Raw genomic sequence first — 72,089 nt, 5'->3', positions numbered from 1 at the left:
CAGTCTGCTGTGACTATTTCCCTCCTGACAACACAATACTCCCAGCCTCCTTTTACACTGGGGGATTGGGGTGGATCCCCCTCTCGTGGCTTCCAGTACTTCCAGTAGACAATTCCGCATTACTCTGAGATGTCCCTGCACTTTTGATCAGACAGAACTATGTTTTCTAGTTTTGGCCAGTACTGTTTCCTGTAAGAATATCAGACAGTTTTCTTTAAATAATGGTTTTGATGAGCCCCAGATCGTCTTTAAAGTGGACGACCAGCGTCACAAACATCTCTTTCCATTAAATCTTCTTCTGTTTCGATTTTTGATCCGCTTGCAACAGCTGGCTGTTGTGGCCGAGCGGTTCTAGGCGCTTCAGTCTGGAACCGCGCGACCGCTACGGTCGCAGGTTCGAATCATGCCTCGGGCATGGATGTGTGTGATGTCCTTAGGTTAGTTAGGTTTAGGTAGTTCTTAGTTCTAGGGGACTGATGACCTAAGATGTTGAGTCCCATAGTGCTCATAGCCATTTGAACCAACTTGCAACCTACGTTAGGAAAGCAAACGATATACACTTCATTAATAGCTTTCCTGGTAATACTGCAATACAATGACGTGACAAAAGTCATGCGATACGTCGTAATATCGAGAGGGACCTCCTTTTTCCCGCCGGCCGAAGTGGCCGTGCGGTTAAAGGCGCTGCGGTCTGGAACCGCAAGACCGCTACGGTCGCAGGTTCGAATCCTGCCTCGGGCATGGATGTTTGTGCTGTCCTGAGGTTAGTTAGGTTTAACTAGTTCTAAGTTCTAGGGGACTAATGACCTCAGCAGTTGAGTCCCATAGTGCTCAGAGCCATTTGAACCATCCTTTTTCCCAGCGTAGTTCAGCAACTCGAGGTGGTCTGGACTTAATAAGTTGTTGGAACTCCCTTGCAGAAATATTGAACCATGGTGCCTTTATAGCTGTCCATAATTGCGAAGATGTTGCCGGTGCAGGGCTTTGTGCACGAACTCACTTCTCAATTATGTCCCATAAATATTCCTTGGGATTCATGACGGGTGATTTTGGTGGACAAATCATTCGCTCGAACTGGCCAGAATGTTCTTAAAACGAACAATTGTGGGCCAGTGACATGGCGCATTGTCATCCACAAAAATTGCGTCATTGTTTTTGGATTTTAAGTCCATCAACGGCTGGAAGTGGTCTCGAAGTATCCAAACATAACCAGGACTAAGTCCACTCCATATAAACACAGTCCACACCGCTATGGTGCCACCGCCAGCTTGCGCAGAGCCTTGTTGGCAATTTGGGTCCACGACTTTGCAGGGTCTGCGGCACACTCGAACCCTACCATCAGCTCTTACCAACTGAGATAGTGACTCATCTGACCAGGCCACGGTTTTCCAGTCGTCCAGAGTCCAAACGATATGGTCACGTGCCTAGGAGAGGCACTACAGGCGGTTTCGTGCTGCTAGCAAAGGCCCTCACATCGGTCGTCTGTTGCCATAGCCGATTAACGCTAAATTCTTTGGTACCACCCTAACGGGTACATTCGTAGTACATCCCACAGCACCGCCAATGCGCTGTCCTTTTATACCTTGTGTACGCTATACCACCGCTGTCCCACGACTTCTGTCACATCAGTGTATATTATTTCGTATAGCAATTTTTCTCCTGATTTCGTTTTGTTACACTTTGTCATACACCTGTCGTTCTATTTGTGTTGCTGTGTTCTTCAGAAACGAAGTAATTGGGAATAAGCCGCAATCACTCTAGACGCTATGAACCAACATCACAAAAATGACAAATGGCACCGCCCACAAATAAGTTTCCGGTAAACAGATTATGAAACTCGAGGCGCGTTTGTCTCATCTCTCTCCGGCGCCACCTTTATTTATCTCGACAGTATATTTTCTTCTTAATTAGATTGCTCCAAACGCTAACTGCTTTTTATCTCCGAACTCGAGGCAGGGATAAAAAAAGGCAAGGAGTGGGAGGCGCTAGTTTGTGTACCGCTGCACGGATTTGTTTTCTTTCAGGTTGCAATACCTGTGAAGAGGGCGGCTTAAATAAACGCGGCTCTTGCCTTAATCGTTTACTCGGCGTCGGACAGAGCGGCGCCTTGTCTATTTGTAGAGCGCGCCGCGGCGGCGACTTCATTCAGCGCGCCAGCTCGGTCTTTCAGTGTCTCGGCCGCGCCGCCGGCCGCAGTTTATTTTCGTCCCCTTATACGAGGCGCAGGTACACCGTAACGCTTCCCAGCGGTGCCAGACGCCGTCAGAACACACTCGTCCCCGACTTTCGGACAGTTCGAACGCCAGACTTGTCCCGTGGGTCAACTTGTAACGAAACGGGTCATTTATATCTGAATTTGCTATCGTTTTGATACTTCGAGCGATCGGTAATAGTTCGACCTTGTAAGACTGTTCCTCGCTGCTTAAGTGCCGGATTAGCGGTGCGGTGCGGAGACGCGCTGGAACTAATCTTTCAAACAAATAAGTCCAATATTCTAATCGACAAGCTGCCTCGCTGGTCATGGGGGCTAATTTCGAAGCAGGACTCATCACTGAAGACAGTTCTACTCCAGTCAATGAGATTTCAGGCCGAAGACGTGTCTGGAGACGCCCCGGACAGCTGTGGGGTTCGGGCCTGACTGTCGCCTACCATTCTGCCCGACGACCGGGAATGGTCTGGGGTTCCTTTTTTTTTTTTCATACCAGGACCCATTAGGTTGTCATCGCAGTATTCTTACAGCATAGCGGTACGTCGACAATATTTCACGCCCTGTTTTGTTGCGCTATGTGGCAAACCATCGTGGGCTTACATTTCAGCAAAATAATGCCCTGCCGCACACGGGGCCGTGCGGTCCTAGGCGCTTCAGTCCGAAATCGCGCTGCTGCTACGGTCACAGATTCGAATCCTGCATCGGGCATGGATGTGTGTGGCGTCCTTAGGTTCGTTAGGTTTAAGTAGTTCTAAGTCTAGGACTCTGATGACCTCAGATGTTAAGTCCCATAATGCTTAGAGCCATTTGAACCATCTAGCTCCAACTATCAATTCGCGTTCGTAGCCTGTTACATCCCGCCGTTCGACTATAATCAACTTTTCACGTGAATCACCAGAGTACAAATGACAGTTCTGCCAATTAACTACCCTTTCATATCTCGTGCACGCGGTACTGCCGCCATCTATATATGTGCGCATCGCTGTCCCATGACCTTTGTCACCTCAGTGTAGTGTGGCCCAGTCTTGAGTATTGTTCGACTGTTTGGGATCCGCACCAGGTCGGATTAAGGAAGACATGAAGCACTTTAGGGGCGGGCTGCTAGATTTGTTACAGGTAGGTTCGAACAACACGCAAGTATTACAGAGATTATTTTGAGACGTCCCTGGGCGAAAGGCGACGTTCTTTTCGGAGAACACTATTGAGGACATTTAGAGAACCGGCATTTGAAGCTGACCCCAGAACGATTTTACTACCGCCAATTTACGTTTAGCGTTAAGAATCACGAAGACAAGATAAATTATAACTCGCACGGAGGCATATAGACAGTCGTTTTTCCCTCGCTCTGTTTGTGAGTTGAACAGGAAGGGAAATAACTACTAATAGTACGGGGTATCCTCCGTCACGCCTATCCAAACGCGGTGTCACAGAAGAAAAGGGTTAGACTGACAGGACATATCCTAAGGTACCAGGATTAATTTAGTAATGGAGGGAAGGGTAGGGGTAAAACTGTAGAGGCTGACCAAAGCTCGAATACAGTAAGTAGAACCAAATGGATGAAGGGACGTGAGCAGAATAGGGTGCTAAATCAAACCAGGCTTAGGACTGGAGACCAAAACACACTCCCTTTTAGCCTCTTGCTTATCTGATAACTGCGAGATCAGTACGAACGTATGTTTCTGCCGAATAGCGCTTAAGTATATCCAGTATTCTAATTGTCCGGCAAGTGGACTAAACACAGCCACGATTGGTGTAATATTCCTCACGTGGACACTTAAGAAAGCCGAATAAAAATCCTCATCAAATCTGTAATTATTCTACCGTGACACTAAGCACTTAAAAGAAAACTACTACTTAATTTGCAGCAAATGTCGATGACTAAGGGTAAGCACAAAGCAGATATAACAGTACGCTGCACTGACAACGTAGCTGAATTGCAGAGCCTTGGAACCGAAAATGAAATGGCAAACTTATTCGTACATTCACGTCTGCTCACACATTCCACTTTCATACACATACAGAAAATAATACTGCAATAGAGAGTTACCATAGCGCATCCAACAAACGTACACGAATTAACCACTGTTGTGCAATCTGACAACACTGAACACAAAACAGAGCGACATGTAGCTAGAAGACTGATGATACCGGTATGTGTTCTCGCCGTAGCATTTGCTTTAAGCAAATGCGGTGAGAACATTAAGCTTTAGAGCTATCGTTGTTAACAGTTTCAGTACAGAGGAAATGGTAGCGTACTACGTTAGCAAAAAGATCTAAACAATTTGGAAATGCACAGTTTTATTTATTTCTTTAAAAATCTAAATATCTCTACTGACAGTACCAACAAATTGGTGTTACCCACTGAGATATTGCAACAATGTTCACGGTCGCCGCCATTGTCTTGAATGAGCGCACATACACATATATACAAGCATACCCAAGAAAGCTCATTTATTCTGTATACTCATTTGATACTGACTTATCTACGCTTAAAATGTTCTTGTTCCAGCTCCACCATTGTAATTCTACTTAGCTGTGATTTGGACAACGCTTCATAACTGGACCTCTCCACTAGGCTTTCAGCAGCATTGAGACTTGCTTGTTTCCATGTTCGGTTTTGTAGGGTTTAGTTTATTTTCTATATAATGATAATGCAAGCTCTAAGCATTTTAGGGACTTTTTGTTGTACTTCATCAAATGTACTCCCTTGTTCGACTATTATCCTAACATCAGTGAGGATAAAGCTATTATTTGCGCCTCTGATCTTAGGGTAGTCGATGTAAATGTTTAAAAAACGGAGGGGTGGAATGAGGATGTGCTGGTACTTTGGTCGTTATCAATATAGCTAGCAATGCCCTATCCCTACTTTCCAATCTATTGTATTTTGTTTTTATTTGCTGCGTTATTCTTCGAAGTTCATGAAACAATTTTTTTGTACTTTGTACCGCTATTCTTTTGTTACCCAGAATAAACAAATTACGCATTTTGAAGTCACTTAGTAATTTATCTATTCCATGCCAACAGGGCATGAAGAGAGTAATTATTCAAGAGTAATTATATGTGCGTTATTTGCCATGGCCAGACTCCCAAAGTTATACAGGCCATTGCGAAACATAACGGGATTTCCAGCACGTGCTGGGAATTATGTAGGAGTTGCGATGTTATAGGCACCCGAACACGATAATAGTTGTTACACGGCAATGTTGTAAATGAGTAGCCTTTATTTGAGTGTGTGTTATCGTAAATACAGTCCTGGGAATGTGAACTGTCAAACTAAATGTGCTACTGAGCTCAAAGCCCCATCACTTACATGAAATTGAAAGGCATCCTGTGTGTGTGAAAATCGATCTTATTCATAAGCAAATCAATAATTTCAAGCTCAGTAGACTGGACCAGTTTGAAAAAAAAAAAGAAACTGCATAAAAAAGACAAATCTATAATGTCGACCTGTATAAGAATGTAATCTGAAACACATGAAAATTTCTGCACTGACACATGGCGCTTGTAAAATAAAGAAACTGACAGAACCTACATTGCGCAAAGGAAACGAAACATCACATATTATGAATCCCACCAGTAAAATGAAGTACTGGCAAAAACAGCAACACAGCAAGATTCTGCAACATCTAAAAAATGCTGCTAAAAGCTGACTACAGTTCGTCCGGGGAAATTGGGTTCATAGCCTTGACACAGAATGCCAATGGAACACATGACTCAACCTTTAAGTTCTGAAATTTGAGTTAGTGAGGAACTTATAACAAAAATTATAGACTCTAATATGAAAATTCATTATAGACTCTAATATGAAAATTCATTTAATCTAATAATATGTATGGTACAGTAAGTTAACTCAGAAAACCAATGAATAGAACAATTATCAAAAACTCGCCAGTGACGAGGGTGAAGTGGACCAACAATACAAGTCTGCAAAAACAGATATAAACTTTTTACCTAATGAAATAATTCTTCGTTCTTCATTTCAAAACCTTTTTTGTTTCCGTATACTATCCAACCATTGTTCTGAGTCATCACTCCCCATAATAAATCTACAACTCAAATAGTTCCAAAAGTGCGTCCATGCACTGCACTGTACACCGCACTGTACACCGCAGCTACCCACTACAGACTGTCAAAGATTCTGCGACGCCACAGACACAGATACTGTTGCCTAAGAACTGTTTCTCTGACCACAGTTCTTCATATACATCGTTTTTCTTTACAAATATTAACACATCTAATAACATCATTAAAAAAGTAGCCATCTTACATTGCTTTTGTTGCTTAGGGTGTTCAGAGAGATTCCTGTTACCTCATGTAAGTTTTCGTGGTTGATTGTTTGCCAAATTTAATATGGGGTTAAGTCCAGGGCAGAACAAGCAAAGGAACAGTGAGTGAAATGTCAGACTCTGAGGTGATGTTATTTGAAAACTTCCACTGATGTATGAAAACTTTATGGCCACTGCCGAAAGCGGGGCTGAAGACTACCTGATGAGGGTACAGGTACGTGACATGGGAAAGAGATACGCAAGCGGAGCAGAGACAAATAGGGTCTCATTTTGCGTCAGTACGGGCTACAAATGGGGACATCCACTTAGATAAGCGACGACGAGGCCAGATATTTTATAGCCTGGCGCCTGAGAAGGAGGACCTTGGTAATGAAGCAGTTGGTCGACTGTTCATGTGATACTGTCTTGAGCAACTATGAAAAGTGATTGGTTTCGGACTGTTATAAGCCCATCCTCAGGTGTCGTACTGGAAATAGTAAAAGACGAGAGATAATTTTATGTGTGTTGCGGCGTGTGAAAATTATCTCCCGTCTTTTCCTATTTCCAGTACGACACCTGACGATGGGCTTATAACTGTCCGAAACCGGTCGTGTGAAAATAAAGTAATTTACAACTGAAGCGATATTTTCAACCTCTGCATATGTGTTTAATACACATTGCCCAGATCTCCTCCGCCCCCTCTCTTCCCATCTCCTCCCCCTCTCTCACTTCATCTCTTTCTTCCTGCGTCTCTCTGTCAGTATTGCCCACATCCCCTCCCCCTCTCTCACTTCATCTCTTTCTTCCTGCATCTCTCTGTCAGCATCCTACTCCTCTCTCTGTTCACTCCTCCTTGTGCCCCTCTTTCACTCTTCTCCACCTAGACCCCATCTCTGCTCACCTCTTGCTCCCTCTATCTCTGCCCATTATTCCCTATCCCCGTCTCTATCCTCATCCCCTCCTGCCCCCCTCTATCAGTCCATCTCCTCCTCGTCCCTTCTCTTCATCTACTGCTCCTCCCCTATCACTCTCTGCCAATCTCCTTCTCCGCCATCTCTTTGTCCATCTTCTCCTCCCTGCTTCTCTCAGTCCTCTTCCTCTTCCTCTGTCCATCTGGGAAACGATTGTGCGCCTCTAAGGTGTGGGCTGCATTGCAAAGTAAGGCCGTCAGACAGAGCAGTCTATTCCCACACAATTAGCCTGTCTCAAAGGACAACCTACATGCCAGGACTGAAAAAAAACCACCGTTTTGCCCGTATCTCTGCTCCTATTGGAGCTAGGAGGTTATGAACCCTGCAATGCTAATACTTGTGAGGCCTGCTGTTTCTGTGCTAAATTTGGTTGAAATCAATACAGGGATTTGGGAGGAGATCTTGTAAGTAGGCTACTTATGTTTTTATGTCGGTAACGCCACGTAGCGCTCTGTATGAAAATCACTGACTGTGCTGTGTGCTGTCTGTGGCTAGTTGGCGTTGTTGGAATATTCGCTATTGTAGTGTTGGACAGTTGGACGTGAGCAGCGCGTAGCGTTGTGCAGTTGGAGGTGAGCCCCCAGCAGTGGTGGGAGAGAGAGATGCCAGAGTTTTGAGAGGTCACTATAAGAGGACGACCGGGACGTGTGTACGCTAGAAAGAGGAAATTTGTAAAGATGGATGTTATGAATTGATAGATATATATATGATGACGTTTGAAGATCATTAAGGTAAATACGTTGTTTGTTCACTATCAAAATCTTTTATTTGCTAACTATGCCTATCAGTAGTTAGTGCCTTCAGTAGTTAGTGTCTTTTATTTAGCTGGCAGTATTAGTGCTCGCTGTATTGCAGTAGTTCGAGTAACGAAGATTTTTGTGAGGTAAGTGATTCATGAAAGGTATAGGTTGTTGTTATTCAGGGCCATTCTTTTGTAGGCATTATTCAAAGTCAGATTGCGTTACGCTAAAAAAAATATTGTGTTTCAGTTTAGTGATGATCAGAATAAGTAAAGAGAGAAATGTCTGAGTACGTTCAGTTTTGCTCAGCTGTTTGAAAATCAAATAACGTAAGAGGTTTATCAGCACAGTGATTTATAATTTTTCAAAGGGGACGTTTCAATCTTGGATATACACACATACCCTCTGCAGAGATTTAAATAATTGAAAAAAAAAGATCTGTAACGTTAGCGGTATCAGGACAATCTTTTCAAACTATCCTAGTTTTTCACTTATAACCTCACTTTCACCATTGGTACTGGGCTAAGTGAAGTGACGTTGGTTGACGCTCTGTGTAGTGTGAACTCATCACAGTTGGAAGACGTCGCCTTCAATTCCGTTCCTCTGACGGCCTATGTGAATCGGCCTACAGACGGATTATGGAAAGACAAACCCATCAGTTGCAGGATGGACAGTGCCTCCTTCCACTGCAGCACGGTTGTGGCGTCTCTAACCACCAAGAAGGCGGCTGGGAATGATATGTTACACCGTGAGTCCATGAAAATTTAATAGAACTCACCACCACAAACAATCTTCCTCCAGATCAGCCAGTATTTGGGCAACCGCACACGGCGCCTCCTGTCTCCTCAGCTGCCGGTGAGAGGTGCCGGTGCTTAGCAGCGAGCGGCCAGTCCCACGGCGTCGCCCTGAGCAGCTAATTAAATGGCGCGGGTTCAGCCGTCAGGCGCGACGACGTAATGGCCCGCCGGAAACCGCAGCCCGGCCGCAGCGGCTCGCTTCTTCCCTCCCCCTCACCCCCCCTACCCCCCCCCCCACAAACCCGACCCCTTAGCCATCCCTCTCAGACGCCCTACGCGTCCTCGGGTCACGTCTTACTTTCTCTCCCCACTCCACTTCTCGCCGGCGTGCACTACAGCTATAACATCATAAGACACCCCTTTCATTACTGTACCGTGAATTCCATTTCCGTCGAGTCTTCTGCTAGTGATTTGTTGCTATGCAGTTAGTGGTTGGTAGCTGTCACTACTTTCGTTAGAGAGTGGAGGTTCAGTTTGCATCCGGCCGCAGAAGGAACCTCAGAAATATTACGGCAACCACCGTTTTTTATATGACTTTCTTCTTTCAGTATGCGGTTTGGGACCTCGCCCATCGTCAACTGGCGTAATGAATTTATATCTTCATTAGTATTATGGTTTTGTCGACTGCATTTTGGACGCTACAGCTGAGCCGTGCAAAATAACACTTCCTTTAGTCAAAATGTTTCACGACTTATATATTTACAATTAGTTTAGATTTAGATGTACGTACCAGTATTCTGTAACTCGCACTTATATGCATTATACACACACACTCAGACATTTTTAGATTCACTGGTGAGCAACAGCATTCGCCTTTTTGCAGACTGATGTGTTTGTATACATCCAAAAATACAGCTACAATTTTTCTACACATTCAGGACTACTTCTAAACTTAGTTGTGTTTATAGGCTATAAAATACGAGATCGTGCTGAAAAGTAATGTCTTCTAATTTTTTTTGTGAAAACACCTAAGGCTTTTTAAATAAAACAAACGTTATTGACATTCTACGCTTCTATTCCCATGTCTACATATTTATTTCTCAACATAGTTGCCCTGGCGACGAACTCATTTCTCCACGAGACCTATTTGTTGACACCGTCACTGTAGAATATTTGACTTTGTTGGAGCCACAACCTCGCCTCTGTTTGCGCCGCTTCATCACTATCAAAGTGAAGTCCTTAAAGGTGTTATTTACGTTTTGGAAACAAATGGAAGTCGGATGGTGCCCATTAAGGACTGTATGGAGGATGATCGATAACAGTGAACCCAAGACGTTGGACTGAAGATGTCGCAGAGCTCGTTTGTGGTCTGAAATTGTGATGCTGAAGAGTAGGCTGCACCATTTGTGGACCACATGTTCGAATTCGGAATTACAGCACGCTCTTTCTCACGCTCCAACATAGTTACATTACACACCGCCATGTTGCACTCTACAATTCGGAGCCTCCCAGCGGCAAAGGGCTGCAAATTTGTAGACACGTAGAGTAAACATATAGAATGTTTGTTTTAAATTTTATTTAAAAAGCTTTAAGAATTTTCATTTTGGAGGCTTTACTTTTCAGCGCGCCCTCGTATACTGTATACGAAAATTGTAACTCGACTGCACGTGAACATCCGATATCGTGAAAGCTGCACTGCACCAGTACACCGCTAAGTCAAAAAATGTGTGTTTGTTATTTATATAAACGCGAAATGAGGAGCGACAAGTTCTAGAACAAAAGCAAGTACATCCAGCTATTAACAAAACGTAAATACACAATTCGGTTACGGGGATAGCGAAACGAATTGTTATTTTGCACAGGTCAGCTGTGGCGTTCAAAATTCATTCGACAAGAAAACAATATCGATGATGGTGTATATGTATAATGCCAACTGAAAATAGGTGAAAAGTTGAAACACATCATGAAACAGATAAATTTGGATAAAAGTGTATGTTTGCTCTGTTGTTTCAAGTAATTTAACACACGGCCACGGATTTCAACCACTAATATAATCGATAATTCTCATTTATTGGTCCGTTTCAGTTGCACACTTTCTTTGTAATTCTATTACATGAATGGAACCAAGCGAGGTGTCGCAGTGGTTAGCATACTGGACTCGCATTCGGGAAGACGACGGTTCAGACCCGCGTCCGGCCATCCTGATTTAGCTTTTCCGTGATTTCCCTAAATCGCTTCAGGCAAATGCCGGGACGGTTCGTTTGAAAGGGCACGGCTGCATTCCTACCCCATACTTCCCTAATCCCAGGAGACCGATGACCTCGCTGTTTGGTCCCCTCGCCGCGCGGGATTAGCCGAGCGGTCCGAGGCATTGCAGTCATGGACTGTGCGGCTGCTCCCGGCGGAGGTTCGAGTCCTCCCTTGGGCATGGGTGTTTGTGTTTGTCCTTAGGATAATTCAGGTTAAGTAGTGTGTGAACTTAGGGACTAATGACCTTAGCAGTTAAGTCCCATAAGATTTCACAGACATTTGAACATTTTTTTTTTTTGGTACCCTCCCCCGAATCAACTAACCAACCAAAATGTTTCGATCACTATGGATCATCCTTAGATCCAAGTAATTGCATCAGCAACCCGTCTTGTCTACTCAGAAGAACATATGAGAGTAGTCTCTTCTTCTGCAGCTCCACGTCCGCTGCCTCTTCCAGTACATTCCATACGTCACTGTACGGGTCGTGACGGAATGTACTTTGATCCAACATTAGCGACTTTATACGCTACAATATTGGCGTACTGTGAGAATACAAAATGACTGCAAGTTCCAGAATGCTGCCTAACCCTTCTGGTGTCATTCCTTTGACCACTATACGAGATATCCGACGGCGGCAGCAGAGTCTTCGCACAGGCTACTTCAAATAACGATTCCTTAAATTTACCGCACGGCTTTTCGTTTAACAATGTCGCCACTCTTCCGAAGGTTTTCACACTGTCGAATGGTTTCTACCGAAATGTAGCGCGTCTCTGAAGTCGTCTGATACCAGCTGTCATGCATCTTTCATAAAGACTTCAAAAGCCGCAGTAAGCGGCCTCGCCACAGTGGATTCACCGGTTCCCGTCAGATCACCGAAGTTAAGTGCTGTCGGGCGTGGCCGGATCTTGGATGGGTGACCATCCGGGCCACCTGGAACTGTTGCCATTTTTCGGGGTGCACTCAGCCTCGTGATGCCAATTGAGGAGCTACTCGATCGAATAGTAGCGGCTCCGGTCAAAACACCACCACACTGGGAGAGCGGTGTGCTGACCACACGCCCCTTCTATCCGCATCCTCCACTGAGGATGACACGGCGGTCGTATGGTCCCGATGGGCACTTGTGGCCTGTTGACGAAGTGCTTTTTTTCAAAAGCCGCAGCAGTATTCTGAAATTATGCTCACTAACATTCTGTAACACTGCACTTTCTCGGAAGTCTTCCAACAAATCTAAACGTCCCATTCCCATGCCCTAGTCTTGTTCAGATGCAATACGCACTACAGTACATTCCAGTGGGTACTTCGTACCAGTATTAGAGGGATGTGTTACCTAGCAATAGTCTAGTGCAGCAATCTACAGGGTGGTTATAATTAAACTTTTCCTACTTGAGAGAGCCCCTATGAAAAACAAGTAATCGTAGCACAATGAAACTTCGTGGATACATTTGTGATGGCATGCCGCAGACAAATAACGAAGTAACCACTGAAAGAAACACATCTTAGTTTCCACATCAGAGGGTAACTTTTCTTAATTGCGAACCGTGTTTACGGTGCACGTTACAAAAGCTGCTCAATGTCACGACCGTCCACATCCATGACAGCCTGGAACTGCGCTAGAGATAGCACTTCACAACTCTTCGCAGCGCTTTTCGAACCGTGGATAGTGGAATGTTCATCTCTCGTGACACAACTTATGCAGCATTCCCAACCATGGCAACAGTAACTCCTTCAACAATTTATGGTGCAATTGGCTGTCGGTCTCTCCCAGCAGCAAGTTCCAAATCGCCAGTTAATTTGAATTTCCGAATAATGTTCTTCTAACCCGGCACGGAAAGACGACCTCTCGGTATTCCTTTAATGCGTCGGTACGAAGAGCAGCAGCACTATTGCTCCCGTTTTGATAAAACAGCTCTACCAATAAAGCCCTCTTCACCTTGCCCAAACCCATGTTGACTGTCTGCACCTGTAATGCACACTGATGCTTGTGTTTCAACCATATGTTGTCTCATCAGTAGCGGCGCCTAGCGACAATTCATAACACTAATACTACTAAAATAGCAAATCCTGCAGCTCATAGTCTGGACATCATTTCTATAAATCTGGATATCCATATTGGCTGAAGTAGCGGACGTTTGGTTCTATTAACCCTGTACTATCTCCACTTACCCAGCAGGATGTCAGAAGATTAACGAAATTTTTTTCCATTGATTAGCAGACGTCAACTTACATGACTAGCCGGTGGTAACAGGGTAGGATGACAGATCACTTGTCAAAAGATAGCAGTCTAATTTATTATCTTGAGGCCTCCTAATTACTACAAACATTCACACAGCCGGTTTCAGCATATTGTTATCACCTTCAGATCTGATAAAAATCCATGTATAAGGTCACATGCTTCCAGTCTGACAATACGACAGATTCTTAAAAATGGCTCTGAGCACTATGGGACTTAACTTCTGAGGTCAACTGATAAATCTCTTACATTAGTTGATTTTCAAACAGCTGAGCAAATCGGAACGTACTCAGACATTTCCCTCTTTACCTATTCTGATCAACACTAAACTGACACACAATATTTTTTAGCCCAACGCAATCTGACTTTCAATAATCCCTACAAAAGAATGACCCTGACTAACATCAACCTATACCTTTCACAAATCACTTACCTCACAAAAATCTTCGTTACTCGAACTACTGCAATACAGCGAGCGCCACTACTGCCAGCTAAATAAAAGATTCCAACTACTGAAGGCACTAACTACTGATAGGCATAGTTAGCAAATGAAAGATTTTGATAGAGAACAAACAATGTATTTACCTTAATAGTGTTCAAAAGTCATAATATATATAGCAGTTAATGACATCCATTCTTACAAATGTACTGTTTCTGATGGACACACGTCCAGATCATCCGCTCTCAAAAATCCGCCATCTCACTTCCCCACATCCATCACTGCTAGCGGCTCACCTCCAACTGCGCAACGCTACGCGCTGTTAACATCCAGCTGCCCAACACTACAATAGCCAACAACAATGCAAACACAGCACAGCCAGTGATTTTCATACAGAGCGCTGCGTGGCGTTACCAATAAAAAAACCTATACAGCCTACTTACAGTAGCGCCTAGAACCGCTTGGCCACTCCGGCCGGCGACAGATTCTTAAAAGACAGTAGTGTTATTTGGGTGTCGGAATGAGTTGCATCTATGTAGAAGACAGATTTCAGTATATTAAGACGAACTCTCACTTTTTCCTGTTTCCTCGTATGCTTTGCAGAAAGAAGCTTCTCAGCACATCACAGCGCATCGTAGTTTTTAAAAAATCTTGCTGTCAATAACAGTTTTGGGTTGGCGATTTGTATGGAACTCACCTGAAGAGGTTCTGTTTCACACTCCTGTATTGGATGGGAAATTATCTAGTGTTTGCTTCGCTTCGCATACGCTAGGAGACAACATATGTGGTATTTTTATGATTACCACCATAAAGCTGATACATGCTACTCCTAGTTTGGCTAATATGTCATCATCTGACAAATTCATGAATCTGTTGTGTACCACATGCCTATAATTTTGAAATATATGTCTATTCCGTGCTGTGAAAAAACTCTAAGTATGTATACACTGCAGAGCCAAAGAAACTGGTACACTTGCCTAATATCGTGTAGGGCCCATGCGAGCACGTACAAGTGCCGCAACACGACGTGGCATGGACTCGAATAATGTCTGAAGTGCTGCTGGAGGCAATTGACACCATGAATCCTGCAGGGCTGTCCATAAATCCGTAAGAGTATGACGGGGAGGAGATCTCTTCTGAACAGCACGCTGCAAAGCATCCCAGATATGTTCAATAATGTTCATGTCTGGGGAATTTGGTGGCCAGCGGAACTCTTTAACCTCAGAAGAGTGTTCCTGGAGTCACATTGTAGCAATTCTGAACGCGTGGGGTGTCGCATTGTCCTGCTGGAATTGCCCAAGTCCGATAGAATGCACAATGGACGTGAATGGATACAGGTGATCAGACAGGATGCTTACGTACGTGTCACGTGTCAGAGTCGTAGCTAGACGTATCAGGGGTCCCTTATCGCTCCAACTGCACACGCCCCACACCATTTAGAGCCTCCACCAGCTAGAACAGTCCCCTGCTGACCTGCAGGGTCCATGGATTGATGAAGTTGTTTCCATACCCGTACATGTTCATCCGCTCGAGACAATTTGAAACGAGACTCGTCCGATCAGGCAACATGTTTCATGAGATCAGCAGTCCAATATCGGTGTTGACAGGCCCAGGCGAGGCATATAGCTTGATGTAGAGCAGCCATCAATGATACATGAGTTTGTCTTCGGCTCCGAAAGCCCCTAGCGATGAAGTTACATTGAACGGTTCGCAAGCTGACACTTGTTGATGGCCCAGCATTGAAATTTGCAGCAGTTTGCTGAAGGGATGCACTTCTGTCACGCTGAACGATTCTCTTCAGCCGTCGTTGGTCCCATTCTTGCAGGATCTTTATCGGCTGCAGCGATGTCAGAGATCTGATGTTTTACTCGATTCCTGATATTCACCGTACACTCTCGAAATGGTCGCATGGGAAAATCCCCACTTCATCGTTACTGTGTGCTGTTTAAAACTGTGTGCTTCTGGCATACAGCAATTTTAAGCTCTTCAGATAAAAAGTAAAGTCGTTGGCTAAGAGATCCACTTTAATGGAAAGGACATTAGCACCTTTCTTTGCGAAGTGAGAGAATTGTGTACTGCACTGTATCTGATAAGTGTAGTTGACTGTAATGGGCGTATGTGTTGAGTGGTGTTACGTTTGTGTTGGATAATGATGAGAGAAGGAGGAGGGTGAAACCCCAGCCCATGGCCTACTCCTCTCGAATAGCGTCAAGGGACCATCCGAGCTTAAAGTCCCCATCAGAAGGAGGAATCACTATCAACAGTGTCACATGCCCTGTGAAGAGGTTTGGAATTTAATCCAGGACATTGGCCCAAAGTCTGGTAATCAGGAACATTACACCGCCACCGCCCTTCCCCTTTGCAGTAAAGGCAAAGCGAAAGCAGCCGACAGCACGTGGCGCTCAGTCGAGCGGCGCCCAATGCGCCCGACGTTGCTTAACTTCGGTGATCTGACGACAACCGGTGTTTTGAACGAGGCAAGGCTACTGGCGGTCTTCGGATGACACAAAAGCGCGATGTACATTACTATAAAATGAGTTAGCGCTGCGATAATAGATCAGTTTCCAGTAATAACAGACGACGCCACTTTTCCTCCATAGTTAACGTTAAAACATTCTTCCCGAGAATCCTCGTTGTTGCCAAACCGTTCCGGGTATTATCGTACAGTTTACGGTCTGTGTAAATGCTGCAATTTGAAATGCGTTGTGTAGCAGACGTTCCATTATGTGATGCCCATTGTGAATCAACCTAAATTCGGCAAGATTAAAGAAAAGAACATTGATGATAATTTTATGACTACCTTCCAGAAGTATTTATGAGTAGATATTTCACGCAGCTCATCTAAAAGCAGACTTCGCACAACAAGGTAGGCATTCCACATAGTGACGATATGCTGACCAGGGCCAAAGAAAGACTGGTTGTCAGAATACGGAATTGTAGTGATCATAGTCTTCTATCGCGGCGTCCGAAATGCGAGTGTCGGCATGTGGTGTCACCGCCAGACACCACACTTGCTAGGTGGTAGCCTTTAAATCGGCCGCGGTCCGCTAGTATACGTCGGACCCGCGTGTCGCCACCGTCAGTGATTGCAGACCGAGCGCCACCACACGGCAGGTCTAGAGAGACGTTCTAGCACTCGCCCCAGTTGTACAGCCGACTTAGCCAGAGATGGATCACTGACAACTACGCTCTCATTTGCCGAGACGATAGTTAGCATAGCCTTCAGCTACGTCATTTGCTACGACCTAGCAAGGCGCCATAGCATTTGATATTGAGATTATAAGAGATTATAACATGTACCGTCAAGAGCGATGTACACCAATTGTGGATTAAAGTTAAGTATTATATCAACTACGTACTTTATTTGCTACTATTAATTCCCTTAACTGTTCCAGACCTCACGCCAGTCAGCTTGTAATTAAACGCGTGCATTTCGGCCTCCTCTAGCAATACAGTGTTGGCTCTTCTACCAACACTTCACGGCATCTCAGGATTCGAGAAGAAACTCGACACAGAGACGCCTTAGTACGTGACACCACTCTTTAAGGGCGCTCGTTAAAGAGGAGACTGTAGAGGGAGCTGTAGAGGGCAAAAACTGCAGGGGAAGACAGAGATCGGAATACATCCGGTAAATAATTGAGGACATAGGCTGCAAGTGCTACTCTGAGATGAAGAGGTTGGCAGAGGAGAGGAATTCGTTGCGGGCCGCATCAAACCAAAAAAAAAAAAAGTTGCTGGATGTATTCCACTATCTGTCGTCCTCTACAGTTTTTGACATATACAGCTCGCTCTTTACGGAATACCCGAGTTGCCTTGTGCTGCTGTACAATTTGTAGTACTGGTACCAGGCGATTTTGTGTCTCTATAATACTGTTCCACGTCATGGGAGTTGTGTGCATGTACCAAACGACTGCGTGGATTCAGTGGAGCAAGGTGGATCGACGGGTAGATGTGAAAATATCGGTACACATACGCATAGAAACGGAATTTTTCGGGGGCTCATACCTCGGCCTCTGTCGGTGGTAGAAAGATACAGTCATGTGTCTTTTGGATAGCCCTTGGGATAGGGACCATTTGTATACCCGACCGCAGGATCGTCTTATTACTGTAACTATTCTACAGTACAGGGTCTAACTGAATGTTACACACTTTCTTCAGCTCAGTGAAATGGGGGAAATCGGTTGGTTCTTTTTGCATTGTATGTAGTCTCTGATACGCCTTAAGGGACTTCTGGAGGCACCATTTAATTCATGGGCGGTTCCAGAAAAAACTCGAAAAACATGGTTCTTCGGTATCGAAACAGAGACGCGGTATCCGAGACGGCTAAGCACAGCAAGTGGATGAAATTTTTGGGATATATTCCTAAGGTCCCCATCTCGAATAACCGTGAATATTGCATTGATGTCTTCACCCGTTTCCGAGAGACGGAAGTTCACAGTTACCCTTCTTGTAAAAGTAAAATACGCATACAACGTCACATGAGAGGTGAGAATTCATCTTATAAAGTGACGTGACACGTAGCAGGGAAAAGAAGGAAACCAAAGGAAAAATGTTCCCATCAGAGCACAAAAAGGCTGCTTCAAAATACTCTGACTGATAAGTGGGGTGCCAACTGTCTCCTCCTACCTTCCTCAGCACCTCTAGAAATTTTCCCATTAATTTTGGCATGTGAGCATACTCGCGGCTTCTTATGCTGAGAGGAGACAGCGGCAGTGGGAAAGGGAAGGATGAGCGAAGGAGACAACGGCAGCCTGAGGGGAAGAGAGAAACCCTGTAGCAGTGAAACGTAACTGACAGCGACAGAACAGTGAAACGAAGAGAGCAAAGGAGACAGGTCAGTGGGAGAGGATTAAAGAGAAGGATAAAGTGGCCGTGGGCGGAGTCAGTGACAATGAGAGACACAGTCTACGACAATTACAACGAGGAAGAGAGAGATAGCGACAGTAAGACAACAGCAGTGGGAGGGAATGAATGAAGTAGCAGCAGTAAGAGCAAGAGGGAGACAGTGTCAGGGAGAGGAGACAGTAGTAGTAGGATAGAACTAATGAGACGGTGACTGAGAGACAGTGACAGTTCGAGAGACACAGAGATAACGACAATGAGTCGGCCTGAATAAGTGAGTGTGAGCAACGGGGAGTGAATGGGTGTGAGCGACTTACATTCTTAAAAAAGCGCGAATATTTTCACATGCTAGAATTTTAGGGACATTTTTACAGCTGCTGAGGAAGGTAGCGTGCGGGAGCTGGTAACCTACTTTCCAGCCAGTCTTTAAAAACAGGAGAATATTAGAGTTTTTATGCTAGAATAGGGGAATTTTTCCACTAGTGTCAGAATGGAGCGATGGTGTTTTTGGGGGTGCCCTTGTCCAAACCGCTAATGAAGTGGCCAGATTTGTAGGTGTATCGATGTCTTACGTACAAGGAATGGTGTACCACCCGCAGCAAGGGGGAGAGTTCAAGCATGGAGCGATGCAGATGGTCCGCAGTAATCTTCAGCTAGTTCACTGCTGTCATAATGTCTTCGATTACAACCCCAGACCCCACGGAGGGCCAACTCATTGTACCCCATAGCATAATTTTGCGCTCACCAGGCTGTATCCGTGTCACGGTCCATGTTTCGTGAAGCTATTCGCCTGGATGAGGGGTTGACACCAGGCAGGCATAACAAGAAATGCGACTCATTCGACATGCGACACGTTTCTATTGATGCAAGGTGAAAACTCGGTGATGCTGTGCGCACTGCAGTCATAAGTGACGATGTCATTGCGTCAACACAGGATCACATGGAGATCATGTGATAAGGAGCTCCATGTTCAACAATGACCTCTTGAGCGGTGTGCTCCGAAAAAACGGCATTACCAACAGTTAATTAAAAGTTGAATTATATCATTTTTCAAGGTAACTTGTAAAATCTCACATTTCATACTGGTCCAACGATACCAGAAACCACCAATTTATTTATTTATTTAATCGTATGGCTAGGGCTCCCCGTCAGGCAGACCGTTCGCCGGGTGCCGGTCTTTCAATTTGACGCCACTTCGGCGACCTGCAGTCGATGAGGATGACAGGATGATGATGAGGACAGCACAACACCCAGTCCCTGGACGGAGAAAATTCCCCGAACCAGGCGGGAATCGAACCCGGGCCCAGAGGATTGACAATCCATCACGCTCACCATTCAGGTACCAGGGGCGGACGGAAACCACCAACCAAGGACTAACTCAGCAAGTTAACTCTAAAAGCCTAACCTAAGAGGCGTGAGGTAATATCACACTTGAAACGTGAATTATACAGAATAATAATGTAAGCAGTAACCAACAAGGCACACCGAATGCTGGCTCGAGCCACATTATTACACTAATTGGAAACGTTCTTCCTCTCTCTCTCTCTCTCTCTCTCTCTCTCTCTCACACACACACACACACACACACACACACACACACACACACACACACACGTCTTCCAACATTATAAATGGCGTCAGACAGAAGCACATAACAAGCCCTTAGCACAGTTAACAACTTCAGTCCAGATGGGCATTGCGATACCAAACCCAAAACATGGCATTTTAAGACCCAATGGCTTAACAGTATCAACACGAATCTACCCCAACGTCCCCCCTCCCCCCCCCCCCCCCCAGCACGAAGCAATGATACAAAACAAGGTAGGCAAAGGCACTATGTGCCAACGGTACTGAGTCTGCAATGGCTTCCCAGTAAATAGTGAGCAATAGGGCACACAGTTGCAAAGTAAAACTAGGACAAAGTCGAACACAGGGTGGTGAACCCGTTGAGGCGGTCATTCCCCATCACACGCGGTGCGGAAGCACGCGGCCGGCACTTGTCTCGTTCGCCACCACACGGTCGAACACGCTTCGAGTGCGGGACAATGTACGAGTGGTTGTGCCATGTGGCTATGGGAAAATCGTTTCTATACTGCTTCGTCACAACGTAGTGGCACTAATGGTCTGGCAAGCATTTAGAATTTGTTTATAGTTGTCGACTATCTAGGTTTTCTGTGGAGAAAGTATATGCTGTATAGGCCTGCCTAAGATTCACTGTTACCATAGCGACTGAATATGATTATGTATAACGCAAATTAAAGTGGTAGTCGAATACTGAATATACCTGAACGTCACTGATTTAGCGGTGAAACTGTAAGTTTGCTTGGATGAATAACTGATACAACAACGCTCACAGTCAGTCTGCAGCTAAACTCGCTCTGACAATGAGAAATATTTTGGACGGAACAAATGAAAAGATTTATGTTGAAGAACGTGACGACGGATTGTAATTGCCAAGTTTGTTTGTAAGTAACAAACGACTCGTTACGATTGGTAATGTTAACATCACTGACCGGAGAGATGTGCAGTTGCAAGTGCAGCCTATGTGCACACTACACCCGCGAGCAGATCACTCGGATAGGCTATGCAACTGCACTGCTCTAGCTTACAGGGCTCCATACATAGACTACTGGTTTGAAAAACACTCAAGAACTCTACACCACTCAACATGTTTGCTAAAACACCCAATCTTTATTCCATTGTTCTGGTCTGGACTTGACCATGGGCTGCAGAAGACTTTGCCTTTTGTAGGTCAGGAGGAGATGCTGCTTCGTTGCCAGGATGTGGCTTTTAGAGGTAGTGGAGACTAGAACTGGTTCGCAATCCGTTAATGAAACATCTGTGTTTAGAACAGTTCTTCATTTCTTTATTGATTTTAGTACAGAGATGGGATTTGAGCACGCGAGGATTTGTTGCGCTTCGAAGACGTCGGCGGCGGCCGGCTCACCAAGCACTGGGATCAGTATCAGCTACTCCGGTGATGATGATGATGATGTTTGGATTGTGGGGCGCTCAACAGCGCGGTTATCAGCGCCCGTACAAATTCCCAACCTTTGCTCAGTCCAATCTCGCCATTTGAATGAATGATGATGAAATGATGAGGACAATACAAGCATCCAGTCATCTCGAGGCATGTGAAAATCCCTGACCTCGCCGGGAATCGAATCCGGGACCCCGTGCTCGGGAAGCGAAAACGCGACCGCGAGACCACGAGCTGCGGACGTGCTACTCCAGGAGCCAGCACAGCCCACGCCAGTGCGACAGGTAGCCCCCCCCCCCCCTTCCCCGCCCCCCTTCCCCCAGGTGCGTCAGGTGCCGTTCGTCACACCCTATCTAATTCGAGATGACCGTATACCATGCCAGGGTATGCGGTTTTCAAAACGTAACATCCAGCACGGCCAAATTCGAATGCATACGCCCGCGCTGGGCAGTGGTCAGCGACCGAAACTGGGCTGGCCGCAGCCCAGCCTCAAAGTTCCTTGTCCCGCTAGGTAGTTGGCCTCCAGCAAGAGGTAGTCATTTGTAGGGATATCGAACAGTGGCAAGGAAAAAAAGTCATCTGCCTACCATCCCCAGCTCTACCAGTTTCCCTCTGATACGGGAGATAAGGCCCTTGGTAGATGATTCGATACATCATCTGGCTCTGTAGTAGTCTCCACCTTGTCAGAAGCTGATGAAGGCGTTGGTAGTTGCCATCACTTTACGATACGATACTGTGCAGAGAACTTTGGCAAGCATCTGTGAATATCTGAGTATATCTGAGAACGAGGGTCTGATTTAGAGGGGTATTAATGAGTGTCTGGTGGTCAGTGCTTCTCCAACACCAGCAACCCCATCCTGGACGCCGCAGCCCTGGGGCGTCGTCGTTGCGTCACGACGGCTTCATTCATTCAGCTTTTCTTCGTATTCAGCTCCTGAAAGAGCCTAGCCAGGTTGGTAATATTGCCGATCTTCACACTTCAGGGGCGCTGGCTAGCTTCTTCTGCTTCGTCAGCATCCTGAATACTTGTTCTTGCGTTTTGAATACAACTTGTGAAACGGGGTCGGGGTTTCAGGATTACGTTCGGTTCTCTGTGCATAACGTCGTTTTGCTGAGAGTCGCAACAGGAGTTCGTCGCACCTGGAAGAGTAGTGGTGCAACAGCACAGAAAGTCTGGAGCCATTTGGAACTCTTTGGTAAGCTCTGCAGGGTGTAATCATCAGTGAGTGGTTTCATCTGACTAAGACCGATCCGAAGAAATTTGGACTCTCTGCGTAGTCGAACTGAAGTCAGATCTATGTTACATGATACACTACTGGCCATTAAAAATGCTACACCAAGAAGAAATGCAGATGATAAACGGGTATTCATTGGAAAAATATGTTATACTAAAGCTGATATGTGATTACATTTTCAAGCAATTTGGGTGCATAGATCTTGAGAAATCAGTACCCAGAACAACTCTGGCCGTAATAACGGCCTTGATACGCCTGGGCATTGAGTCAAACCGAGCTTGGATGGCGTCTACAGGTATAGCTGCCCATGCATCTTCAACACGATACCACAGTTCATCAAGAGTAGTGACTGGCGTATTGTGTCGAGCCAGTTGCTCGGCCACCATTGGCCAGACGTTTTCAATTGGTGAGATATCTGGCGAATGTGCTGGCTACGGCAGCAGTCGAACATTTTCTGTATCCAGAAAGGTCTGTACAGGACCTGCAACATGCCGTCAGGCATTATCCTGCTGAACTGTAGGGTTTCGCAGGGATCGAATGAAGGGTAGAGTCACGGGTCGTAACTCATCTGAAATGTAACGTCCACTGCTCAAAGTGACGTCAATGCGTACAAGAGGTGACCGAGACGTGTAACCAATGGCACCCCATACCATCTCGCCGGGTGATACGCCAGTATGGCGATGACGAATACACGCTTCCAATGTGCGTTCACCGCGATGTCGCCAAACACGGATGCGACCATCATGATGCTGTAAACAGAACCTGGATTCATCCGAAAAAATGACGTTTTGCCTTTCGTGCAGCCAGGTTCGTCGTTGAGTACACCGTCGCAGGCGCTCCTGTCTGTGATGCAGCGTCAAGGGTAACCGCAGGCATGGTCTCCGAGCTGGTAGTCCATGCTGCTGCAAACGTCGTCGAACTGTTCACAGGAAGCCCCCGGAAGCCCACAAGACTGGTAGGCCAGGAACATCAGTTTCCTCAAACAACTGTGCGACGTCTTCTGAAACGACAACACCTCAACATGAAGCCTTAGAAGTTGAAGTTGCTGCAGCAATTGCGTCCCGGCGACCATAACAGCAGGTACGAATCTTGCATTTGATTTCGCCAGCATATAGCAGAGGACACTTTTTTTTTCGAACGACTCATCATTTCGGACGAATCGACGTTTCATCTATCAGATAAAGTTAACGGTTATAATGTAAGAATGTGAGGGTTACAAAACCCTGGCGTCATTGGGGTACATGTAAGAGACTCATCGAAATTGAATGTGTTTTACGCTCCTTCTGTTCACAGAGTTTATGGACCTTTCTTTTTTGCGGAGGAAACTGTAACATGGATGATACAGTGGACATGATGAAAAATTGGTTGTTTCCTCACCGTCATGAAGGTTCAATGGTTTCATTTTTGTGGATGACGGCGCCCCGCCTCATAACCACGTTGAGGTACGGCTAATCATAACTTTCTTAGCTATATCATCATCCAAAGTTCGATTGGAAAAGGTGGACAACAAGGTCTTGTTCATTGTTTTGGCCTCTCAGGTCACCTGACCTCACACCTCGCGATTTTTTTTTCTTTAGTCTTTGTGTCACTTAAGGCAGCCACTTTTCAAGAGCTGGGGAATCAAATAGTTGAAGCAGTCGATTCAAAAAGCAGAGACCTGTTGATTCATGTGTGGATTGAAAGGGAGTAACGTTTCGGTGTTCTTCGGGTAACGCTTGGTGCTCGTGTCGAGTGTATGGTGTCTGTGCGAATATAAAACTTCCGCTATCCAGTGACATGAGGATTGCGTGCCGCGCGGAGTGGCCGAACGGTGGTTCGAGTCCTCCCTCGGGCATAGGTCTGTGTGTTGTTCTTGCATAAGTTAGTTTAAGTAGTGTGTAAAACTAGCGACCGATGACCTCAGCAGTTTGGTCCCTTAGAAATTCACACACATTTGAACATTTGAGGAATGTCTTTCTATCTTTCATAGTTTATCTGTAATAAGCAATTGAAATCTCACTATTAATAAAATGTGAATCGGAGATTCAAAGAAGCTACGATTTCTTTTGAAAATGTCCTCCGCAAATAAGGATAAACGTTGGGTTTTAATGTGAAATCAATTCGACCACGTCATAATAGCCCGGAACATTTTATTAATTGTGAAATTACCGGACGTAAAAGTTTACATTTTACAACTGAAATCTGTTCTTTCTTTTTGAATCACCCCGTAGAATTAGCCTGTTGTGGGCGTAGAAAGCAGTCACCTACTGGCGTCCCATGAATCTAGTGTGTTTGCGTGTTATCTCGCCACAGCTTTGTCGGGACAATGAGACAGGACGTGTTGTTTTTTTGCTGAATCTCGAAGATCCATTAACCTGGGACCATAACTACAGGGTGTTACAAAAAGGTCCGGCCAAACTTTCAGGAAACATTCCTCACACACAAATAAAGAAAAGATGTTATGAGGACATGTGTCCGGAAACGCTTAATTTCCATGTTAGAGCTCATTTTAGTTTCGTCAGTATGTACTGTACTTCCTCGATTCACCGCCAGTTGGCCCATTTGAAGGAAGGTAATGTTGACTTCGGTGCTTGTGTCGACATGCGACTCATTGCTCTACAGTACTAGCATCAAGCACATCAGTACGTAGCATCAACAGGTTAGTGTTCATCACGAACGTGGTTTTGCAGTCAGTGCAATGTTTACAAATGAGGAGTTGGCAGATGCCCATTTGATGTATGGATTAGCACGGGGCAATTGCCGTGGCGCGGTACGTTTGTATCCAGACCGATTTCCAGAACGAAGGTGTCCCGACAGGAAGACGTTCGAAGCAATTGATCGGCGTCTTAGGGAGCACGGAACATTCCAGCCTATGACTCGCGACTGGGGAAGACCTAGAACGACGAGGACACCTGCAATGGACGAGGCAATTCTTCGTGCAGTTGACGATAACCCTAATGTCAGCGTCAGAGAAGTTGCTGCTGTACGAGGTAACGTTTACCACGTCACTATATGGAGAGTGCTACGGGAGAACCAGTTGTTTCCGTACCATTTACAGCGTGTGCAGGCACCATCATCAGCTGATTGGCCTCCACGGGTACACTTATGCGAATGGTTCATCCAACAATGTGTCAATCCTCATTTCAGTGCAAATTTTCTCTTTACGGATGAGGCTTCATTCCAACGTGATCAAATTGTAAATTTTCACAATCAACATGTGTGGGCTGACGAGAATCCGCACGCAATTGTGCAATCACGTCATCAACACAGATTTTCTGTGAACGTTTGGGCAGGCATTGTTGGTGATGTCTTGATTGGACCCCATGTTCTTCCACCTAAGCTCAATGGAGCACGTTATCATGATTTCATGCGGGATACTCTACCTGTGCTGCTAGAACATGTGCCTTTACAAGTACGACACGACATGTGGTTCATGCACGATGGAGCTCCTGCACATTTCAGTCGAAGTGTTCGTACGCTTCTCAACAACAGATTCGGTGACCGATGGATTGGTAGAGGCGGACCAATTCCATGGCCTCCACGCTCTCCTGACCTCAACCCTCTTGACTTTCTTTTATGGGGGCATTTGAAAGCTCTTGTCTACGCAACCCCGGTACCAAATGTAGAGACTCTTCGTGCTCGTATTGTGGACGGCTGTGACACAACACGCCATTCTCCAGGGCTGCATCAGCGCATCAGGGATTCCATGCGACAGAGGGTGGATGCATGTATCCTCGCTAACGGAGGACATTTCGAACACTCCCTGTAACCAAGTGAAGTCACGCTGTTACGTTCTGTTGCTGTGTGTTTCCATTCCATGATTAATGTGATTTGAAGAGAAGTAATAAAATGAGCTCTAACATGGAAAGTAAGCGTTTCCGGACACATGTCCACATAACATATTTTCTTTCTTTGTGTGTAAGGAATGTTTCCTGAAAGTTTGGCCGTACCTTTTTGTAACACCCTGTATACGTAGATGATGACTGCGGTTTGGAAGACATCAGGAAAGTATTTTGTACTGCATATTTTCGCCACAAACAATGTAAAATTATTTATTCTACTGTACTGGCAGCAACCACCCGATTTCTAACGCCAGTAGGTGTAGATGAAAGGGCACGGGCTGCGTCCAGGCTGTGGCCGCACGATCGCGGGCACCGAGCGGGAGCAGAGGGCCCGCACTGCGTGCCGGCCCACTGCTATCTGCGTCGGCCAGCAATTGCCGCACTAAATTACCAGGCGGCGCGATAAATCAGATATCTTACAAGAATAGTTTCCTAAGCTATTTAGGTTGAATTATAGGCCGTGATTAGCGCGTGCCTGGGCCCGCCGCGGGGGTGCGGGGGCGGGCGCCTGCGGGAGGTGGCCGCCGGCTATAAAGCCAATACACCGCAAAATCCGCACCGCCAGCCGCCCGACTGGTTAATAACTGGCGCGACGGAAGCGCGCGTTATTAGACGGCTGCTGCTGCGGTCTGCGATATTGCTGCCGGTACCCGTCCAGACACTCCGCGCCGGGTGCTAAAGTGCATCGCGATCGCTTTGAGAAAATCAACGCAGGGACGGCGGCAGTTAGCCCAGTCAAAAATCCTATACATTTTGCCGTACAATACTGCGGTAATGATGTCAGCACATTAGACAAATTTATCCCAAGAGACAACACGCAAATACACTACTGGCCATTAAAATTGTTACACCACGAAGATGGCGTGCTACAGACGCGAAATTTAACCGACAGGAGGAAGATGCTGTTATATGCAAATGATTAGCTTTTCAGAGCATTCACACAAGGTTGGCGCCAGTGGCGACACCTACAACGTGCTGACATGAGCAAAGTTTCCAATCGATTTCATATACACAAACAGCAGTTGACCGGCGTTGCCTGGTGAAATGTCGTTGTGATGCCTCGTGTAAGGAAGAGAAATGCGTACCATCACGTTTCCGACTTTGATAAAGGTCGGATTCTAGCCTATCGCGATTGCGGTTTGTCGTATCGCGACATTGCTGCTCGCGTTGGTCGAGATCCAATGACTGTTAGCAGAATATGGAATCGGTGGATTCAGAAGGGTAATACGGAACGCCGTGCTGGATCCCAACGGCCTCGTATCGCTAGCAGTCGAGATGACAGGCATCTTATCCGCATAGCTGTAACGGATCGTGCAGCCGCGTCTCGATCCCTGAGTCTACACATGAGGACGTTTGCAAGACAACAACCATCTGCACGAACAGTGATAACCGCTTGCTGTTTAGTAGGTATCTCCGTGCATTACTATTATTATTATTATTATTTCTTTCCTTTCTCAGACGTTACGTCTGCTTAAAAATGGAAAGTGACGCGGACCTTGATCAAGCATGTCTTCCTTTTAACTGTACGGTATATTTGCATTTAGGAACTTTTGGGTAATTGAACATGTATCAATAATTACAGATTTCTGTAGTTGTATATATAAGTTTGGATGTAGCTGTATTGCGGTGATGTACTGGTGGATATTGTGTGGTATGACTCCTGTAGTTGATAGTATAATTGGTATAATGTCAACTTTATCCTGATGCCACATGTCCTTGACTTCCTCAGCCAGTTATTATTATTATTATTATTATTATTATTATTATTATCGATGTAAATGTAGAAACATGAGGACCATTACCGTTAGCGAAACTACATCGAAAATGTCGGGATGAATCATGCAGAACAAAAGCTGTAAGAGAGGTGACGTGCGTTAGGTGGAACAGCCCGCTGCGACTAATGACGTGTTTATATTGTCAGCGCTGTTCACGAGACTTCTTGCCAGCGGAGTAACGCGCCCGTGACAGACACGTGTACATTCGTACACATATCGTATTTTCTTCTTGTGTTATTTAAAAAAAGAGTGGTAGACGCATTGCATACATAAACGATGAATGTGTAGATATGCTTCTGGGCCTTGGTGTTGCTGCTCGTGAATATGCTGCTATATATCCTGGTCGACGTCATCCAGATAGAAGTGTGTTTCATCGTCTGTAGCTTCGCCTTCGGGAGACAGGTTCTCTCCTTCCACCATCGCGTGACAGAGGTCGTCCCACGGACGAACCATACTCCAACTATTGAGGAATCTATTATTTATTTATTGATTGATTTATTTAACCTGGCAAGATTAGGGCCATCAGGCCCTCTCTTACATCTAACCAGGCATTCTACTTATTTTACATTCATATGTTTTAGTAGGCATGTTAAACTACATCTAGTATAAAAAGTGAAATAAACAATTAGAAAGGTACACCAGGAAAAATACATACTTATAGAGTTTATATTCGTAGACCATAAGTACTGTTATAATTAGACATTATTGAAGAGAACAGATTTTAGATAGGAGTGCTGGCAGCAGGGAGTATGAGGGAGACTCATGTTGAAGGGAGGAGAAGCATAGTGAGACATGATGAAACATAATTAAGGAAATATAAAGGAAAAGAAGATTGCGTGGCTAATAGAGATAGATGAAGAGGAAGGCATCTCAGGAGCAAGATAGGAGACGCTAGCTTTGCTATTTGACAGATGAGAGGATTGGCCGTGTACATTAATTTTGTGGAGAACTTTATGAAGATGATAGTAGGAAATGCTTGAACTTCTTCTTAAAAGCAGCAGGAGATTGAATTTTGCGCAAGGTAAGGGGCAGTTTGTTCCAGAGGCGGACAGTGGCAACTGAGAAGGAGTTTGCAAAAGTTTTTGTTTTGTGAGTGGGCACAGTTAGGATACCAGATAAGAGTGACCTCGTGTTTCGATTATGATGGCATGACAGGTTTTTAATCTCTGAAGCAAGGTACTGGGGTTCTTGCGCGACGAGGAGTCGTTGAAGTAGACATAGAGTGTGGTAGTCACGCAATTTGTCCGGCCGCAGCCACCCTAGCTCGGAGTATGAAGCACTAACATGATCATATCGGCGAATGTTGCAGGTGTAACGCACACAGGCATTCATGGTTAGCTCTAGCCGTCTTTTGTTTTCACTACTCATGCCTTGTTGAATCACATCACAATAGTGGAGGTTCGGTAGAACGAGTGCTTGCACGAGCTGGCGTTTCAAGTCCTGTGGAAATATGTTCCGAAACGTTTTTAGAGCATAGAGACAAGCAGACGTCTTTCGGCACACTGCGACTGTATTCTCCGCCCAGTTGAGATGCTCATCCAAAGTTACACCCAAGTTCTTCACTGTTTTCTGATATGGTATTGGAGTACCGTCGAGCAGAATAGGAGGTAGCCGTTCGCGGAAATCTGAACTTATTAATTTCTGATGGACTATTAAGATTACTTGCGTCTTTTTTGCATTTAGTTTAAGCCCCAGGTTTTTCGCCCATGTCACTACTGAAGACAGATCATCATTCATCTGAGCGATTGCAGTGTTTACATCTTCAGGTCTGACGCTTAGGTAGATCTGGAGGTCGTCGGCATAGAAATGATATTTACAGGACAGAACCGACGAAATATCGTTGACATACAAAGAAAACAAAAGTGGTCCTAAGACTGATCCTTGTGGCACTCCCGAGGAAACATGTTTCCAGGAAGATTTTTCATTTACGCAGACAACACATTGCTGTCTGTCTTTTAAGTAGCTTTCAAACCATCTCATTGCACTATCAGAGAAATTAAGCTGTTGCATTTTTCTGAGCAATATGTCAAAGTTAAGTGTCAAAAGCTTTGCTGAAGTCCAGTAGCGTCAATATTGTTGCCTTTCGATTGTCGATGGCGTATTTCAGGTCGTCAGTTACTTTAATTAGAGCAGTGTTTGTGCTGTGATGTTTACGGAAACCGGATTGAAAATTGTCATATAGGCTGAATTCATGCAAGTGTTCAGTGATTTGGTCATGAACAATATATTCAAGTGCTTTGGAAACAGCAGGCAGTATGCTTATTGGTCGGTAATCACTAGGCAGTTGCGGGTTTGCGACCTTAGGGATGGGTCGAATTATGCTTCTTTTCCATGCAGTGGGGTATATTCCGTTCACGAGGGAAAAATTAAATATGTCAGTTAAGACAGGTACTAAGATATTGGCAACATTCTTAATCATGGTTATACCGATACTGTCGTTGCCTATTGCATCAGAAGAGATTCTCATTATTGCGTTTCTTACCGTATTTGTTGTTTCATGTTTTAGATGGAAGGTATCGTTGTTAGTTATCCTGTTTGGGGATTCTTGTGGACGGTAATGATCAGCCGTGCGGGTATTCAGAGGTGCAGAGAAGAATTCATTTAATTCGTTAGCTGATACATGAAAAGTAGTTTCCGATTTTGCCTTTCCGACCCCCAAGCTACGGAGATTCTTCCATAGAGTCGTGGGCTGCATACAAGGGAGCGAGCGTGCCTGGTTTTAGCATTGCGAATGCATTGTTTCACTCTGTTCCGTAGCTTTCTATATTCTTCGAAACGCTCGGGTTTCGGATCTGCCTTGAAACGCCTGTGGGCAGCATCCCTATTAGTCATCATTTGACGTAATTCAGCTGTCAGCCATGGAGCAGGAGATTTTCTTACACGGATTGTGCGCACAGGTGCATGTTTGTGATAGAGGGCAGTGAGTTTATCACCAAGTTCATTAATTTTGCCGTCGATTGTAGGTTCTCTGATTATTTGATGCCATGATATTTCTGAGCAATCGGCTGTTAGAGCGTCAAGACCAATACGTTTCATGTTCCTACAAGTTATGTAACGCGATTTGATCCTTGGGGGCTGTACAGAGTAGGCCAGGAATATTACATGACATGCTGAGAGGCCAGGGGCCGATGTTTGACCAACATCTCTTACTTTGTCAGTCTGTTTCGTTGCGATTACGTCTATAAGAGTGTGACTGCGCCGCATGGTGTGTAGGTTGTAATGGAAGAATGTTCATGCTATTGCAACTAAACAGTCTTCTTAGGTTTATTGCGGAGGGAGTGTCTCTTAGCAGGTCTATGTTCAAGTCACCCATTACGATGACATGTTCGTATTGACACTGAAGTGAATGCAATTCCGACTGGAAGGAGGTCATACACAAAGATCCCAAGCGAAGTACGTTTACCGTAACTAGGTAGCTGCGTGTCTCTCAACGCACGGTCGTTGACGTGCTGCACGAGCATGGCTGCACCCCTGTCATTATTCTTTAACACAACATCTGCATACTGCAGATCGCCATATGCAGCATGAACTATCAGCTCGGAGACAATGGTTGCGGTTACCTTTGACGCTGCATCACAGACAGGAGCGCCTGTGATGGTGTTCTCAACGATGAACCTGGGTGCACGAATGGCAAAACGCCATTTTTTCGGGTGAATCCAGGTTCTGTTTACAGCATCATGATATTCGCATCCTTGTTTGCCGACATCGCGGTGAACGTACATTCGAAGCGTGTATTCGTCATCGCCATACTGGCGTATCACCCGGCGAGATGGTATGGGTTGCCATTGGTTACACGTCTCGGTCACCTCTTGTTCGCGTTGACGGCACTATGAACAGTGGACGTTACATTTCAGATGTGTTACGACTCGTGGCTCTACCCTTCATTCGATCCCTGCGAAACCCTACATTCCAGCAGGATAATGCACGACCGCATGTTGCAGGTCCTGTACCGGCCTTTCTGGTTACAGAAAGTGTTCGACTGCTGCCCTGGCCAGCACATTCTCCAGATCTCTCACCAAATGAATACGTTTGGTCAATGGTGGCCGAGCAACTGGCTCGACACAATACGCCAGCCACTACTCTTGATGAACTGTGGTATCTGTTGAAGCTGCATGGGCAGCTGTACCTGTACACGCCATCCAAGCTCTGTTTGACTCAATGCCCAGGCGTATGAAGGCCGTTATTACGGCCAGAGGTGGTTGTTCTGGGTACTGATTTCTCACGATTTATGCACCCAAATTGCTTGAAAATGTAATCACATGTCAGTTTTAGTATAATATATTTGTCCAATGAATACCCTTTTATCATCTGCATTTCTTATTGGTGTAAGAATTTTAATGGCCAGTAGTGTACGTCTGGAGTACAGCATTGTATGGTAGTGAAACATGAGCTGTGAGAAACGGGAACAGAAAGGGCTCGAAACATTTGAGAGGTGGTGCTACAGACGAATGTTGAAAAATTGGTGGACTGATAAGGTGAGAAATGAGGAGGTTCTGCACAGAATCGGAGAAGAAAGACTCGTCGTCAGAATACAGAACTGCAGTGAAGGTAGTCATCACGGCTTCGAAATAGCGAGTGTCTGCTTCTCAGGACTCGAGAAGAAACTCGACACAGAGACTTCGTAGTACGTAATATCAGTCTTTAAAGGTGCTCCTTAAAGAGGGAGCTGCAGAGGGCAGAAACAGTAGGGGAAGACAGAGACTGGAATACATGCAGTATACAATTGAGGACGTATGTTGCAAGTGCTACTCTGAGATGTAGAGGTTAGCACAGGAAAGGAATTCGTGGCGGGCCGCATCGAACCAGTCAGAAGACTGATGACCCCAAAAAGAAAAACATTCAGTTCTGCAGTGACTTTTACAGCTTTCCTCCACTTAGTGTCCGTCACAATTCCCTTTAAAGACAGTCCATCGCGATCACTGATCAAAGATTTTTCCTTGGCGTTGTGACTTAGCTGATGATGTTTCTTACGCTTTTTCTGTATGTGGTATAAATCTTCGACACGGTTCCTCTTCAAATGCCAAACACCTCGGCTTCCTTGGTTACGGAAGCATCCGCCATACTTGCACCAGTTTCCCACGTTAGAATTCACTTAAGCCCGACATAATTCACTTACAACTACACAGTACGCTGTTTTTGAGCATGATCAATACCTGCAACTTATTGAGGACACTGTACAGCTCCCTTTCGTGGTCAAATATAACAGATGACATGTATGTTCAAGCACGTATTTCTCGTGGTGTTTCCATATTATTGTCCAAGCTCTGTATATAGTGCTGAATACGCATAACATGTGCACCTGCAGTATGATGTATCATCTCTTGAGTTTGCTTCATCATTTTTTCAGTCACACAGGTATAATTACGCTATACAGCAAACAGAAGACCACACAAACCGAAAAAAAGAAACATTTTTAGGCGAGAGGTATCGAAAGAAGTTGAGATGAATGGAAGCGATGAGAATGAGAAACATAATAGGCAGCCCTTCCAGTCACAGTTCGATAGCTCATTCCAAGGAGCTCCATTTGCACACGGTATACGAGGTGTATACTCTTGCCTACGAGTGCGGGCGGGGTAAAGCTGCGTGCGTGTGTGTGAATGTGTGTGTGTGTGTGTGTGTGTGTGTGTACCTTGGAGAGGGAAGGGCTAGCAGGCGGAAAGGATGTGAAAGGGAACTAAAGTGAGGAGGAAGAAGGAGTAGCCATTGTTGCAGACCATCTGTCGCGTCACAAGAAAATAAACTGAGCAAGTGTAGAAATTGCGTGATGCGACGTTAATGGCCTCTTTCATGAGTACAATGCAACGGAGCAGGTGAGAGCTGCCTCCGCTGACGGTAATTCCCGGGAACAGTAAGCTCATCTCCGGAGCAGCTGCCGCTTTGCAAGTTAAGACGAGGGCGAGTGGAAAAAAAACGAAGGTTGTGATTAAGAAGTTTACAGGAAGCTCGGTGGCAGATGGCAGCAGCGTGCTATTCTTCGTCAGAGCGGCTGAGGCACTAAAAGCTGGCATAAATCTCCAAGACGTGCTACGGAATGACCATTAACTGGGAAATTACTGCGGGTAAAAGTGTGGTCGTGCTAACACGAGACGGCGCCTTGGCTTCCCCTCCGTCGTCTGCTCGGGTGCGATTGCTCCACGCGTAGCCGCTTTGTATCGTGTGGAGGACATATCATCTTCAGAGAGATCAACGCACTATGTTAAATCCAAACATATTTTACAACTTTAGTACCGTCGTTGTCTTTATAACACTCGCGAATTACATTATTCACACAGCCCACTACTGTTGCTGTGGTTCGATGGATGCTGACCAGGAAATTTAGAAATTTCCACTTTCTCCTGCTTGACTATATATTTAACAGTAGTTTCTGCTTAATACAAAACAAAAACAAACACCGTCAGAACAGCCCCTGAAGGCCCAACGGGGAACATTAACTCTAGTCATTTAGCGAGCGACGTAGTATATTGGTTAAGACACTGTACGTGCTTGCTGGAAAACGCTGGTTCGAATCCCAGTTCGGCAGTCCTCATTTAGAGTTTTGGTGCTTTCCTTGAATCAGCAAAGCTTATCCCAGGATGGTTGGTTTGGAAAAGACACGACTGTTTTCCTTCCCCACCCTTTTACACTCCTGGCTTGTGCCGCGTCCCTAGTGACATAGTCGTCGATAGGACATTAATTACTCATCTTTCCTCGTTTTCTCGTCTTCAGTCTTGCTGTAATCATTAAAAAGTCAGACGACAGTCGATCTCTTAAAATGCAGATTTAATTAGGTGACATTTAGACTTAGGTATGAAATCTGACAAAAACAGAAAGGAAAAGGACATTAACTTGGTTACAATTAGAAACAGAAATTGACTACAGGCTATTACTGAAGTGTGTCGAAATTCGAACTCTCTCGTCCCTGTACATATGTTCCATCAAACACATATCAAAAAAAGTTTTGCATCACCTGCGGAACCTGTACACAAAATTGGAATAGAGATCAACATAAATATCATTTCCGCCCTTTTTATTGCTCATGAAAACCACACAATGTATGTTGTACCAACATGCAGCGAGACCTTCAGAGGTGGTCCTCCAGACTGCTGTATACACCGTTACCTATAATACCCAGTAGCACTTCCTCCTGCATTGATGCATGCCTGTATTCGTCGTGGCATTCTATCCACAAGTTCCTCAAGGCACGGTCCCACTCCTCAACGGCGATTCGGCTTAGATCTCCCAGAGTGGTTGGTGGGTTACGTCGTGCACTATCATCCCTTTTCAATCTATCCCACCCGTGTCTGGAGAAAAAATGGTTCAAATGGCTCTGAGCACTATGGGACTCAACTGCTGAGGTCATTAGTCCCCTAGAACTTAGAACTAGTTAAACCTAACTAACCTAAGGACATCACAAACATCCATGCCCGAGGCAGGATTCGAACCTGCGACCGTAGCGGTCTTGCGGTTCCAGACTGCAGCGCCTTTAACCGCACGGCCACTTCGGCCGGCTATGTCTGGAGAACATGCTGGTCACTCCAGTCGAGCGATGTCGTTATCCTGAAGGAAGTAATTCACAAGATGTGCACGTTGGGGACGCGAATTGTCGTCCCAGAAGACGAATGCCTTGCCAATATCTACATCTACATCTATACTCCGCGAGCCACCTTACGGTGTGTGGCGGAGGGTACTTATTGTACCACTATCTGATCCCCCCTTCCCTGTTCCATTCACGAATTGTGCGTGGGAAGAACGACTGCTTGTAAGTCTCCGTATTTGCTCTAATTTCTCGGATCTTTTCGTTGTGATCATTACGCGAGATATATGTGGGCGGTAGTAATATGTTGCCCATCTCTTCCCGGAATGTGCTCTCTCGTAATTTCGATAATAAACCTCTCCGTATTGCGTAACGCCTTTCTTGAAGTGTCCGCCACTGGAGCTTGTTCAGCATCTCCGTAACGCTCTCGCGCTGACTAAATATCCCCATGACGAATCGCGCTGCTTTTCGCTGGATCATGTCTATCTCTTCTATTAATCCAACCTGGTAAGGGTCCCATACTGATGAGCAATACTCAAGAATCGGACGAACAAGCGTTTTGTAAGCTACTTCTTTCGTCGATGAGTCACATTTTCTTAGAATTCTTCCTATGAATCTCAACCTGGCGCCTGCTTTTCCCACTATTTGTTTTATGTGATCATTCCACTTCAGATCGCTCCGGATAGTAACTCCTAAGTATTTTACGGTCGTTACCGCTTCCAATGATTTACCACCTATGGCATAATCGTACTGGAATGGATTTCTGCCCCTATGTATGCGCATTATATTACATTTATCTACGTTTAGGGAAAGCTGCCAGCTGTCGCACCATGCATTAATCCTCTGCAGGTCCTCCTGGAGTACGTACGAGTCTTCTGATGTTGCTACTTTCTTGTAGACAACCGTGTCATCTGCAAATGGCCTCACGGAGCTACCGATGTTGTCAACTAAGTCATTTATGTATATTGTAAACAATAAAGGTCCTATCACGCTTCCCTGCGGTACTCCCGAAATTACCTCTACATCTGCAGATTTTGAACCGTTAAGAATGACATGTTGTGTTCTTTCTTCTAGGAAATCCTGAATCCAATCACGAACCTGGTCCGATATTCCGTAAGCTCGTATTTTTTTCACTAAACGTAAGTGCGGAACCGTATCAAATGCCTTCCTGAAGTCCAGGAATACGGCATCAATCTGCTCGCCAGTGTCTACGGCACTGTGAATTTCTTGGGCAAATAGGGCGAGCTGAGTTTCACATGTTCTCTGTTTGCGGAATCCATGTTGGTTATGATGAAGGAGATTTGTATTATCTAAGAACGTCATTATACGAGAACACAAAACATGTTCCATTATTCTACAACAGATTGACGTAAGCGAAATAGGCCTATAATTATTCGCATCTGATTTATGACCCTTCTTGAAAATGGGAACGACCTGCGCTTTCTTCCAGTCGCTAGGTACTTTACGTTCTTCCAGCGATCTACGATAAATTGCTGATAGAAAGGGGGCAAGTTCTTTAGCATAATCACTGTAGAATCTTAAGGGTATCTCGTCTGGTCCGGATGCTTTTCCGCTACTAAGTGATAGCAGTTGTTTTTCAATTCCGATATCGTTTATTTCAATATTTTCCATTTTGGCGTCCGTGCGACGGCTGAAGTCAGGGACCGTGTTACGATTTTCCGCAGTGAAACAGTTTCGGAACACTGAATTCAGTATTTCTGCCTTTCTTCGGTCGTCCACTGTTTCGGTGCCATCGTGGTCAACGAGTGACTGAATAGGGGAATTAGATCCGCTTACCGATTTTACATATGACCAAAACTTTTTAGGGTTCTTGTTTAGATTGTTTGCCAATGTTTTATGTTCGAATTCGTTGAATGCTTCTCTCATTGCTTTCTTTACGCTCTTTTTCGCTTCGTTCAGCTTTTCCTTATCAGCTATGATTCGACTACTCTTAAACCTATGATGAAGCTTTCTTTGTTTCCGTAGTACCTTTCGTACATGATTGTTATACCACGGTGGATCTTTCCCCTCGCTTTGGACCTTAGTCGGTACGAACTTATCTAAGGCGTACTGGACGATGTTTCTGAATTTTTTCCATTTTTGTTCCACATCCTCTTCCTCAGAAATGAACGTTTGATGGTGGTCACTCAGATATTCTGCGATTTGTGCCCTATCACTCTTGTTAAGCAAATATATTTTCCTTCCTTTCTTGGCATTTCTTATTACACTTGTAGTCATTGATGCAACCACTGACTTATGATCACTGATACCCTCTTCTACATTCACGGAGTCGAAAAGTTCTGGTCTATTTGTTGCTATGAGGTCTAAAACGTTAGCTTCACGAGTTGGTTCTCTAACTATCTGCTCGAAGTAATTCTCGGACAAGGCAGTCAGGATAATGTCACAAGAGTCTCTGTCCCTGGCTCCAGTTCTGATTGTGTGACTATCCCATTCTATACCTGGTAGATTGAAGTCTCCCCCTATTACAATAGTATGATCACGAAACTTCTTCACGACGTTCTGCAGGTTCTCTCTGAGGCGCTCAACTACTACGGTTGCTGATGCAGGTGGTCTATAGAAGCATCCGACTATCATATCTGACCCACCTTTGATACTTAACTTAACCCAGATTATTTCACATTCGCATTCGCTAATAACTTCACTGGATATTATTGAATTCTTTACTGCTATAAATACTCCTCCACCATTGGCGTTTATCCTATCCTTGCGGTATATATTCCATTCTGTGTCTAGGATTTCGTTACTGTTCACTTCCGGTTTTAACCAACTTTCCGTTCCTAATACTATATGCGCACTATTTCCTTCAATAAGAGATACTAATTCAGGAACCTTGCCCTGGATACTCCTGCAGTTTACCAATATTACGTTAACTTTTCCTGTTTTTGGTCTCTGAGGACGGACGTTCTTTATCAACGATGATAATGTCCTCTCTGGTAAGCCGTCAGGTATTTTATCGTTTCGCCCAAGGGGGGGGTCCCTCTAACCTAAAAAACCCCCGTGTGCACGCCACACGTACTCTGCTACCCTAGTAGCTGCTTCCGGTGTGTAGTGCACGCCTGACCTGTCTAGGGGGGCCCTACAGTTCTCCACCCAATAACGGAGGTCGATGAATTTGCAACCATTATAGTCGCAGAGTCGTCTGAGCCTCTGGTTTAGACCCTCCACACGGCTCCAAACCAGAGGACCGCGATCGACTCTGGGCACTATGCTGCAGATATTAAGCTCAGCTTGCACTCCGCGTGCGATGCTGGTTGTCTTCACCAAATCAGCCAGCCGCCGGAAGGAACCAAGGATGGCCTCAGAACCCAAGCGGCAGGCGTCATTCGTTCCGACATGTGCTACTATCTGCAGCCGGTCACACCCAGTGCGTTCAATAGCTGCCGGAAGGGCCTCCTCCACATTACGGACGAGACCCCCCGGCAAGCACACCGAGTGCACACTGGCATTCTTCCCCGACCTACCCGCTATTTTCCTGAGGGGCTCCATAACCCGCCTAACGTTGGAGCTCCCTATAAATAATAGGCCCGCCCTCTGTGACTGTCGGGACCTTGCCGGAGAATCGGCCACTGGCCCAACAGGCGAGGCATCCTGTGGTGGCTCGGAAACGATGTCATCACCACTAGGAAGCACCCCGTACCTGTTGGAAAGGGGTAAGGCAGCTGCCACGCGGCCAGATCCCACCTTTGCCTTTCGGCCAGGCACGCGCGAGCCCACCACTGTCCGCCATTCACCCTGGAGTGATGGCTGACCGGTAAGATGCTCACTGCCGGAAGACGCAGCGACATCAGGGGTTCCATGTGATTCCAAGGCCACCGAAGTAGGCATAGGTCTCACCACAGTTGCCCCAACGCCACTACGAGCCGACGCCTGCGCCTCGAGCTCGATGAGCCTAACAGACAAAGCCTCCACCTGCCCCCGAAGAGTGGCCAATTCTCCTTGCGTCCGCTCACAACAACCACAGTCCCTACACATGACTATGTTTACCCTACTCTATACGGTGCCAAATTCCCAAGATAATCTTCTGATGAGCTACTCTGATAATCAAGAAACACTCACTGAAATACGAGACGCGAAAACTACGCTAGGTTTTCCCAGAAAAACTATTTAAAAGCTAAGCGCAGCAAATAAGTACAAAAACGCTTTATACAAACAGTACTCGCTGCTGCTGGTGCTCTCGCTCTGGCTGTCACAAGACAACTGCTGATTCAAGTGACTAGTGGCTAACGGCCGCGAAACAAACAAAAGACGGTTTTAGGGCGCTTTCTGTTCTAAACGATCAAGAAAACACTAAGAAATCTAACACGAAAACTACGTAAAGTTTTATCAAGAACTGTTAGTTACTATGCAGAGCAGATAAACACAAATAGAATCCCTTCCTTAGTGGAAGGTCGTAAACAAAATGCAAAATAAACGCTTTATACAAACAGTACTCGCTGCTGCTGGTGCTCTCGCTCTGGCTGTCACAAGACATATCTGCCGATATGGTTGCACTATCGGTCGGAGGATGGCATTCACGAATCGTACAGTCGTTACGGCGCCTTCTATGACCACCAGCGGCGTACGTGGACCTCACATAATGCCACTCCAAAACAGCAGGGAACCTCCAGCTTGCTGCACTCGCTGAACAGTGTGTCTAAGGCGTTCATCCTGACCGCGTTGTCTCCAAACACGTCTCCGACGATTGTCTGGTTGAAGGCATATGCGACACTCATCGCTGAAGAGCACGTAATGCCAATCCTGAGCGGTCCATTCGGCATGTTGTTGGGCCCATTTGTACCGCACTGCATAGTGTCGTGGTTGCAAAGATGGACCTCGCCATGGACGTCGGGAGTGAAATTGCGAATCATGCAGCCTATTGCGCACAGTTTGACTCGCAACACGACGTCCTGTGGCTGCACGAAAAGCATTATTCAAGATGGTGGCGTTGCTGTCAGGGTTCCTCCGAGCCATAATCCGTTGGTAGCGGTCAGCAACTGCAGTAGCAGCCCTTGGGCGGCCTGAGCGAGGCATGTCATCGACAGTTCCTGTCTCTCTTTATCTCCTCCATGTCCGAACAACATCGCTTTGGTTCACTCCGAGACACCTGGACACTTCCCTTGTTGACAGCCCTTCCTGGCACAAAGTAACAATGCGGATGCGATCGAAGCGCGGTATTGACCATCTAGACAAGATTGAACTACAAACAACACGAGCCGTGTACTACCTTCGTGGTGGAATGGCTGGAACTGACCGGCTTTCGGATCCCCTCCGTGTAATACGCGCTGCTCATGCATGGTTGTTTACTCCTTTGGGCGGATTTAGTGACATCTGTGAACAGTCAAAGGGACTGTGTCTGTGATACAGTATCCACAGTCAACGCCTATCCTTAATTCCGGGGACCAGGGTGATGCAAAACGTTTTTTTGATGTGTGTACAGTGACAATACTGATGCTTTCAGGAGAAACTACAACCTTCATTCAACTAAAAAAAAGATTCGATAACACTTTCTTAAGCACAGTTCAGTAAGATGTGCACTATTCGTCGGGTTTAATTTTTAGTAGGATTCCAGCAGAAGTAAGAAATATTGTGTGACGACGAACACCAAGTGTTTATATTCAAGTTGAAAGATTTCTTTGTGACGCACCCCTATCCTGTGCATGATTTCATCGCACCAGTTGAGATCTTTTCTCTGCAATGTGTTACTTACTCCTATACGCTCTCACCTTATTGTTCGAATTTCCTTGCTTGTTTAGTTCATGTTTGTCTGATCAACATTTTGTAAGCTTTGTACTGTCTCGTTCCACGACGAACTAGCTTTGCTTCCAAGGTCCTGATAGATATCTAAAATCAATAAGTCATAGAACAGTAAGGGTATTGGTGGTTGACATTTCTTTGACATCTGTAGCAGGGAAACGAAAAGTCCGTCACTTTGTTGAAGGAATCGTCTCGATGTTTGCCGATGGATTGGAGAAATAACGCACAACTTAAATATACCTACTACAGTTTTTGAACCCTGCGGCTCCTGACAGCACTAGGAATTTCGTGACAATTGAGGCACAATGTTTTTTACACGTGATTTTTCCATCTATTGGGATTTTAAAGCAAATACCTCTGTTTTTTTATGGAAAAGTTTATATTCAGTGACAGTTGAGGACTTTGGAAAAGGATTATTTCAGTTAACACATTTTAGTGTTATTAATGAACATTTTGCGGATAATGTTGTTCATGGCCGCGTGGAATGGCCGCATGGTTTGAAGCGCCATGTCACGGACTGCGGGGCCCATCCCACCAGAGGGTTCGAGTCCTACCTCGGGCATGGGTGTATGTGTTGTTCTTAGCATAAGTTAGTGTTAGTTTAAGTAGTGTGTAAGTCTAGGGATCGATGACCTCAGCAGTTTGGTCCCTTAGGAAGTCACACACATTTGAACATTTTGTTGTTAAGCTTCCCATTTCTGCTTTCCTGACTATTTTTCCACAAAATGTAACTGGTAGCGTTAACGAGGGTTATTAATAACTCCTCTCTTGAAGTGGGCCCCAACACTGGTTAGAAAGAGATACAGTTAATTGTGCTAAATCCACATAATAACTTGGGCGGGGGGGGGGGGGGGGGGAGGGGAGGAGGGGACCAAGCAGCGATGTCACCAATCCCATTAGGTTAGGAAAGGGTGGGGAAGAATGTCGGCCGTGTCAAAGGAACCATTCTGGCATTGGGCTAAAGCGATTTAGGCATATCACGGAAAACCTAAATAAGGATGGCCGGTCCTTGAAGGGTTGTCCTCCCGAATGCGAGTCCAGTGTGCTAACCAATACACCACCTCGCTCGGTTAATAAAAATAGTTCAAATGGCTTTGGGCACTATGGGACTTAACATCTGTGGTCATCAGTCCCCTAGAACTTAGAACTACTTAAACCTAACTGACCTAAGGACATCACACACACCCATGCCCGAGGCAGTATTCGAACCTGCGACTGTAGCGGTCGCGCGGTTCCAGACTGAAGCGCCTAGAACAGCTCGGTCACACCGGCCGGCCGGTTAATCATTGTAACATCCCTACAGATAAAAATCTATTATAATCGACGTTCAGAAGCTTTTATGCTGCACATTATCACTGATCGAAAAGCTTCTTTCCATAAATCTTACTGTTCATTAAATTTTAGGGGCTTCAGCGTTGCAAAGGCTAAACTGTTTACAGCCGACCAAGCGAAGTCTTCTCCTGCATAGACGATGACGCAAGTTTGACTTCATCGTAGCCACGCGGTCTGTAAAATCAGTGGTACTGAACAGTTACAATTGCCGAACATAACAGTGCAAGACGTGCAGCAACGAAGCAACATTAAAAAGGTTGCCTGTCGAAGCGTGCCTACACAACCATCTCAACAGCCGAAGATACGACGGTGGTTTCGATAATTCAGAACGTTCATTAGGATCCAGCCGTACCCTGGTACGAAGTTACGTAGGCATAGACTTGTCACGTGACGCCATTCAGGTGATTTTCGCACCAGTTATGACAGCACGAAAATAAGGAAGATAAGTACCTGAGCAGAGGAAATACATTCGTCCTGGAATCGCACCCGGGCCTCTTTAGTTAGCAATGTGCCGTACTGGCCCCGTAGCTACTGAGGCGGCCAAGCAATAAGTATGAAATCACTCATTTTAGAGCTTTTTTTTTGTTTTTGGTCATCAGTCTACTGACTGGTTTGATGCGACCCGCCACGAATTCCTTTCCTGTGCTAACCTCTTCATCTCAGAGTAGCACTTGCAACCTACGTCCTCAATTATTTGCTTGACGTATTCCAATCTCTGTCTTCCTCTACAGTTTTTGCCCTCTACAGCTCCCTCTAGTACCATGGAAGTCATTCCCTCATGTCTTAGCAGATGTCCTATCATCCTGTCCCTTCTCCTTATCAGTGTTTTCCACATATTCCTTTCCTCTCCGATTCTGCGTAGAGCCTCCTCATTCCTTACCTTATCACCTAATTTTCAACATTCCTCTATAGCACCACATCTCAAATGCTTCGATTCTCTTCTGTTCCGGTTTTCCCACAGTCCATGTTTCACTACCATACAATGCTGTACTCCAGACGTACATCCTCAGAAATTTCTTCCTCAAATTAAGGCCGGTATTTGATATTAGTAGACTTCTCTTGGCCAGAAATGCCTTTTTTGCCATAGCGAGTCTGCTTTTGATGTCCTCCTTGCTCCGTCCGTCATTGGTTATTTTACTGCCTAGGTAGCAGAATTCCTTAACTTCATTGACTTCGTGACCATCAATCCTGATGTTAAGTTTCTCGCTGTTCTCATTTCTACTACTTCTCATTACCTTCGTCTTTTTCCGATTTAATCTCAAACCATACTGTATACTCATTAGACTGTTTATTCCGTTCAGCAGATCATTTAATTCTTCTTCACTTTCACTCAGGATAGCAATGTCATCAGCGAATCGTATCATTGATATCCTTTCACCTTGTATTTTAATTCCACTTCTGAACCTTTCTTTTATTTCCATCATTGCTTCCTCGATGTACAGATTGAAGAGTAGGGGCGAAAGGCTACAGCCTTGTCTTACACCCTTCTTAATACGAGCACTTCGTTCTTGATCGTCCACTCTTATTATTCCCTCTTGGTTGTTGTACATATTGTATATGACCCTTCTCTCCCTATAGCTTACCCCTACTTTAGAGCTACTGTACATTAAATTGTTATGTTTTCATTTTTGTACTCTTGTGTCTTCCCGTTTCTATTCTGCTTTATTTAGGTGAATAATACTGGATACGAAAGGATGTAATTTCACAGAGCACTCGAATGTGATGCCAAGGTGAAAAATTCTCGGACTGCTAGGAAAATATAGTACTTTTAGGTCAAAATGCACTTATTTTCCGTCTTAGTCTCCTGTTATGGAAGTCACTATACCCTTTTTCCACTGACAATATATCATTTTCGCCTTTTCTTTTGGCCAGCATTCAGCAAAAGTGGCATCCATCTTGTAAACAGTTAATTTTTCGAGCTAAATGTGAAGTACTGACTGTTATGATATGAGTATGGTATAAGCAATTTCAAACAGCTTTTATCAACAATACCATAGTGTGTACCCTATGGATATTTCACGTGAATGCATATCTGTGCCGTCCTTCAGGTTACCTTCACGAGAAGTACGGCTTCGTCTGAAATCAGTTTTTTAACCGTTTTGAATGTAGGATAATGGTCAACTGTAATAAACCATCCAAAACAATTAATTTTATGGCAGCGAGGTATTCTATTTTAATCATTTTTATGTGACACATACTGCATGACTACTTTAGGTACAAACAAAAGCCATCTACAGATCGAGTTGATATTTAACTTATTTTATTGACTAATGTGTACCAACACAACAAACAATATTTCATTGATATCGACTACAGCACCTTACGAAGTGGTGATATAATCACCTCTCCCACTGGTATTCATTGCAAAGCACCAAAGATACGGAAAACTCTTAAATGTTATCAAAGTTATCAACATTGTAGCAAATAATTTGATCTCTACGCCCTGTCTTAGGTGCGAAAGTCTTCGTTGCAGTCTTGGCTCGTATGTCTACCTACATCTAAATGAAAATGGAAATCAGATAGAGAACTTTTCTTGCCAAAAAATATACTGCTACATGAATGTCTAATGGCGGTATTTTTTCTTGTGTTTGATACCTACCGACGAACATCAGTGCCTCGAAACACATCGCAAGTGAGTGAATGTAAGCAGTAGCACACAAAAATTGTGACTACTTGCGGTAGATGCAAATGTATGGTTTTCATTATGACTCAGTCAGTATGGGAAATGATTACTAGTACATGTCTCATCGCTATTCACAAATTACACTCGTCGGCGCTGTTGCGAGATCACTAAGCGTCTACAGGGTTTCGTTTTGAAACCTAGAATCTATGTGCATTTGCACGGATCTGTTACGCTAGTATTTGGTTTCTTTGTCGACATAGACCGACTCTCCTGCACATCGCAGTGAAATTTCTAGATGTGTGGGCATAAGTTGACTATTTTTGAAATTAAAACGAAATTGCCCGCTGAGAACAACGCTGGGCAGAGCAATGGCAGTGACAAGAGGTGGGTGCGTGCATGCACTATCACCAGCTGGAGGCAGCGGAAGCGGAAACGGCCGGACAGTGGCAATAGGTTAACAATAATATTTTGCCCATTATATTAATGATGATCTCTCAGGGTCCCTTTCTAGGTTATTGGTCCTTGTTGCCCTGCGACAGATGGAATACTGGCAAGTGGACTATGATGCGAGTGCATTGTCGGACAGTGATCAGTCTGTCAGCAATGCGATCGGCTGCCCAAGGGAATGGGTTCGTATTTCTGTCGGTAATTGAGTGGAAAAAAAGGAAGATTAGGGTTTACCGTCCTATCGACTTCGAGGCCGTTAGGGACGGGACCAAGACTGAGTGGAAGTGACAGGCGGGTATTTTGCGGGTAAGCCCTGGACGCCGGTAGCTGGCTACCGGATGTGTTTCACATGGTTCACATGGCTCTGAGCATTATGGGACTTAACATCTGTGGTTATCAGTCACCTAGAACTTACAACTACTTAAACCTCACTAACCTAAGGACATCACACACATCCATGCCCGAGGCAGGATTCGAACCTGCGACCGTAGCGGTCACGCAGTTCCAGACTGAAGCGTCTAGAACCGCATGGCCACACCGGCCGGCCCCGGATGTGTTTCTCACTGCTGCTCATCGCTTATGCACATAGGCAAAGCAATGTGTGACTTATTAGCGGATGCTGAAGTGCTTTGTTTCAGGACTAGAGATGAAGTGTGCCACATGAAGACTATTGTCAAAGACTCTAAATTGAAAGTATCTCTTTCCTAGCATTGTCCAAAGTGTCTGTGGGTAGGTCCATGCACCTGATTCGCCAACTCAACTTCCTCGTCTCATCAGCAGACGCATTTAAAAGCAACTTTTGCAGCTCTGGCATTATGTTCTCTTTTTCCGCGCCAGAAGACACAAACACTCGACAAAATAAGTTTCCCTGAAAGCATTTCATCGTTACTCTCTAAGTTTCTTTAGTAACCCCAAGCTTCATGTCCAATGTATGACTCCGTCTGTCAGCTCTGTCTTCGAAAACCACCTGTGTTCTGTCCCTTGCCTGCGTCCTTGCAGCAGTACATCTGTTTCCCACCTGTCATACTCGTATAACAGAGCATGAGTACTCCTCTGTGGAGACATTCTCTGTCTCTGGCTCCAGGTTCCAGGCAGCCCACTCTGTCTTCCGGCAGCTGGACATCTGGTGAGCCAATGTGTTACATATTGTGAGATTTCACAACGAAGTCATCAAAGCTGCAATATAAAGTTCATGAGTTAATCCTAATATCACAGAAAACAGAATTTCTTCATTCACAGCAAGAGTAAAACAAAGACAAAGCACCTCTTTTGAACTCTGACACTCGGTATTCCAAGGAGCAACCCGAACCTAAAATGAACATGACTTAACATTTCGGCGATCCCTCCAACTGCCAGGCGCTGCTACTGATAAGCGCCGTCGGAAACTGATGCTACGATCGTCATAAGTGTGCTCCCATACTGTTCACAGCGGATGCACCGCCCACTAACAGTGCTGTTCTCCAAAGCTGGGCTTAATCGGCTGGTTGGGGCGACCAAACAGCGAGGTCAAGGAGATAAGGAAAGGACAGGTACTTTATTTCAGTTTCTATAGTAATGGGCCACATCACCAACAACTTTAATCCTGGCACAATTCAGTGCACCATTAACCGATACGAACACTGACTCTGATTCATTTACTTTACGACGATTCCTTGTCCTAAGAACCAACGGCATTGTAGACATATAATAAGATGAACCACAATCTCTGTTATACACTTCACATATCTGAAATGTACGAAACCCAACCATTACCATGTCCTTGACCCGTCGGGTTAGGGAAGAAAGTCGGCCGTGCCATTTCAAAGGAACTATTCTGGAATTTGCCTGAAGCGTTTTGGGGAAATCACGGAAAACCTAAATCAGGATGACCGGACGCGGGTTGAACAGTCGTCGTCCCGAATGCGAGTCCAGTGTGCTAACCACTGCGCCACCTCGCTCGATGAACTGGACTTTTGTCGCCACCTGTAATACAGTGTGATACAAAGAGGAACAACAGATTTCAGTTGTTTATTACAGAGAAACTATAAAAGATAGAAACACGTTGCGCATGCCACTGCATATCGGATGGTTGTAAGTTTTAGTTCCCACAGACACCATACAGTCAACATCAGCACAATGCATTGCTTGAGAAACATCGAAACGATTGTCCATATCGTTCCACACACTAATCAAAGGGGCCGTGTTTACTGAATCGACAGCTTCAACGATTCGATTTCTGGCTCTTGAAGAGTAGCTGACGTAGGTGGGACTAAGACTCTCTCTTATGTACTGCCAAAGAAAAAATTTGGAAGGTGGAAGTCTGGTGACCAGAGAGGCCAAAAGCAATGATAAAAATCTTGTTGTCCGGTCCTCCAATCCAACGTTGTGGCATGATGTTAAGACAAAGCCGCACCTGACGGTGAAAGTGAGATGGGGCGTGGTCATGCATTAGAGAAATCCTTGGAATTTTCGTGAAGTTGAGGAAAGAACCTATTTTGCAGTATGTCGAGATATGAGATTCCTCACAATTTCCTCCGCAAAAAAGAAAGGTCCACAAACTTTGTGTGGACCTCGTGTTCGAGGACGATGCCATAATTTTGTGATCCCCAAATTCTCACATTATGAAACGTCAAGTCTTCTGAAAAGATAAGTCGTTCGGATAACGTATCCTCTGCCATACGATGGACAACAGAAATGCAACATTGATACCTACTGTTACGGTCACCGGGACATAATTTTGACTACAACATGTAAGGCTTCATACGCAGGTGTCGTTTCAGAACACGCCACACCGCTGAGGAAGTTGAAAGTCCTAGGCTGCCCGTCTTGTGGACTTCCGAGGGCTCCATTGAGCGCATCGCGGATACGCTCCACATTTTCAGCAAACGTACGTGGCCGACCAATGCTTTTCCCTCTGCATAACCAACCACCCCCAAGAATTATGTATGCTTGTCATAAATCTACTTGTGCAGAGGCGGCTTCTTGCTGAATCGACAGCGGAATGCACAATTGCACTTGGACAATGGATTGGCTTCGCACAAATTCCAACGCAAAATGATTTCTCTAGTGGTGTAGTCACCATGTTGCTGCAAGAAAGTAACAAGGATGACTGTGTGGTGTGCAATGTTCAGACATGGAATAATCTGTGCGATATTCTTTGATGGCACGGTGACTACCGAATGACCATCGAACGGTAAGTGAAATTTTTGGAAAATGAACTCATCCCCTTTGCCCAAGTGACCTCGATTTCGACAAGGTGTGGTTCCTGCAAGATGGAGCTCGACCCCATCGGAGCAGGAGAGTGTTTGATGTCCTGGAGGAGCACTTTTGGGACTGGACTGCATTCTGGCTCTGGGGTACCCAGAGGCCACTGGCAAGGGCCTCGATTGGCCGCCATATTCTTCAGATCTGAACAATGCGACTCCATTTTGTGGTGCTATGGCCGGCCGGAGTGGCCGTGCGGTTCTGGGCGCTACAGTCTGGGGCCGAGCGACCGCTACGGTCGTAGGTTCGAATCCTGCCTCGGGCATGGATGTGTGTGATGTCCTTAGGTTAGTTAGGTTTAATTAGTTCTAAGTTCTAGGCGACTGATGACCTCAGAAGTTAAGGCGCATAATGCTCAGAGCCATTTGAACCATTTTTTGTGGTGCTATATTAAAGTGTACAGCAATAACCCCAAAATCACCGCTGAGCTGAAAACAGCCATTCAGAAGGTCATCTACAGCATCGATGTTCCGATACTTCAGCGGCTCAATCCGAATTCCGCTATTCGTCTGTGTCACATCATCGCCATTTATGGCAGACATAGCGAACATGTCATAATCTAAATCCGAATATCTGTAGTGACGTTTACATGTTGAATAAAGGTTGCGACGCCATAGTTTGTAACTAATTTACTTTTTTTCATATAATTCAGTAACTGTCATCCTATAGCTAGGGGAGCGACACTGCTTAGAGGAGTGGTCTCTGACTACTAATCAGCTAGGGCGGAACTGTTGAATTTAACGCTCTGGTCGGCTTGTGAAGGACTGTCATAACCTTCTCAATGAATTAAATATGTCAACTGCAACGACTTCTTTATCAACTTGTTCGAAATATTTTTCTTTCGTTCCAAAGTACTGTGCTTCAGAAACGAATTTTGATGACGTTGCAGGAAAAATATAAATTTTTCGTTGTGTGCACAGAATATAACATGCCAATACTCATATGTGGTATGTCTTAGTTGTAATAGCTTTGGTTCATTCGCAGGATGTTGGTTACTTTTACATGTCGCCATTTAATATGTAAGCGTTGTGTTTGTGAGTGACAGAATGTACGTTAAGCGCTTTCCAACAGTTGCTGCTCACCAATATTTCGCTTCAGATCTACATCTTCACCAATGAGTATCATAAGTAATCTAGTCAGATTTCATTATTAACGTCTGTAATGTCTTATTGTGAAATCATTAATCTTTCCTCGAACAAATATATTATTCCATGAGATTGAACCAGATAATGAAGGTTTAGTACTTGAAATGCACAGTGCAGGATAAATTAAAATGCGAGTGACGATTAAGGCCGATATTTTTAACGCGCGCTCGATTTGGCTATTTATCATGGTCGTGTGGTATTTTTGCTGTTATTGGTACTCAGTGGATTACTCGCTGACTGTAAAGCAACAGGACGAGATGTGTGTAACCTGGAGAATCTTATTTTTAAAGATAGCTCTATACTGCCATTCAGCATGCCAACGAACGCACAAAAAGCTTTTGAGGAGGAATTCTTGCATGTCATAACTTTGCCGGTGGTATTTTACGGTGCCCTGTAAAACACTACTAAAAAGGAAGAGAGTACAGCTTTTATTGAAATGCATTTCAACTATCACGCGAAAGGGAAGAGTTGTTGTCTGTTACAGTTCGTAACACTGTTACTGTGACGTGTTTGTTCTGAAGCACTGCTGCGTTCTTCTCGCTGCGTTTCGAAGAAACTTTGAAGATCAGAAGATTACCGACGAGCCTTTGTCCTTACAGCCTGTTGTTGCTCACAGTTTTAAATAGCTGTAACCGAGCAGGTTGCTGGATAGCTTATCTCTTGAGCTACGAAGTAAACGCTTTAATGGTCGTAAGGAGATACAGGGCTGTGCAGCTCACGCAAGTGACTGTAATTATAGTTCCGAAGTAACTATCTAGATCTAGCATATTTAATTATAAGTGAAGCAGCGACAGTTGCAGCCAGTTTTAGCTACATGATTGCGTATTTTGTCAAATGACATTTCCTTGGTGGGTGTTTTTTTCGATAACATCTCGAATTTGTAATTTCATAATGAGCTAGAGTCATTCGAATAAAATTGCCGGTTGTAAATCATAGTTCTCATGACGAGATAGCTGAATGTTGCATGGTGTTTTGTCGCTTATCCATGTGCTGACGGACGGAAGGGTGATCTGTAGATGACTTTTCATGTACACGTGACGGCTCGTATGAGAAGCTCAATTGGTGTTTCCAGGAGTCACGTAGAGCGTAGAAGGCTTTATTATCTGGGGTACCTTTGAATACGTTCGGCAGTTCTGACTGCTTTGAATTACGGGTATTCTAGGATAATTTTATAAGCGAATGTTATAATTTTCCTTTCGCTCGTGCTGGAGCTATATTTAAACGAGGTTATGTCCGACATGTGTTGATTACAATGTTCACACGTTCTTGTCAGATCAGGTGCCGCCTTGCTTCTTTTGGACATAAGGGAAATATAGAGGCAATGAGGAAGCTACACACAATTATCGATGAGCGTCTGTCCGCAGTTAATAATCGGTTAGATTATGATGACTTACGACATACTGGCACTCTGCTTCTAATATACTAGCACCGTTCTAAAGTTAGCAGTAATGAACTGTGGATTCTATTCTCGGTAAACAATACACCAGATGCATACCACCACCTCGTCCCTCAAATGGTTACACACAAACTTGATTTTGAGGAGCGGCCCCCACGATGAAGGTAATGAATGTTGTTCTGACAAGAATAACGAAGAATGTTGTACCTATTTTCAATGTCGGGCGGCACTGTACCCTTTCAACTGGAATACTCTCATTGCAATTTTGAAGACGCCAGAGATAAAATGCTGCGAGCGGACAGCTATCTACAACTTGTACAGAAAGCAGACTTCAGTTATAAGAGTTGGTGGACATGAAAGGGAAGTAGTGGTTCAGGATAGACTGAGACAGGATTGTAACCTATTCCCGATGTTATCCAATTTGTACATTGGACAGGCAATAAAGGAGATCAAAGAGAAATATGGAAACGGAATGGAAGTTCCGAGAGAAGAAATAAACTGAGGTTAACCGAGACACTGCAGTTCTGTCAGAGTCGTCCAAGGACTTAGATCAGCTGCACGTAACGGATAGTGTCTTGAAAAGAGGTTATGAGACAAATATTAACAAATGTGTATCAAAGGTAATGGAATGTAGTGTAATGAAATTAGGCGATGCTGAAAGAAATAGATTAGCAAATGAGACACAAAAATAAGTAGATGAGTTTTGTTGTTTGGGCAGCAAAATAGCCGAAATTGACAATGACCAAAGTAGCAGAGGCAGAAAAATATTAAGAGAAAGAAAAATTGAGCTTAAGAACAAATTTAAATTTTAAGAAGTCTTTTTCTGAAGACAGTCATCTGGATTCTGGCATTTCGCTGAAGTGAAACGTGTATGATAAGCAGTTCAGTCAATAAGTGAATAGAAGCTTTTGATATGTGGTGCTGCAGAAGAATGTTGGAGATTAGACAGGTAGATCGAAAAACTAAAAAGAAGGTACTGAACCGATTGGGGTAAAAAGAAATTTATGACACGACCCAATTAAAAAAAAGGATCGGTTGATAGAATACATCCTCAGGTATTAAGGCTTCGTCAGTTTGGTGACAAGGGAAGAGTGGGGACTATAAACTGTAAGAGAAGACCAAAACTAGAATACAGTGAGCCAGTTCAGATAGATAAAGTGTAGGTAGCAGTAATTGTGCAGATTTGAAGAGACTTGCAGAGAGCATAGTAGAGTGGGGAGCTGCATGAAACCGTCTTCGCACTGAATGTCACAACACCAGCAACAGTACTGCTCATATGTGACATTAAAATCGTAACTAACTGATACTTACTTTAGGTATTCCCGCAGTGTACAGAAGCAGAAATCCACCATAGAGGCTTACGCTAGTGGCTCCACAAGAAACCAGGCAGTCCTAATGTTCGATTCTGTTTATAGTGTATGATATTGTACGGTCAATACAGCAGTAGGAAAAATATTGCGTTATTTAGATCAAGAGATGTAATATTTCACAAGTGCTTTCGCTTTTATGTTCTCTTTTACTCAGTAATTGCCTCCATACCAGTCGCTTAAATTCATGCACGTCATCGGTGCATATCGTGTGATTCTTGATACCATGCATTTCAAATGTGCATTCCCATCACTGTACAGGCTTTTGTTTTCTTGCTCTGTCACGCAGGAGATATCTTCACGAATAAAGAAAATCCACACATCTGCAATTTTTCAGTGCCCACGACATGATATAATAATTTCCTACCATCTACACATATGCTCTGAAAACCACTCAAGCGCGTAGCAGAGGGCACTTTCACTATTTTACGGTTTCTTCCCGTTCCATTTACGCGTGGACTATAGGAAGAATGATTTCTTGTAAGCCTCTGGAAATGCTGTTATTAGTCTTATTTTATCTCTGTGTCTCTTGTTGGTAGGGTACTTTAGAGACCCATTTGATTATGTCCTAGAAACATGTTGTAAGAATATTCGTAATACGTTTTGGTGGAATGTTCCGATCAGGGGCCGGCACATCTCCCCGAATCCCAAGAACAGCGTGTTAACACGCGTGGCTGTCGTGGGGTGGTCTCAGATTTTAAGGTTCTCATTTGTTTTCTGCTACTGTAAATAATTCACCTTTGCCGTACTAGAACAAAGATGAATCAGCGCACTGCATGTGTACTGAATATGATCCTTGACTCTGTGTTTAGTTTTATCTGTGGGTGACTTGCTGGTCAGTCTGTTATGCAACGCTGAAACATTCTTATTGGAGGCATGGTAGCGTGCAGTTGAGTTTTACAGAGAATAGTATCTTGCACTGTGAATCTGGAAGAAGCTATCAGGAATACTTTAATCTGGAGAGGGAGACCCATGTGATACTATCTTGTTATTTACGTTAATAGAGAAAATTTTGGAGGTATTTTAAAGGTATGTTTGCAGTTTTTTTTGTAATCAGAGAATTTTGTAATTGTTAGTCTTCTTATGTTGTGCTGTCTTTTTCTTAATAATGAAAGTTGCATTTCTCAAAAACTATTTTCTTTAACATAAAACCCACTTCCATTAATCATAGTAAATATCTCAGCTTACATTTTGTGCAAGCAGTGTGCAATCCGAATTGTCAGGTATCGTGTTAGCAAGTACGTTGATTTTCGGTGAACAGTGTTGGTAATTTGATACAGTTATTTTTTTCCAAGTAGAACAGTAATTATTTTTGTCGATGTTCTTTGTCTAATATTCCACTTCATATTAAGCGTCGTTCATAATGTGCTTGAGGGCTGGGTTTTAGTTGTACACTTTTCACTGAGTTCACAATTATTTTCTTTTGGTAGTTAATTAGATTCATTTCATTTATTTCAAATTTTGCATTTCATGAAGTTTAAAGTTTTATTTCACAACACTGTTCACATGTGCAAAACAGGACAATCCAACAGTCCGTTTTGCTAAGTAATTGAGTTTCTTGTTGTTGTGGTCTTCAGTCTAGAGACTGGTTTGATGCAGCTCTCCATGCAAGCTGTCCTGTGCAAGTCTCTTCACCTCCGAGTAACTACTGCAACCTATTTCTTTCTGAATCTCCATAGTGTATTCGTCTCTTGGTCTCCCTCTACGATTTTTACCCTCCACGCTTCCCATCCAATACTACATTTGTGATGCCTTGATGCCTCAGAACATGTCCTACCAACCGATCCCTTCTTCTAGTCAACATGTGCCACAAATTCCTCTTCTCCCCAGTTCTGTTCAGTACCTCCTCGTTAGTTACGTGATCTACACATCTAATCTTAAACATTCTTCTGTAGCAGCACATTTAGAAAGCTTCTATTCTCACCTTGTCTAAACTATTTGTCGTCCATGTCCCACTTCCCTACAGGGCTACACTCCATACAAATACTTTCAGAAAGGACTTCCTGACACTTAAATCTACACTCGATGTTAAAAAAATTCTATTCCTCAGATACGATTTCCTTGCCATCGTCAGACTACATTTTATATCCTCTCTTCTTCGACCATAATCAGTTATTTTTTTCCCAAATAGCGATACTCATATACTACTTTAAGTGTCTCATTTCCTAATCTAATTCCCTCAGCATCACTTGATTGTTGAATTCTTTTTCCTGATAACAACGTCCTCCTGAGTAGTCCCTGCCCGGAGATCCGAATGGGGCTGTTTTACCTCCGGAGTATTCTACGCAAGAAGACACCACCATCATCGTTTAACAGTATAGTAAAGCTGTATGCCCTCGGAAAAAATTACGACTGTAGTTTCCCCTCGCTTTCAGCCGTTCACAGTATCAGCACAGCAAGGCCGTTTTGGTTGATGTTGCAAGGACAGATCAGTCAATCATTCAGACTGTGTTGCCCCTGCAACTACGGAAAAGGCTGCTGCCCTCTTCAGGAACCACACGTTTGTCTGGCCTCGCCGGCCGGGTTGGCCGAGCGGTTCTACACGCTACAGTCTGGAGCCGCGCTACCGCTACGGTCGCAGGTTCGAATCTTGCCTCGGGCATGGATGTGTGTGTTGTCCTTAGGTTAATAAGGTTTAAGTAGAAGTTCTAGGGGATTGATGACCTCAGAAGTTAAGTCCCATAGTGCTCAGAGCCATTTGAACTATTTGTCTGGCCTCTGAACAGATACCCCTCCGTTGCGGTTGCACCTATAGTATGGCTGTCTGTATCGCTGAGGTACGTAAGTCTCCCCACAAACGACAAAGTCAATGGTTCATGGGGGGGGGGGGGGGGAGGGGGGAGGAAGTACGGTACCTGAAGTACACGTTACATGAGGAGAAAATTATCGAATTCAGTGTATTCAGTTCTCTCACAAGCAGACAATATTTTGTAGAAAGCTTACAAATTACGGGTTGCTACGGAAAGCGAGTAGTGCCACGCGGATGATACGCGACGAATTGTGCACAGTCTTTAGCTGAGAGTGGTGTCGTTGCCTTCGGGACTGGGGACGCCTTGACACAGAGGCTGAGTGTGGCGGCCCAGTTCGGCCGTGGCCGACTTCGTCGCCCCCGCTGATAAGGCGTGGAGCAGCCGGTAGAGAAGACGGCCGCAGCTGGCCGGAGGTCGCCGCTCGCTGGTCGTTCACCCGGGCCCGCATTCCGCAGGTCGAGGCCGCGTGGGGGCGGCGGAGGCGGAGGCGGAGGCGGGGGCAGCAGCGAGAGGCGGCCGGCCGCGGACCCGGCTCCACCACCTTACCCACTGCCGGCTTAAAGGCGCGCGTCGCCCGCAGCGCAAAACTGCGGTGCTCGTATTCTGCCTCATGTAGGGGAGAGTCGTCTATGAGAGTTGCCGAGAAACTAACGCACCATATTTTTTGCCTTCAATATTTCTTTATTGAGCATAGTGAGAATTATGCACACGAAAGAATGGAGTTTTATCTACACACCCTTTTTCTCCACAAAATCTCCATCCCTTTCTATGGCCTTCCTCCAGCTCGAAATAAGTGCGTGTATGCCCTGTCGATATCAATTCTTGTCCTGGTGGCGGAGCCAGTGCTTCACTGTGTGAATCACCTCATCATCGTCCTCAAAATACCTTCCACTTACGACATCCTTTAATGACTCCAGCAAGTGGAAGTCCGAGGTGGCTAGGTCAAGGCTGTCACGTGTGACAGCCGTGGATGGTCTCGCCGTCCGCTGCAAATTGAGGAACTCTGTCGAACCACCTTCTGATGACCTCACACTCCGTGCCCAGCGACTAACTGTATTTTTAGCGACAGCACAAGCGTTTGTGAATATTCTCCACAGTTTCTTTCTCTGCACTGAGTAATTGAATGACGGCACGTTGCTTCTAACGTACCGGGTGATCAAAAAGTCAGTATAAATTTCAAAACTTAATAAACCACGGAATAATGTAGATAGAGAGGTAAAAATTGACACACATGCTTGGAATGGCATGGGGTTTTATTAGAACCACCCCATATTGCTAGACGCGTGAAAGATCTTTTGCGCGCGTCGGTTAGTGATGATCGTGTATTCAGCCGCCACTTTCGTCATGCTTGGCCTCCCAGGTCCCCAGACCTCCGTCCGTGCGATTATTGGCTTTGGGGTTACCTGAAGTCGCAAGTGTATCATGATCGACCGACATCTCTAGGGATGCTGAAAGACAACATCCGACACCAATGCCTCACCATAAATCCGGACATGCTTTACAGTGCTGTTCACAACATTATCCCTCGACTATAGTTATTGTTGAGGAATGATGGTGGACATATTGAGCATTTCCTGTAAAGAACATACCTTTGCTTTGTCTTACTTTGTTACGCTTATTATTGCTATTCTGATCAGATGAAGCGCTATTCGTCGGACATTTTTTGAACTTTTGTATTTTTTTGGTTCTAATAAAACCCCATGTCATTCCAAGCATGTGTGTAGATTTGTACCTCTCTATCCACATTATTCCGTGATTTATTCAGTTTTCAAATTTATACTGACTTTTCGATCACCCGGTACATTATCTACAGACGCCATTTTGAAACTGTCCTGCAGTTACGCTATCTGTCGGAAGTGACGGAAACCTGGCACACTCACTTAGGAGACTTTAAATGATAGAAACGTAACGTTTCGCATTTGTAGCATTGTTTTCGGCTGGGAAAAAAATGCGGTGCATTACTTTTCGGTTAACCCTCGTAAATTGTACGACCGTTGAGGTTTTATTTATTATGGCTGAAACAGCAAGTTACAGAATTATTTTAAAAAAAGCCATCCTCAGATGTAGGTGTTGTTCTAGGTATCAGACTTATCGAACAGAAATCCTGAGAAAAATACACTCAATTTAATTTTTTAAACATCTGCAAGTGGTACAAAATAGGGATCTCATTTTCTAATTTGTATCAACAGGTGCGCAAATTGTTCTACCATTATTAACTTATCTTTCAGCTTAAAGACACGAACTAGCCTAAGTTTAATGAAATGTTCCAAGTTTCAGTTCTTGCGTCGCTATTTCCAGGTATTTTAATACAAGTTTTCCACTTCTGTCCCCACCTCTGCACCCTTAACATGACCTCACATTTCGAATTTAATGCATCAAATCATTTTTTCCTTTCGATAGTTTCGGTGGTGCGTTCCCCACAGACTATGAAATCAAGAGGCAGTTCTTTTCGTTCTGTAACGCTGAACGCAAATTTTCTTATGTGTGACATGCTTAAGCTGAACATCGTCTCTTCACATGTAAAACCATGCTCTTCTAATTCGTTTGTAACTTCGCTGAAGAGCACGTCACTACAGTCAAAAAATTTTATATCGCTGTTTATATTTTTGTTTTTATTTTCGGTATGACTTAAAGCTCGGCATAGGCAAATTTTATATGTGTGCACATTTACTTAATCCGTAGTCCACATTTAGATATACTGTTCTAGCTAAATGCAGTTTATCTGTGCTCCTCTTTCCATTAACGCCTGTCTGTGCCATACTGTAATACAAAATAATTATTTCATTAATAACTTAGGATAAAGTATGCACTGGAAAATTCACCACATCAGTTATAAATATTATGTTGGAATAATAATGCTGAACGCATTTTTGCCAGTTACTATACGGGTTTCTTAAACTGAAGCCCTACGATATTACACACAACGTCGCCAATTTCTCTTTGTCAGTTTCCTACAAACGAACCATAACTGGTACAGATTTGTTACTGTCTGAAAACGAAGGTTGTTTCACGCATGTTCACCCATAAATCAAACAAAACGTTGCCACTTAACATTATAACAAATTCTCATCCTCACTTTCACGAAAACAACTAAATCTACGCTCTTCATATTATCCGTTCTTCAACGAACCGAACTCATACCTGGCAAAATGGCTCCAACAAATACATAGACCATTCTGACCTCACTAAATGTTAGACCGCACGAGAGGTACAAATGTCACAGTTGTGGTACAACTTTGGAGCCGGTAAAATATAAACATCCCTCTTTTACACATATTTTTAAACACTTTACTTCTATGTTCCGTTTATCTTAACCATCCCAAATAACTTTCTGTCCAGAAGTAAAATAAGAATTCTATCAAATAAATGTTGTTTCGCTACCAGGTTGGCATTTAGTAGCATGATTGCCTTTCCTATAACTATGCTCTTTTGGGAGAAATGAACAGGAGTTTTGCCTTTTTTAAATAAAATTTTATAATTTTTATTCGGTAACTATAAAATTTTATAATTTTTTTCGGTAACTCACTTCTTCCAGTCAAGACCAGTTCAAAAACGTATGACAGTGTACTAGTCACGTAAACATTACGTTGTTCGAAAACGTAACACAGAACTAACTCTGACTCCCCCGTACTAGCTCATAGTGCTAACTGGGGCAATGTAACACGCCCACTTGGCTGGAACTGACAAACACCAAGTGGAAACACAACGAAAATGCACTCTGGTAATTCAGTCAACGATCTTCAGGTGAAGGTCTGTGAGACCAACGAAGAGGAGTTAGAAATGCTCTCATTTATGGAGAATGCGTCGCACCAGATGTGTACCTGAACAGTAAATAAGAAAACATGACTGTAATTATGGTTCTGCTACTTTGCTCTCCCAATCTGCTCCTGCCCCCTCTTTCTATCTACCTCTTCCTTCCCATTATCTCCTCTCTGTGTCCATTTAGTAACAGCCTCTCATACAGTTGCAAATGACATGCTTTATGCCATACAAACGGCAACAAAATACAGAGAATATGCCGGAAATAACGTCAATAAATGGAGAAACCATGTTATGACTTAAAGTAAATATTGTCTTATAAATCGGTTCACAGAATACAATATTTGGAATCAAACATGACACGTGTAATAATGTTTTGTAATGTTTATAACAATGCTAATTTGGCAAGTTTTAGAATACAGAAAAAACCACTGATGATGACGATATTGTTGCTGAAACTAATTAGTGGAAGGCAATAAACAAAACAAAAGTGTTTTGCACCAAGGCGTATCCACAGGATTAGAGTTAATAGCTAAAGGGGGAGGGATGTAAAAAAATATACACACATCGCTTGAAGACGCTTCGTCATACGTAGAAGTGGAGCACATTGTTCCTGTTCAAGCGCTGGAATGTAGATAAACGCCTCATCTCCAGAAAAAACTTCCAGCACGCAATCGAGAACTGGCTATCGCTGACTCTTGGGAAAAAGTTATGGAGCGAAACGAGCTGCGCTTCTGTGCCGTCTTACGCTAGCTTTCCCGATAATTCTCTGAGAATTCCCTCCGAGAGAACGAAACAAGCTGTGTAGTGTCCTTGTCTTATCAGTAAGCCTGTTGCAACGCATATCTAGCGACCTCTAGCCTCGCCCATTCAGTGGCATTCGACATTAATTCTGCCACGGCTGCCAAGGGACGGCATATGAATGCAAGTCCTCCTAATGGACGTCGCATTCAACGGCCTTGTCTGTGCACTGGTTTCGCGATATCTACTGTAGTGCGCATTGGTATTTGAGTCGCTACAGCTAATGGCAGTTAATTCTATTTTTTTCGTCTGCTGACAGTCCGACAACATCTATGCAGTATTCAGGACTGCTTCTTTGTTTGGGAGTGTGGGAGCTTTGGGTCTTGATATACGTATTTCGCTTTAACTACGACTCGAAAATTGGGAATGATACGCACACTGATACTTAGCTAGTTATACAAATAGTAGAGGAAAATCTTCACCTTTTTGGTTACGATATTGACAATATCACAATCATTCACACCTAAAAAATTTGGAAAATGAAACATGAAAATGTTAATATTTTCTTGCCATCAAATGTCATTTTAGGTGGGAGTGTTTGGAAAACTGATTAGTCTTATGAGGATTAAAGAGTACGCCGTTAATCGACGAAAATTGACAAATTGCATCTGTAATGGAAAGTGTGTGTGGTAGGTAGAGTTTTCGGGTGGTTGCTCTTGACCAGTTTCAATTCAAAACAATAAACAATGCATTTTCACTGTGCTGTTTCAGTGTAGACATCCATTCACCTGCCACTGTAAGTTCACACGTGGGTACATCCTTCTATTGCGAATCGACTTTCGCAAACGCTTTTTGGTTTAAATGATAACATCCCTCACACATTTTCAATAAGTGATGCTCCACAGATGTTAAATATTTGAAGGCAGTGTTGAAAACTTAGACAGCTGTGAAGATGAATAAGTACTTGTTTCATTGTTTAAGAATTATGATTTAATGAAGCGGCTGTGCCCTAGGATGAGATAACTGTGGATGACTGCAACTGATAGCAAAATGAAGTGGCACACCTTAGTAACTGTCGGTATTTTCAACATAGCTTCCTTCAATGACCTAATACATTTCATCGTCAAACAGTCGTAGTACTTTCTTTAAGACCTAAGAATCACCTATATTATCTGTTTATACGACTAAGCACTGTTAAAAAGAATCACCATGTGGAACAGATTTAATTTGTTTCTCCATTGAGTTAATAGCGATATAATGGTTAACATTCCCTTCGCATTAACTGGGGTACATTTTAATGAAGTGCATAGAGTTTATGTGTAACACTGTTAAGGAAAGAAAACTACAGCGTTCGCAAGACACTGATGTGAAAAAAGGTAAGGCGGGTCAGGCGAAAAAGACTATAATTGCAGCTGAGACAATACATATCTCGTATGAATTTATTTTCTCTCTGCAACGTGAAAACATAACAACTTTGGGTTATTTCAACAGCGTACTATGAAACTCGTATTTACAAGCATTAATGTTTGTTTCCGGATATTAATTATATCATTTGCGTTTTCTTAATAAGCCTGACAGTTAGTAACAAAGCATTAGTGCATTACTGCAAAATACTATGAAGACGAAGAGTAGAGCAGACAACAGTATTAAAAGGATTTGTTTCGTTACTACTAGATTTTATGATTCTTTATTATTAAGACTGTTTCAGATTTAATCTACCATATAGTCATATTAGCATTTAATTAAACATGATTTTATTTGTATTATGTTTTCCATATTTATGTGGCTTGACACTATGAATTGTGCGACAGATTTTAATTGATTTATTTATTTTACTTTTTGTCTGTTTTCAGGTGAGTACCGAGAGCCTTTTCCATCCCTTTTTATCATTCAGTGGGTGAGTAAAGTTCTGCACTACACTGATGATAATTACTCTGTAGTTTGTTGGCTCTGTTTTGATATGTCTGCTTAATGTCTTTCTCTTACGCTTTTAATTTTATTAACAAAACCTGAAAATTTTAGATCTAAATATGTATCTAGACTTCAAATACAGTTATATGTTGTTTCTGGATCTGAAACATAAGACATGCCGTTATATATCAAAGCCAGTGAATAGTCTGTAGAGCAGGAGTATTTATCAGTATTTGCTCTTAAAATTTGAAAAGCTATTTTACATACCCAGCTCAGTATTCTGAAATATGGTTAATGGTAGTAAAGTGCCCAAAACCGGGAAAGGGGGGGGGGGGATCGGTTAACAGCAGCTTCCTCTAACTTTACTTTTCTATGGAATACTGAACAATTTTTTTTCTGCAAATGGAACATTTATTTCTACCGACTACATTAGAGAGTATGAAAAAGAGAAATTACTTGCACTTCTACCTGTTCTGTTGGAACATCCTCCAGAAGCCGTCGTGAAGTGTTCTAAATGTGCGACGGTCTCCTATGAAGCGTAATTTGCCACGTAAATGCCGGACAGGGAGACTAGAATCTGTGTCTTTTTACAATGACTTTGTTACAAATATTAGCAAAATGTGACTCTTCAAGAAAACTTTTCCGAGTATCTGAAGGTGTTGACAGATTGTTTCACAGATCGTCGTTCGACCACTATTGTGAAAGAAGGAAAGAAACGGCATTGTTGATAATATCATACATTGACGACTTATTGACTTATGCATTGTTAAGCTTGAAGTTGTTTGAAGCCAGCGAGGGAAAATCAGAGGCACAACGCAGATAGGCCGCAGTAGACGGTTAGCGTTTAGGTTACAAGAGGTAAACAGTAACGGTAGAGGCCTGTAAATTGCAGACTCTGCGGGCAGCTGTCCCAGGGTAGGTTTCAGTTCAGAGAGTTAGTTGGTAACTTCGTACACTGTGTAGACGCTGTTGTAAGGTGTCCCAGTAGATGGTGGTCTCCACTCAGGCATGTCTAAGCATATGCAGCAAGCAACAGCAACGCCCGTGGATTCACACAGGTTAGAGTGAGATGGAAAATGAGTGAAAATGCTGGAACAGCGGTCCCCACTCCCGATGGAGAAGTTTCCACCCATAGGTGGGTGGGGGGAGGGGGCGAAGTGTCGCAAAATACCGTTGTTGCTAACCTTATTAGGAAGAGTAGTGACGTTAGCTGAACGCTAATGCTACCAAGCACGGGGTTTATTAGTGTCCAAACCAAAAACACCCCTACCTACAGAGTACGAGAAGGGAAAAGGATCTCAGCGTGGTTGTCCAGAGAGACTGGGAAGGTGCAGAGCCACACTTCAGATTTACCGATGCCTGTTACGTACTGGTGGACCGGTGGGCCGATTACGTATAGGGAGAAACCGTGCTCCGCCACAATCCTGTAAAAACTCCGGATTTCCATATTCAGAGGAGTTGTCAGTCAGACCATTGGGATGGCAGCTTCGTGTTACTTGACGCCAGACTCCCGTAAGCCCCAGCACAGGTCTGTTTTCTCATGCGGCATGTTGCTGCTCAAATGTTTGTACTCATACTTTACGATGCTACTAGTGATTGCTACCTGTACTTCTGTTAGTTCTCATGCCCGAGACACAGACACAGGATTATGTTGTACCAAAGTCGAAGCCTTTGCTTTTTTAATACGAGGGTTGGAACTTAAACAGTGGCAATTATTTATACACAAACGATACAAAAGAGTTACATGTTTGCACCTGTTACTGTCCTTCAAAGTAGTCGGGTTGGGGTTGGATTATTTGGGGGGAGGGGACCAAACTGCGAGGTCATCGGTCTGTCGGATTAGGGAAGGATGGGGAAGGAAGTCGGCTGTGCCCTTTCGAAGGAACCATCCCGGTATTTGCCTGGAGCGATTTAGGGAAATCACAGAAAACCTAAATCAGGATGGCCGGACGCGGGATTGAACCGTCGTCCTCCAGAATGCGAGTCCAGTGTGCTAACCATTGCGCTACCTCGCTCGGTTTCAAAGTAGTAACCAGCGTCATGTAGAACTCGTTGCCAGCGATGTGGAAGGCGTAGTGTACGCCCTGTAATCTTCTTATACATTCCAACGCTTCAGGCCTGCGTTTCTAAGCTTGGAAAAAGCAGAAAATTCGCCTTAACTGACAACCATATTAAAAGATTGTATTTCATGCAAGACAGGGTGTGTTCATGAAACAGACGCCCACTGATCGTAAACGGAAACTCAGGATAAAGTGAAACGTTAACCATACTTCCTGTAGGCATGGGTGTGTATAGAAAATGGTAAAGATGGCACATGAAAATGATAAAACCATATCTAGTTGATAGGCTGGAAGCTAATGAAAAATATGGAGAAACGGACGTGTTTCAGTGTGATTGCGGAAGGAGGAACGTGCTTTAGGAAGGGGATTCGGATAAATCACACCAACTGATCAGCAGCCGGGGTAAAGAAGTCTGTTTGTGGCCTATTTCCCCTCAGCTGACTCACTTGTCTTACAAGTACCACCCCCCCCCCCCCCCCCTATTCACTAGTTAGTTCTGAATTAAGATTTTGAATATTACTCTACTATGACAAAGTGTCCCTACAGACTTGGAACTATAGACAAGCAGTGGGATAAAGCGAGGTCTGGTGTATTTTGTTAGTGTGGATTGCAAACATTCAGGGACAAACTTGATAAATTTATGACCCTCTTCCCCCTCGCATTAACCTATTGTTAACCTAGAATTAATATATGACCCCTGGAGATAATCCTTCTTTCCAGGAAACCCCCCAACCCCTCCTTACCCCTTTCACTTTCCCCACCCCTCTGGAAACCTCCAACCATTCCTCCTCCTCTTTCTCAATACAAGCACACTTTCAGGGCCAGGTTATTTACATAGCCTCCTCCCACTCTATCTGTTAGAAGACTTATTAATTAAATTGATTATTTAATTAACTACTCTCGTCCCACCCACCCCTCCCCCATTCCCCATTAAACTGACTGGAAAAAGGCTCAACTGATTGGATATTTGGCAGGGTTGGGTTGGGGGGGGGGGGGGGGGTAGTTTTGGGGGAAGAGACCAAACAGCAAGGTCATCGGTCTCATCGGATTAGGGAAGGAAGTCGGCCGTGCCCTTTCAAAGGAACCATCCCGGCATTTGCCTGGAGCAATTTAGGGAAATCACAGAAAACCTAAATCAGCATGGCCAGACGCGGGATTGAACCGTCGTTCTCCCGAGGCAGGAAATCGATTGCAGTGTATGGAATAATGTTCAAACAATCTCTGGTAGACAAGGCAATGTGTGAAATATTGTTAACATTGTTTATTTAAACGATTTATTGGATACTAGGTGTTGTATGGAGTGTAGTTTATTTATTTATTTAAATAATTTGGTGGGAAATTGATTGCAGTGTATGAATATTTAAACAATTGCGGCACTTTTTATTCTGATGATGCGAAGAATGCGATCATGAAACACATGTCACACACAATTATACTGTTAAAAATCTTTCAGTTGCGAAGCATGCACTGTCTGCTGGGCCGCACCACGTGCTATCCATCTTGCGTGTTGCCACAAGCACAGGTTCACACAGTGCCGGCTCGTGTGACACACAGTCCAGAAGCTTCAGATGGTGGCATCCCTTTGATATTGATACATGAGAAGTTTCTGTTGGAACACATGCTCCCCCCCCCCCCCCCCCTCTCTCTCTCTCTCTCTCTCTCTCTCTCTCTCTCTCTCTCTCTCTCTCCCCTTTCTCACCCCTAAGTGGATGCTTCCTGTTTGTACGAACCAACGTATGCAAACACACACAGACTGAGATATCCCCCCCACCACCACCACCACGCCTCCTCCCTTCCATCCTTCTCCCTCAAATCCCTCGCCACTCATGTAAATCAGGTAATGATGGTCGGTACATCTCTTTGTTCTCACATTTCCCTGTTATGGAAACTTATAGCGAATGGAAGAATGATATTGAAGAAGAAGCAGGTAACATCTGTCATGTGCCACACTAACTCCCCCCCCCCCCTCCGCCCCTTTGTCCTGAACAAAATAGTGGATACCTGGTAACCCCACGCCAGCTGTGGATGTTTTGGAAATATTCCCTCACTGTATCAGATTAATTTACTGATTAATTAAATAGATACCCTTTGCGCATGACCAGTTTTTCCTTGCATCCTATTGGTGGATACTAGGACTGGTATATTTGGCAGGATTCAATCCAGCATCTGCCTGGTTTCCAAACCTTACTCTTCACCCTTGCAGACTTTGTTCTCCCTTGCGCCTTATTGGTGGATACTGGCATAGTTAGGTCATTTGGTAGGTAGCTCATTACATTGGAGGTAGGTGAAAATTTCAAATTTCAGCTCAGTTACTTGCTATGTCCTTGAACAATTTGTGGGAGACGCTGGACGAAGCATGTTAACAATATGCCTATCGGAAACAATAAACTGGTCAATCAGGAATTTGATGTTGTGATTGGAAGGAGTCATAAATCAACTAACAGAGCGATAGGTTAAGGTTCAAATGGCTCTGAGCACTATAGGACTTAACTACTGTGGTCATCAGTCCCCTAGAACTTAGAACTACTTAAACCTAACTAACCTAAGGACATCACACACATCCATGCCCGAGGCAGGATTCGAACCTGCGACCGTAGCAGTCGCGCGGTCCCGGACTGCGCGCCTAGAACCGCTAGACCACCGCGGCCGGCGATAGGTTAGGGGCAGAGATAATAAATCAATCAAATTTGTTCCTGAATGTATGCAACCTACGCTAAAAAATGCACCAGACCCTGCTTTATCCCAGTAGCTATACATTGACTAACAAAAAAGTGAACCAGTCAGTAGACAAGGTCAGATGTCAATGTAACTTCATATTCCTATGCGCCATCGGTGGGTATGCAAATGATTAGAGTTACAATTCTCTGTGACAGGTGGAATAGCCACCACAATGCTTTAGTATTATTGATATTTAGTGCTGTTACCAGGCCAGCTACTGTAGACAATAGGTGTGAACAGTGAACAGACAACAGTGTTGAGTTGTAACCTCTTCACATCTCCACCTGCCATCCAAAAACAGGTGACGGACCTCCTTCAATACTCTGTGTCATCTCGCACCATTGGTGGAATACTACGGAATTACCGACTCTTGTGTAGTCTGCCATTAACACCATAGCACAGCATGGCTGCTTTTGGAGCACTGCCGCGACCAGGAAGCAAGGCCTCCTGATGAACGGCGTAGCATCTGGGCTCTGCGATGCGGTTCTGCACTACTCTGTATGACCATAGGCGAGTATGGTGGCGACCTGGGCAGAGGTCTCATTCTTCCAGTTGTAAGGTACAACATTCTGGTTTACTTACTCTGGGATTGAAGACAACTGTGTAAGTTGAAATGACATGTTTAATGTCGCAATATTAGCACAAAAATACACGCTTTTACACGGTTTTCAATTGACAAAAAAAAAAAAAAAAAAAAAAAAAAAAAAGCAGTTGTCAGCATAACGCATCTCGTCAACATAAAAAAGTGAAATAATCCTAAACACAAAAATATTAAATATTAACTCTCAGAAGGTTAAATTATCCTCAACGCAACAATATTGAAGTTTAACTAGAAGTTTCTTTACAAATTTGTTCCTGCACATATGTTGTGATGTTGGTCAGTACTACGAAAATCGTCCGATTCCTGTTCAAAGTTCGGTACTATTATTAGGATGACAATCAAGTCTACGGTAATGTGACAAATTGAGCAAAAGATTACCCAAGTTCGCTTGAGTTTACATTGGACGCAAGCTGGTGAACCAACAAGTTTACGCCTCTGCACGTGGTATTTACCTTAAGCTGCATTGAGCTTTTGGTTGCTAGGCCGCTCTCTTCAGCTGAAATTCCTATAAAACTAATTACACCTTTATTGAATTTTCCAGCAGAAACTTTCCCTATGTTTCTTGTCAGGCGAGAGAACATGTACTCATCCCTAGTCTTAGAATGTGGCGATATACACGCGCATGGTTGGAGCAGCGTGCATATTATAATGCCCTCTCAGTTCTCGTAAGAACAGTTAACTAATTGGCTGGTTCGTTTCTGCACAGTTGGAGCTAAACGAAGCTACAGCTAATTTCTAGCTGGATATCAGCCGCTGTGAACGCAGTGTTCACGCAAATTACTCCTCTGCGTCGTACAGAGCGTTATGCGCTCCATTGTGCGCTTGGCGCCAGTTTAGAGAAGAGTCCCTGAAAATTTCCGTCTTGTATTACTCATAGCCAAACGCTCTCCCCACCTGCGTCTCACGTTCCTCTTATTTTGTAGAAATTCTCTCTACCAATCGCAAGGTCCCTACCATTAACTTACGCGTCCGCAGCTCGTGGTCGTGCGGTAGCTTTGTCGCTTCCCACGCCCAGGTTCCCGGATTCGATTCCCGGCGGGGTCAGGGATTTTGTCTGCCTCGTGATGACTGGGTGTTGTGTGCTGTCCTTTGGTTAGTTAGGTTTAAGTAGTTCTAAGTTCTAGGGGACTGATGACCATAGATGTTAAGTCCCACAGTGCTCAGAGCCATTTGAACCATTCTGAACCAATAACTTGCGTCGAAACTTTGGCTCTTTTCTCCTTCCTAGCGCGTTTTCGCCAATTGGAATTTTTGTGTCCATTCCAGACGTCTAAATGCATACATTGATTCTCTCACATGTGTAGCACTCGCTGGACTCTTGATAGAAAATGCATCACTGGTTTTGTTCTAATCCCTTTGGAATTCCGAAACACAGTTTTTAAAAGCTTTCTTTCCTGTCCTCCCTCAGATAGTCCGTTATACTCGCTCTCCCCGTCTGAGTCACCTGGTCGGTCGTTGACTTTCCACCTGGGACACCCCTTTAAGTGGTTTCCGTGGTACTCCCCCCCACTGCTCACCCCTCTGAAATTCTAAACTAAAAGCCTCTCGCTGCTTGTTGCACCTTCTGCTCATAGACATGCCTTATATAGGAACGGTTTGTTAATTACCATCGACTGAATGTCATCCCTTTTTGCATTACATGCTGCTGGGCAAATTTACTCATTACCGCCGAATGAAGTTTGGTGCCATCATCTTCCCATTGTGATGTATAAAGCTCTCATGTAAGGTGCGAATCTGACCTTCATTTATTCTGCCATCTCACACAATGTTTTGGAGAGGCTCAGCAATCTTACTCCCGGCATCATTTCGTAGAAAGATATCGAATATGAATTCAAGTCACATCTGGTAGTGAATGAGGGACTTCTGAGAGCCCAGCAGTACTTCACATACATCTTGTGTTCTCATGTGTTACCTTTCATACAACCATACTGTGATGTCATTTTTAAATAGGACAGTGCTTGTCCATACGTGGCATGTCTCCCTGTAAACTTTGTGTGTGATGTGGGGGTACTCTTGTGAGAATGGTCCCCAGGTATGTCCTTGATAGAAAGATGTGTTGGGGGCAGCTCAGATGTCAACTGTGCCCCAGTGCCATTATCAAGGATATCAAGAATCAGTTACCATAGTTGTAGACCAGCTTGCCTCATAAGAGGATACAATGACTTTATGATATGCCCATCAAAACTTAATCAATGCATGTGAAATAGGGCAGAGTGGATGTCATTCTGAGAAATGGGCCCATACCACCAAGTTCTTAGTATTTTGACTAGATTTTGTAACCACTAAAATAACATGAGATAGCCCCTCAGCCTGTAAAATCTGATTTCATTTCCTCCTCCGCTTCTGCCCATTTTAGTATTTTTTACAAATAGTGTACTTTCTTCTATATTTATAAATCAGTTCCCTCTAACAAGTGACAACGCTCTTGCCACAGTGGTAAAACTGGTTCTTCAGATCACTGAAGTTAAGTACTGTTGGGCTTGACTACCACTTGGATAGGTGGCCGTGTGAGTCTGGCAAGTGGGTTGCACTCAGTTCTTGTGAGGCCTGTTGGGGATATACTTGACTAACAAGAATCACAATGGGTGTGAGGTCGGAAGTTCAGTCTTTGGTAAGGCTCATTTAAAAGTGTTGTGTTATGACAAGAAAAATGTTAATGCTAATGACTCAACATGTGCATCAGGAGGGCGACAGAAAATGATTGTCTGGGATGTGCAGAGGTCAACCTGCTATGGAGTATATGTATTACACTTTAGAAAATGCACATCGTCGACATTCAAGAAATGTTCAAAACAAACCTTTAACTTGCAGCATGAAAATCAAGTGAAAAATTGTGCACGACATTGATCACAAAGGTTCACACCATCAAGATCGAAGGCAAACTCCTTGGTAGTTACAAACTGTGCAGGACGTTCAGCTGAATATCCACTCTTAAAGAATGCATGTGGAATCATATTGTGTAAGGAGGCGATGGAATGTGATGGCGTGCAGCTGAATGCGAAGCAATCTATTTTGAAGCTTATCGTGAAACTGGCTATCCTTTAAGGAGTAGATGTAGATAGTTTGATAATATGTTCTACAGGCACGGAAAAACCTAACATTTAGAGGCTCAGTTTGTCCAGTGGTGTGAGGTGGTATGAATTGCAATGCCACACACTTTTCAGGATGTATAGTTTGCTCTAAAGGAGTATGATTTTTATACGCAGACCAGGAATCAAGTAAAATCGAGTTATTTTGACCAGCTATTGGGGGAAAAAACAGTACTCATATCATAGATGTAGTTCTCTTACGCCCATTTGTTCACTCACTCTTGCTTGCTGTGACGTAAATATTCCCTACTGCCCTTGCAAGATCACACACACAAGGAAGAATCGTAGATGGCAGAGCGTCTCCAACTTTTCACATCACAATAAATAGCTTTCCAGCGGACTCACCATGCAGATTGATAGTCAGCTTAAGTGTATACGTATGCGTTAAGGCTTTGATGTTAGTTGATCTTGATACAACTCTCTTGGTACCTCTGATCTTCTGGTTTTCCTTCCCTCACAGCTTCCCTCTAAGTCACTGCAATCTATGTCGCACGCAGTTTGATGTGTAGAACGCAGTAGGTCACTACCATGCACACCCTGTAATTTGTATCGAGCATCCTTGAAAACTGCAAATATCTGTTTTTATAACAAGTGCACCTTATCCTCATTGAATGTCCGTAGTACTTCTTAAGCACTGCACGGTCATATTGCTTCAGACTTATTCGTAATCTGCTCATAATTTTTTTTAAAATTATGTATTTAATTGTTTACTACACAGTCCTTAGACAGTGATTGTCTTTTACTATGTTTCACCGCAGTCGAGATTTGTTGCTCCCTGCCTGACAAGGATGACGAACTAAATGGCTCGACACCTGTCTCAATATCGTTTTCACTAGTTAAGCATGTATCGTCATCATTGTACTCCTCATGCACATTGTCCACAAAGTCAAGCGTATATGACAGCACACACTTCACTGCCTCATCTTGCAGAAACGCTAATATTTCATTTGCCACTTGTTTCGCACTCTGAAATTCCTTGGGTTCATTTCCACCGAAATGTCTGTTTCGGCAACTGTGATTATGGATATAATGTAATATTTGCTTTGTTTATCGCTGCTATTGCTCTGCTTTGTATCAACTCCACCAGCACTGTAACACTGTTGTGAGTTACTCGTCGACTAAGCAGTTCAACTACACTCCGAAGCC

The sequence above is a fragment of the Schistocerca serialis genome, chromosome 6 (genome assembly GCF_023864345.2).
Source record: "Schistocerca serialis cubense isolate TAMUIC-IGC-003099 chromosome 6, iqSchSeri2.2, whole genome shotgun sequence".
In the NCBI taxonomy this organism is placed as follows: Eukaryota; Metazoa; Arthropoda; class Insecta; order Orthoptera; family Acrididae; genus Schistocerca; species Schistocerca serialis.
Note: the sequence above shows the minus strand (reverse complement) of the source record.